The following is a 72,089-nucleotide window of genomic DNA, read 5'->3' as shown; positions in this document are numbered from 1 at the left end:
TTCCAGGAAGCACTGCCTATGAACTACCTTGTTTAATGTATAAGTAAATTCTTTTATATACTTCAAGATAAAAGGAATCCATAACACAGCTTCAGAATTAATGATGTCATGCCAGCTCCATCAGAGACTTTATGAGTCTTGGCTTCTTAGACTCTCGTAAAACAGGTAATTTATCAGTTGTGTTAAATGAGAGAAATCACCCTCCAGCTGAAGTCGGGAACATTATGTGCTTTGATTGCATTGGTAGGGGGAAGAGTACATTATTAAACGAAATGCCATAACTAGATCAGTGCTGTATTTTATTTTGGAGTGAAATACTGAAAAAGTGTTCTCTGATTATGATCTTTGAAATACTTAAGCATCGACTGACCTTTTTTGCATGTGTTGCGTTTTCATTTTTTAAACCAGCACCACACGCACAATTCCTAGGCATGCTGGCACTATACTTAAGTCTAACTTGTCATCAGCACCAATGGCTCTATGGCTTTTGGATTGGAGCTACCTTGCATTCATCCATTTTTAAGTGTGAACCAAGAAGGCTCATGTCCGAGGATGGCAAATTTTGGAAGTGTTAGTAAGATATGCTTGCTGTCCAAAGAACATTAAGATGTTTTAAAAACAAACACCGCTTTTCCACCCCATCCCCCAACAAAATCCAGCAAAATCCCAAGCAACCAAAAAACAGCCTGAGGAGTAAAGAACAGAAATGTCTTTATTTCTGGTTACAGGAATAGTAAGTTTAGAGGCAGGGAAGCAGACTTGCCCATGGTCCCTAGCAGAGCTAGGTATAGAACCCAGACCTCCTGCAAAACCATTTCTCCCTGCCTCTTGTACCAAGCAACTTGCTAATTTGAGAGTAATATTGTTCCAGTTCTCAGGCTATCTAGGCTGATGTAATACTTTGGCTGCAATCAGGTGGATCATAATAAATTTTCTGGAACCATTTCCAGTTCTCTGTTTCTTTTCTTATAAACAACTTTTTGCACTTGGCAAATTCAATTTGTCTCAGAATGCCAAAACTACAGAGAAGTTTTCTACTAATTTCTAAAAGTAAACCTTTTACTATTTTCTCTAAAAGCAGAAGAGATAAATTTAAGGGATCCTACTTAATTTATTGTTTTCAGTACTTCAGTAGTTTCTATTATTTCTATGAGATGTGGTGGCAAAGGAAGGGTGTGATTTTGTGGTGGCTTAAGCTGGACTAAATTGAGATTGCTGCAATCTCACCCATCCCCTTTTGCCCCCCAAACATGTTCCCACTGCCCCTTTTATGCCTGTACTTGCGTTTGTGTGTTTATGTGGTGCTTATGCTGGAGCAAGGAATTGATGTGACCAAAGCTAAGCCTGCTGAGAGAGAGGATAACAAAAAAAGAGCCATCCCTCTGTTTCCTTGAAGCATCTTATGACATGACTGCACAAATGCCAATTCTGTCAAAAGCAGAGTCCAGGAGCACAAAGCTTGGGGTCAAAGTAGAGAGAGGCAGGAGCACAGCTGCTCTGATATTGGAGGTAGTTCAGTGGAAGTTTAAAACAATGTGGGTGGTAAAGAGAGTACCAAGCCTTCAGCTCCTTTTTAATGCTCTAGGTCTCTTTGAGGTACTGCGTCTTATCTGTGTCAGTCTGCATGGAACAGGTAATGTGGAGACATATGGATGTTCAGTCTGGCCTGAAGGACGTTATAACGATGATCCTTCATCGGGTCAGCTCTTTAGGGAGGGCAAAAGGTGATTCAGTTTCCAGACAAAGATAACAGGTTAGGCAAGTGCCAGTCACCTGTGGGGTAGGTTGATTTGAGAGCTGTGATTTGAGTATCCCATGCTGTTTGCACTGCAGATCCTGAGCTAGCTGTGAGAAGAGCCGAGGGATTAAAAAGCTTGGTTTTACTGTCTTAAGTGTCCGAGCACCTCGTCTAAGACAGAACACAGAGGCTCATGTTACAAACACAAGAGGAGAAATTGCGCTTTTCTTTTTTTGACAATTTTGGACAAATGATAGGCAACTCTTTAGCATCTGGGAAATGAGAATAGTAAACGCTATGATAGCTGCAGGACTTTGATGTATTTCCTTCTCTTAAAAGCTGCAGCTTTTGCCCCACCTGTCAGTGACACAATGGATTTTTAAACACTATATAATATACCTCTAGCTGCTGCATATGGCCAAAACTGAGAGGTTTGGGCTTGACTCACACTGAGGTTTTCTCTGTGTGTACCTATTTTTTTTTTTTGCTGTCTTCTGTTTTTGGTAAAACTGCAGTTGCCAGATTTGATCCAAACATCTGCTTTTTGCTGCTGGCTTGGTGTAGTTTTATGCTCTCACAACATCCCCAGGTAATGAGAAAGCTTTTCTGTCTAGTCCTTGGCGAGATAAGTACTGTCTGTGACCTGCTGGTTTACTGGTAGAAATGGGATTATAGGGAGAAACTCAAAGAGGGAGTGGAAGAAATATCTCTCCTGTACTCTAGAGATAGTTTGGTGGATGCTGTAGTGTCATTCCTCAAGGTGAGATGAAGGAGATGGATTGCTTACACCTGAGACACCCAGCAAAATACAAATAGAGTAATAGTGCAGCTGGAGATAAGGATTCCTACTGGCTTTACACAGCACAGAGATTTCCACATTAGTTCCTGTCAGCATGGAGACCCCTTGACATTATTAGGTCAAAGAAAGGTGCTAATCCATCACAGAAAATGGCTCAGCGCTTGATTTATATTCATTTATCTTTGCTCTGCACAAATTCTTTGTTCCTTACCCTTCTTTGAATCAGGCCAAGCTAATATATTGGCATCTCAATCATCATTTGGCTCCTACTGAGATGAAGAAGCAGTGGTCAGGCCTGCAGGGCCGTAACAGTAAATCAGTGATTTATTAGTAAGAATAGGGCAGGAAGGTGAGGAGTATCTTGAAGAAAATAGGTTGTTAGGAGGCTGTAGCATTTTTCTGTTCGTGTTTGATTATTCTGCCCTCAAGAACTGTAAAACAGCAAAACCAAAACAAACTGAAGTATCTTCAGGTTTCAAAGCACGGTATTAAAAAATGGATTAATTTATCTTTGTATCTTACTGTAGCGATTTTGCAATTAGCCCGCGAAGGTACACGTGGAAACTGAGTGACTTTGCCCAGATAGCTACAGTCACTATTGGGTGCCATCGGTATTACGAAGAGGCATGTCCAGCTCTGCTGGATCACCCTTTGTTTATTGTGCCACTTTTCAGGGAACGAGGAGAGGTGAAGGGAGCCAAATTATATCGGGGGTTAAAGGATATAGAGCGTTGTAAGTTCCTCAAGACCCTGAACATTTTTAGGAAAAATAAAATAGTTTGAAGATAAGAAAGCAGAAGTGTCTCTTGCTTATTGGACTGTTTTCCAGCGCTCACCTGTTCTTTCACTAATTCCTTCATCAGAGAATGTTTGGGGGAGGGTTTCCTGTTCCTTTCCCAACATCCTTCTTCCATGTATCTATTTCCAGCCTCTCCGAGTCTCCTGGGTGCCCCTTTCCCTTCCCTGTTACTGCTGTGTTTCTTTTGGGAAAAAGATGGGTCTAAAGTAAAATTTCAACTCCAAATAAGTCTACGTTGTGGAGCACCTGGGTTTTGGAACAGTGATGTGTCCTATCTCCTATTCCAATCTTTAATCCTATCTGCATTTTGAAATTTCCTTTATGGAACTGCAGTGCAGTCTAGTTTTAGTCCTTACCAGCTTGTCCTTTTTTAACAGAACAGTCTCTCTTATTCAAACTGTTGCTTCAATAATTTGGTGAAAGGAACAGAGTGCCATTAGAGGAAAAAAATATTCTTAGATAGTTGAGCCTCCCCAAATCTGCATCTGCCATGGTTTGAGCTTTTGCTTTCCTCCGTGACAAATTTCAAAACCCTTCTAAGACATTTTTTCTTGGCAGTAGTCAAAGCTATTAATGTTACTAGGATATAGTGGTTGCATACAAACAGCTGGATCCAAAAAGTGATTACTTATGTGGTATGGGATTATTTATGTGGTATGGACCTTTGCTTTTCAAGTACTTCCATGCTGTGCATCTCTGCTATCCAGCAGTAGAGATGCTGCATGCTGCCATCGGAGAGAAAATTGCAATGTAGAGCAACGTATGGAACCAAAAAATAAAAAAATATGAATTTTATCTTACAGCCAAATGGCTACAGAGGTAATGCTATGATCATTTATTTTATGGAAAAAAAAAAAAAAAGTTTTTCCAGCTATGTTATTTTTTGTCAATGAAAGGATCTTCCTCTGAGAGCCAGTTTTCCATTATTTGCCTAAGAATTGTAGGAAGATTCCCTGTAATCTTAATCTTCACCACCAGTGTGTGAGGTGCTGCTGTTGGAGTATCTTCACATTTAGGACTAGGCTTGTTCATTGTTGGAAATGGGTGCTAACTGAAAAGGGGGAGAGGAATGCAAAACGATAATAGCTGCCTGCTTTTGTGTTTGCAGTCTGTTTGTGTCCTTCCTCAGGTCATCATCTTTAGTAAGTAGGTTGCTGTGGTCCTGCTGTTTGAATAGCTCCTGACTCTGACCGTGGGCAAGTTATTTTAGCACAATATGATCCAAGATTGCTTGAAAGATAATTGGCTTCCTGATTTTGAATGGTATTTAGAAGAATGGGCCACGCAGTCATGGATAAGCAGGTAGGCACTCCAGAGTTTGTTTTCTACATCTCAGGTCCCACAGAATGTACCAGCAATGATGGGAGTGAGCTGCTCTTCTGGCAAAAGTGCAAGAAATGCCACTTTACTTTGCAGTTAGCAGCAAGGGTTCCATAACATTTAAAGAAAATTACTTTGGTTCTCTCTCTGGTAGAAATGATGGGCACAAAATCAGGACATTATTTTTGCTTATTGTCTGTGAGAGCAACCACTTGATATTTCAAGTGCTGGCTGTGCTCTTGCCAAAGCTGTTCTGGCACATGTGTGCTCACTCTCTAAGCTATACAATATTATTTCTCCTGGGGATGCTGTCAGTGTCCCTGTGTTTGCACAGTATAGTAAAGCAACAAGAACCTGTCTTGGTCTAAATAAATACTTTCCTTTTTACTTTTGCCACAAGGCAATTTTTCCTGTTTTTTTCATGATCTCACCTGAAGGAGGTCATCTCTACAACTAATTATGTTCCAAGTGTCAAGAAAGTAATTGTGTGCTATGAAATGGTGTAGCTGGAAACTCAGATGCAAGAAAGATTTAAGAAGATAGCAGAGTGGCAAAATCAATTGGGTTGAATGGCTGAATCCGTTACAGATGTGGTGCACGGGTGTAATAAAGATATCAAAATGTTTTTTCCCTGTTTAAAACAAAACAAAACAAAAGACCCAACAATACCAAGAGTCTAATTTTCATAACATGTTAAAAAACTGAAACATGTGGTAGTGTTTCCAGATTCTTCAAAGAACTGTGCCCATCCAGTCTGAGCATTGTAAACATTGCTGCTTTTTATGCTTATACAAAAAAGATGCTGTTCTAGAATAAAAATATAGGCAACCTGTTTTTTCTTCCGAGTTATTTAGAGTTCTAAAACAATGCTGGGGATCCATTAATCTGAGAGGTTTCCTGACTAAGTATTTAGATCTTAATGTAAATGTCTATAAATAATATCGTGGCAACAGCATTCTTTCGAAAACAAAATTCAAAGAGGTACTGTTTGAAAAGTGAATACTTGCTTAGGGCAGTTATATTTAGGGCTCTAATGGAAGTGTACAAGTTATGCTTTTTATGCAAACTATAAATGGCTACAACCAAGAGACTTAGACTTTGAAATGCGTTTGGCATTTATGCAATGAGAGAGACAGGCCAGAGCCTTGTAGTGGAGCTGTTGGGGGTTTTTTTCTGCTAACTTTACAAATATTGCCAAATTCTTAGCCCTAAAGGATCCATTCAGCAATAGATATTGTATCTGCTCTTGTTTGTAGCTTGTGTTGCACCTTGAAAGCCTGAATCTTGGAAGGAATACAAGCATGATGATGGTGAGTAGATGATGGGAGGGATAAGAAAGAAGAATGCAGATGCAGAAGTGGAGAGTAAAATAGGAGCTGGAAGCCAGAGCAAGTGGCATACATCATGGAAGAAAGGCAAGCATGAATATAGATGGTATGACATGGTCCTTCAGTACCACACATGATGTGAGAAATAGGCTAAGATGTTGCAAAGATAGGGGCAAAATTCAGCAGTTGGTGAATAAGTGGAATTCCTCAACTCCACTTCTGAGCCTTTAAACAAATTGGTCATTGTTGAAAAGCTCTCCCAGATGCTTTGATGTGAGGAAACAGAAAGTTGCAAAATGTTATCATTGGTAAGAGAATGATTTGCTGTATTGTGGGGAAGAAAACTGCCAAATGCTTCCAAGTGTGTGTTTGAGGAAATAAAAATTACAAGAGGAGTAGCTTCTGTTCTGAGATAGAATTGTTGCTGGTCTTCAGCGTTATCAAAATACTCTTAGAGACTAAACTCGGTCATGTCAAACACAAACATTGTTAACTGTATGGTGGAGGTTTGTGTTTATACTTGTCCCAAAAACTTGCGCTCACTAAAGCTAATACTGGGCTTCAGGCAGTTTTGGAGTAAAAATGACAAAGCTTGTGATTCATGAACTACTCATGCGCGTAAATGCTGGTGTGAGCAATTTAGCTACGCTGACAACAATATTGGAAATTAAACTCTCTGCATCAAATCTACAACATAGTATCTTTCTTCTCCTGAACTACCCAGGATACACTCACCCAAAAATTTGTGTTGTCTGGCCAGTGATTCAAAACCAGAATGACTTAGATCTGAAGGCATGGTATGCATGTGATCACCCTAGCGAGACTCCAAACCTTGCCCTCTTGAGGTCAGACTTTATGGTCTCAGGACTGTGTTCTGTTTCACTTAGATAAAATTTCAATCTTATATTCAGTGACAGATGCATATTTCGCCCTGACAAATCAACACTGCGCTGCTGTGCAATCAGAGGGCCTGTGTTGCTGACAACTAATGGAGACAATCCTTGAGTTGTTTACAAAAGACCAGTGCTTTAGGAGCAGTAGTTTTGGTTACTGTTGAGTTCTGATTCCCTGATGACTTTTTTAAAATAAGCGTAGAATAAACAGCTCTTACAATGCTTTGATATTTTAAGTCATTAACTGATGTAATTGCAGTCTTGATGTTTATTATTAAATGACCACAATTTCTAAAATTTTATTTTAATGGCATGTTTACTACAGCCAGGGCAGCCTAACAAGGGTGGACTTAACAGGCCAAGGGCTCACCTGTAGAGAGAATTTGATGGGCAAGGTCATGTAGAGTAAGCTCTTTCAAAAGATTGCGCTGGAAAAGCTGAGAAGGGATTGCATGGGATTATTTTGGAGTATTGCTCTGGTCAGATTCTCCATGTAGATGTTCCCTAAGAAAAGGAACTGGGAGTGGCAGAGGATATAAATTTACTATCCTCTTTGTGTTTGGCAAGCATACAGATCATGGGATGTATAAATAGAAGAATTGAACGCAAGTAAAGAGAGGTCATTATGGCGTGTACAAAGAACTTAGTCAAACCACATCTGGAGAACTGGGCATGATTCAAAGACCATATTTCAGGAAGGACAGTGAACAATAAGGAATGGATTAGAAGAGGGTATTGTAGAGGGTATGAGGGCTCTAGCTGGTGCCTGCAGTTGCTGCAGTCCCATTGGTTACTCCTAATGAAGCTGTTTTTACTGTAAAAGCACCTATATTAGAGGCTTCTAAAGAATTCCAAGGGAATGGAGAAAGTGAGAGAAACCTCTTCTCCCTAAGCTTTCTAATCCCCGCAGTAATGCTACTAAAGGACTCCGTGTTGCCAGAGTTGCCATTGTTTATCTGTCGTATCTATTTCTCTTTTTTTAAAGAAGGTTTGTTTTTTACCTTTCATATAGTGTTTATTGTATATATATTTTTTTCTTCTTTATAATTTCTTATGGTATTTTTGCTGTTTGCCAGAATAACTGTCTCGGTACTGTATCCACATGAGAATCTCTATTATGCTTAAGTCCATTTTGCCTTTCTTAACCCTATCAGTTGGGTAAAGCCACTCTTCTTGTATTATAAGCTCCACTGAGGTGGAAATAATACATTGTCACAATATTGTGTCCTTTCATCTCAGAAGTAGCAGTGTCTCAGAGAGCTTTGGGATTATTGAAGGTAAAAAGGGCTATGTAAATGAAAGATGGACTGTTACTAAGGGACAAAAAATGTACTATTGGCACATACAGGAAATGGGGACACTGCTGAAATGTTGAGCAGCATGAAAGAGTAAGATGAAATGAGAGATGAAGCAGGAGTGCTGCTTCTGTCAAACTACTCTTAACAGGAATGAACCATTATCCCCATTTTCTACGTAAGTGAACTGGGACACTGAGACTGAATAAACTGGTCAGGGTTTACACAACCAGTTAATACTAAGTCTTCTGCTTGTTGGACCACAGTAATTTTTTGGCACAGGATTCTGGTTTTGTATTCCTTTCACAGGGTTCATAATCTATTTATACCATGCCTCATAAAACTTTCTCTCTGTTTTTTCATTGATATTTATAGCCCAACATGGGGTTTTCTCTTTAATGTGCCTTACTGGATCCTGCAAATAAGAGTCCTAGAAATGTAGGTGGTTTTATGTCTCAGCCTAACGTTACAGTCTAGTATGGGTCTTCACCTGTCCTCAGACCCTGCGTAGAAGATCTAACGCCTGGAAAACCAAATGTGCAAAAATTGTAATGGATCAGCCTAGTTTTAGGGATATACTTGTGGACATAGTAGCACACATGCTCCTTTTCAAAAGTAGCTGTAGTCATAGTACTAGGAAGCGTTTACAGTTTATATTTACAGATCATATTCTCAAAGGTTTTTTTATTATGACACATAAGATAGGTAGCATAGTTCTACAAACCTAGACTGAAGCCTCACAGTCATGTCATTTATTTCAAATCTCTGGATCTAGGGTGTGAGACCAATGGCTCCGTGCTGGCCAGCTTCATACAGGCAAAGTCTAATGGCACAGGGATTCTGAATTGGGAGATCTGGACTTTGCAAAGAGCTGGTTCCAATGCATGAGCTTGGTAGTTGCTTCTCCTCCTTTTTGTCTCTGTTTCTCCATCTAGGAAACGGAAATGAGGACAATCACCATCTCATAAAAACATTGATACCTTTTATCTTGCAAAGTATGCTGCTCCTGCTAAAGATAAAATTTGTTGTGTTTTTTGGCATCATTAAAATATAAGCCAAGGATATGTTCCCTTGAGGTTATGTTCAATTAAGCACTTGGGGCTAAGCCAGGTTAGTGGTTGTCCAGAAGGCCACAGGGGTATGGAAGTAGGATTAGTGACTCAGTACGTACTGACTTGGTGCTAAACCAAGGCCTTTCTCCTACATTTATAGTCATTTGCAATCCTGTATATCACAGCTGGATTCAAATATAATAGTTCTTATACACACTTTCTACCTTCTTCCTTCCAACTTCCAGCACAATTCCACCATTTTCACAGCAAAAGCGAGGCAAAGTATGTTGGAGCATTTCCAAGTGTGGGATGAAGACACCTAGGAGTAAGGCGGCATTTAAGCATTTGTAGTGACCGTCAGTAGGCTTTGCTCTTTCTGTGGCAGTGTGTACAGAAGGGCGGTGTTACAGCTCGCGTCGCATTGCAGAACCTGCGAGCTCTGCTGCTTTCACCTGCTTTTGGAACACGAGGTGCTGCAGTGACCTGCACCCCAGAAAAGGGGTAGTGGATTTTGAGAGTGCTTGAAAAGTCTGGTTTGTGGTATTCTGATACTTCAGTCAAGCAATGCCTATTGACATTGAGCTACATGAAGGATCAGACTGCGTACTTTAAGACCACCCATCTCTGATAACGTTCCTGAAGTCCAGGCAAACTGCATTTTGTAATGTGAGGGGGACATTGTCTCTACGAGTAGTTAGACCAAGACCAGGGAGCCCAGGTGAGGGCTTTGTGAATCGGACAGATCTGTCCGGAATTGTCCAATTAGGACAGCAGCTCTTTGATGGATGGATTCAGTTGAGCACTTGCAGAAGATTTAAAGATCATCTCTCTGCTTGAAGCTCCTCCCTCTTCTGCTTTTTCTCCTGTTTTCAATTACAGAATTACTGTTTAATGTGGATGCAGATACAAGCAACTGTGTTTGATTTTTCTTACTGCTGACAGAGACAAACTGAAAGAGATGCCTGCCTGCTTTATAGCAGAAGCCACATTATTTTCCTATATGTTAGCAATTATATGCATTGTTTCCTGATCACAAGTCTTTTCTCACAATCTATAGGATGACTGTGGTTGATTATAGAGCCTAATGTGTTTAGGTTTGAGTGAGTTATACTAGGAACACTTTGGTTGCCTGTGTGGGGTTTTTTTTTGGGGGTGGGGGGTAAGGAACGTTTGTTTATATTCTGGCAGAATGATCTTGCCTCATTTCATAAAATAAAGGAGTGTTGAGCTTTCCTGGCAGTGGTAGGTCAGCAAGAAAACAGAGCTCCAGGAATTGGCATTGATTCTAGGTGGTGGCTCTGTGTTCTGAATTGATTGGCAAGAGGGAACTGCATGGCATTGTGTTGCTTGGTAGAATGGGAAACAAAACCCAAGAAGAGCCTTGAATGCTCCTTGCAATGAAGAATTACAGGACTTTGTGCAAGGTGACAGCCATTCTGATGTCACGGCCAAATTCCAGTGTGGGAACTGCAATTGGATGAGGTGTTTTTACTAGGTCCATTGAAATCAGTGGGATTTGGCTGTTCACAGTGTAGTCAGGTCATCACCACCTGCCTTCAAAATGTTGGCCTTCCGAATCACAGCTCAGTTCACCGGGATCAGCCATCGTTCTCACCTCACAGAATATTTCTTAGGGAATTTATCACAAGCCAAACATTGCAAAAGTACGCTGATGCTGGAGACCAAGACCATTTTTTCTTACTTGGTTTCCTAGTACATTTTTGTAGCATATTCACAGCAGTTCTGATTTCATGTATGTGGCTTTCTGCAGTACTAGGGGCTTTTAGAAACAATTTCTAACATATAAAGATGATCCTGAATTTTCTGAGGGCTGTTGTTTCTGGTTGGTTTTGCCAAATAGATACTTGTTTCCTGTTGTTCTAATTTGTGTTACGGTAGTGATCAGTAACGATCACCACTGTTTTAGGTGCAATGCAAACACAATACAGGGAGAAACCTTGCCCAGAGAACCTGCTTTTATTCTGGCTAAAGGGAGAAATCAATACACATTGTATTGTCTCATAGACTTCAGTAGGTTTATTAAGGGGGGGGGGGGAGCATTTTTTCTGTGTCAGTAGTTCACATTGCATACCCCTGTCCTAATTATATTCCTGATTTTTTGCCTAACATGTCATGAATACAGCCAGTGCATTTCTGAAATAAGGGAGTTAGTACCCTGGGCAATTCGTGTGAGGAATCCAGGCAGCAGAATTCGAGTGCTTTCCAGACAAGTCTCCTTGGCCCTTTGCCACTTGTGAGTGGCCCCATCTTAACCTCCAGACATCATGTAAGTGTTTGAAAGTCATCAAGTGACTGATGAGTTAATCACTAGGAAGTTGTCTGCCAAGGTAAAGAATTTAGATTAAAGTAGAGAAAACACAGAGAAAATCATTACAGTGAGGGAAAATGATGGCTAGTCCTTTTTCGTGAATGTAACACGCAAACAGCATGAAGTATGAAGATAACATGGGTACTTCAAAAATTAGTTGAAATGGGGTTTTTAAACATTCAAATCTTAAATTCAGGTAAAAGCTTTTTTTTGTATCTCGATATCGAAAGAGCAGAACTTGATGCCAGCCTCTGAATTATTACGGGATGTTCAGAGATGGACCCAGGGCTCCTTACAGAAGTTGCCTTGCTTGAGGACTGGACCAATTGCCCATTTTGGGGAAAACACAGAGAGTTTTGCACAACCCTGCTCATGGGAACAATCACGTTATAGCCAAAGCTCTCAGCAGAACTGCTTGCACCTCTTAAAGCAGAAAGATGCCCAAGAGTGTGAACAGACTTTTCCCTGGACTTAGCTCAGACTGTGGAAACATTTTCAGTTGCTATTATAAAGCATCAAATGACAGACAACAATTTCAAAATCTTTAGGCAAGCAGAATAATTTGAGTTTAAGGAACTGCTTAACTGGAATTTCACCCAGTCGTGACTGCCTTTTAAGATTGTTGGCAGCAAGAGCCCATGAACAGGTTTCGTATATTAACTGAGGTAGAATAAATATGCCCTTATTTCCAGCTGCTATTTCAAAGGCTATGGAAATATCAGAAACAAATTGTTAGCCAGCCGTGCCTTAATCACAGTGCTACAAACGTGCTTTCTGTTGGGCTGCTACAGCGTGTTGCCTCATGCCATTCTAGAGAGGTGACTTCTTAGCTCCTTGTGTTCTTGAGGTTTGATCTAAGCCATGCTCAAATTAATAGGCTCTCACTAACTTCACCTGGGCTTGGATCCCATGCTTAAAATCTTGGTTAATTAAAAAAAAAATTGTGACTAGAATGCCAGGATATGTGTAGGAAACACAACGTAGCCCACATCAGAGAAAATATTGTAAGAACAGTGGTGTGCATGCCTGAATGGTTCGTTCCTGCACAGTAATTATGTGCTGTTTCACATTGTTGTTTTGTGGGGAAAACACATTCTTGAAAGTCAGGAAATAAATTGTCAGATTTAACGTGATTTCAAACAGAGAGTGTTTTGACATGAATTGATTTATTTCAATTACAGTTTTGCTTATTTAGCTAGCCATGATTAAAACCAGTGTTGCCACAAATATAAAAATACAGAAATGTGAATGCCAGATAGAAATAGAAATTGCCCCTACGGTTTATACTATTATAACACCTTTTGACTGCAAGTTTCTTGATTTGGGTGGGAGGAGAGCAGGTACTACCATTTGGGGTACAAGTAGTCATCACAACGCAGTTGTCTCTGTTATCAAACAATGTGTTTTTAATTGGTATTAAAAGATTAAGTCCTGTTCCTAATTATAATACCAGTGGGCAAAGCTTGACTGCAGATGTCCTCGTGCCTGAATTTCTGATCTGAAGAGCAAAGATGATGCTTTTCCAACTCCGCGTGATTACTGGAAACATATGGGAGAGGAAGTCCTGATGAATGTGTTGCAAAGACGTAGTAACTGTGGGGTACATTTCCACTTTGCTGCCCATGCAGTCACTGCCCTCTGCCTGTCTCAAAAGCAGCGTCGAGAGGTGCGTTTTCTCAGTCCCAGGCCTGCTCATACCTATCAAGACCTGCCAGCCCTTGTGAAATCTTATGTAATAAGGGTCTGATTCATACCCCATTGCCATCACGGAGGAAAATCCCCAGTGCCGTCACGGTGCTTTGGCACGTGGCCAGAGTCTCGGTAACTTCCTTATTTTCTCTCATACATAGGGGATATTCCTCAGCTGTACCAAGGCAGATAAAAACATAAATCTTGTCCACAACTATCTGGTTTGAGTAATTTTTCCAATAGTAAATAAATCATCCCTCTTTCCTCTTACACACAGCACCTGGCAAACTGTTAACTGAAAAACTGAAAAAATATCGTTTCGTTTGTGAGCCAACTTCAATCATTCTACAAATCTTTATTTTTAATTCCTTGTTAGAAAACAGAACCAACTGAAACTGGCTGGCAGGGGAAATGTGGCTTCCCCCCCCCCCACCCCCCGCCCCGCCTGGCTTAGTAATGTAACTGCCAGTTTTTGTTTTCGCCTCTGTAGAATTATATGCCTTCATTTGAAACTTTTGACAAATCAGTCTATTTTCATTCTCCCTCTGCCATAAATTCAATCCGTATGTCTTAAGACATCCTTTCATAGCTTTAACATTGAAAAGGAAGTGGCTTAGGCTCTGTATAGGAGGCTACAGTATATTTAAAGCAAGCTCTTCTAGTTTGCATGCATCACTTCTGCTAGCTCTTGAAGCCTCTACTTCCTAATTATTCAGGTTACCGAGGGCATTGGCAGAGTTTTCTCCATTAACTAACAGTGATGTACAGTGAAGAAGCACAACAGGATAAATCATTCCCTTATCCTCAAAATATCCAGGAAGTTTTTGATGCAGCCCTTGGCTTTACTACCAAGCAGGATGCAAAGAGGATGTGAAAAGGGTAGGAGAGATCAATTCAGCATAAAATTTCAAAAGAAAACATGAAGACAAAGAAACAAAGCTCTTGCACAATGCACTGCCGTTCATCTGGCAGCGTTTTGTTTGACAAGAATACACAGCACCTACGTGACAGGAGGTCGCTGTAATAGGAGTGAAGTATCTCTACATCTAAGACTGAGCTGAGGTCAGAAGGTGAGGGTGGGAAGGAAATGTGGGTCTAGGCTGAAATATATTGGTATGGCTGCACATGGATCAAAGTTGAAAAATCAAAAATACAAGATGCAGCAGGGTAAGAGCACAGGTAGTCATGGCTGTAAGTGTCCTCGCCTGAAATCATGGAAAACTTGGGCCGGGGTATGCCACTGGAATTGCGGGATAGATCTGTAATTGTAAATACAGTAGCAACAAGGGTACAGGAACACTGGCTGAGTGGACTGCAAAAGGGTTTTCAGAGCCCACCTGCAGTGTGGATGCAGTGTCATGCTGTGTTCATCAGATCCACCCTGGGCAGGTCCACTCTCCCACCCCAGCCTCAGTCACATATCCATGCTCCCCACCTCGCATCAGCTCTAGAGGTCATGTTCCCACCCGTCCCTCTGTGCCACACAGAGCAATCATGTGGTGGCAAAATTCAGCTGGCCAACTAGATGAAAAACTAATCAACTAATGGATTTCTAGGAGGAAAGCACAGGAAGCAATATTATTTTGCGGGAGATCTTTATGTTGCACTGACTTGCATTGTGGCTTCATATCTGCCATGCTCAACGAAAGATAATGGGTGAAAAGGATGACTTGGGGCAGTCATCCCCAATGGGGCAAAGGATGACTATCCCTTTTTGAGACCGCCTGCATCTTAACATGTAACAGTATGTCAAGTTTGTTTGTAGCATCTACAGTCTTCGGTACCATTCCCAGCCAATTCACCCAAATAGTTTCTAATTTGCCACCAATGCAAATGAGTTGGAGGGATATGCGCAGAGTGGGATGGGCTCCCAATAACAACTCCACAAAAGTGCTTGCAAATCCGTCATTCTGTTCAGTTACTGTGCATTAATACTCGTGTGCAAGAAGATAAAATGGAAGGAGTGTGTGTGTGGTGAACGCGTGTGTGCAGTGTAATTACCTTTCTAATCTCTTTCTCTCATAGAAGGGTCATTTATAGAGATGAAAACATAGTCAACCTCAAAATTTGTGGGCGTAATTTGGCATATCCAAAGGTTCACACATGTAGAAACCACAGTCTGCGCATTTGAAACTGCATGCAGGTTCAAAGAACTGGCATAGCCTATGGTTTTGTTTTCAGAGTTGCAAAGATTGCAGCTGCCATTTACCTTAGATGGACCTGAGGTTATCTTCCACACCTCTAAAACTGAGGCCCTTATATCTAGCAATCTGCATACAGCTGTTCAAAAGCAAGCTGTGTGTGCACAGCTGAGTTGTTGTATAAACAATAGTAGAGGCTTCACTAAAGCTTTTCATGTAGTTTTATCTTAGCTGCAATTTGTTTCTAGTTTTTAAAGGCTGTAGAAACATCCAGCTTTACTCCCTAGAGCCTAGTTCCACCGTTTCAGCCATTCCAAAGGTATTTACAGCACTGTTTTATTTTGTTTGAACTGTTCAAAAGATGTCAAGTCCCCCAAGAAAGGTGTAAACGTGTTCAAGTTCCCTATTGCTCCTATCGGTGGAGAGACTCACTCTTCCGCTCCTGTAATGTCACTTGTAACAGGACTGTTCTTTGCTGTTATCCCCAGGTGTGCTGTCTCTGCCTGCCTACTTTAGCCCATACAACGATGGCTCTGTGTGCAGCGATGGACGGGCTGATGCTTATGCCCAGCTGGAACTCCGAACTTTAGAGCAGTCTCTGTTGGCAACTTGCGTTGGAAGCATCTCTGAACTGAGTAAGTTTTGGATGTAATCAAACATGGGTTTCTTTCAGGGAAGCGGGAGAGCCTGTCCCTCCGCTATTGAGGTCAGTGGGAGCGTTGCTGTTGTTGACAGTGTGAGCAATATTTGGCTAACGTTGTGTAAGATCTAATTGTCTTGTGGTGCTGTTTATGAAAATCAGGTTGCTTCATTAGACTACTTTATATTTAATTCACCTTGGAGATGTATAAGATGTGGCTATTCTAGCCTTTTGGTAGTTAGTGGTGTTAGTGCCAACAGAAGATGGATGCTTTTGCCTAGATGCCTCTGGAGGCTTTCTTGTGCATTTGTGGAACACAGCAGTGAAACCTCCCTCAGACAGTGAAGAGAGTTTTCTTTGTTACTGTTTGTGCAGTGGAAATCTCAAGGGTGCAGGATATTCAAGGAAAAGCTTTTCAGTTACTTAAAAAACAAAAAATGGAGGGAAAAAAAATCTGAGAATACTTTGGTAACAAAAACTTTTTCAAAACCTTCTTTTTTAATGCTAACCAAATGAAATGTTCCATTCCTAGACTACTTACAGAGCCCCTTTAAAGTAAACAAAAATAATTTGCGTTTTCCCAGTCTACTTTTCCCTTGCAACATTTCTGCTGGCATCACTTTCTTAGTCTCCACCATCTGAATGCTAATGAATGTCAGGGCCAGCAAGGAATTTGTGGGCTTCACCATTTATTTTGCAACCTGCCTTAATTTGAGGTTTTCAAATTCCTTTAACACACCTCTATTTATCCTGGAACACAAGAGAACATTTGTAGCATGGGCCAAAGGTTGCATACAGCTTCCTCTCCCTCTTCCCCCGTCCCTGCTTTGGCCAACTTGGTCATTACATCTAGTGAATAGATCTCCTGATACAGTTGCCTACATTTTTTTTTTTTTTTTAAATGTTGCTGCACATTGCCAGAAAAGTAAAGAAAGTGAGTGTGCAAAGGAGAAGGAACGTTATTCTGAGCTGAAAATTTGAATTCCAGATGCATTTCTCCTATAACTGCACAGATTTCTGTGTTGGTACCAACACTAGAGGATTCATGATATTCTCGTAAAACGTTTAGATCCTGGAGAGTTCAGAGCTACTGAAGTGGAAAGGCAGGGATGTTAGAAGGTTTTTCCATTCTGAAGTGGGTCCTTAAACTGAAGGCAGTATGCAACAAATGAGTGGCACAGCTTTACATTGCAAACTGAGATTTTTAATACTCCATTGATCTGAACCACTAATAATGTTGTCATGTTGAGACATACAGTAGCTTTGTGGGGTTTTCTGCCTAACCTGTGTAACACTAGAACCCCATGGGTTCAGCTGGAGGTTGTCTGGCAGATTCAGTGTGTTGCTGTTAGATATAAATGAACAAATAATAACTTCCTATGGATTTCAGAGGGAGGTGTGACTAATTCAAATGTGGCACGGCTGAGTTCAGGGCGCTTTCTCAGGAACCAGCTTCACGATGGGGCAACTATTTCAGTTCCGTCCTTTCCCAGTATTGTAACTGTAGGACACAATAGAGTAACATTTCCTGTGAGAGTTTTAGGGGACTGTAAAACATAATACAACAGAGGATTCTCCCAAGTTAAAAATAGGTTCTAGCTATGTATAGTAATCTATAGTAATCATTCAGCTCTCTGGTGTGGTAGTCACACTACTCAAAGATGAAGTGTCTGCAGCCTTTATTGTAAAGCTCTTGAGAGTTGGTAATGCACCACAATGAAAGGAGAGTAAACAGGGTGTGCTTATTGCACAGGGACCAGCTTTATGTGACTGCATAGCTGCTGCCTTGGGGTCATTGTTCTGTGAACTTTTTAAAAATCTGCAGTCTTAAAATTCTTTCCGAGTAGAAACTGTGTATTATAGGTTGCCTTCTTCCAGGCCTCCTCAAGTCCACCAGTACTCTGACATAGAGGCAGGTTGGCTCAAGTTCAAAGACCAAGAGGAGTCCTGGATTGAGCTTCTTAACAGCTTGTGACACAACAGCACAGCTTGTGACAGTCAGAATGATAAAGATTGGCTTTTTAGTAAGAGAGTCATGTCTTGTAATTCTGGAGAAACTGCAGCTAGAGTGAGAACGAGAGAAGCAGACCCCTAAAAGAAGGGAGTTTTATCTATTTGTATAACACCACTAATTTGTCACAAGTGCCTGGGTAGGAGGATAGAACATCATAACCCAGTTGAAAGAAATGGGAACAAACTCATAACATAAAACGGTGATGCCAGCGATGAGAGTGTGCAGTATTTGTACTGGTGTTACTGGCTTTGCCTTGTGAAAGTTGTGCTCCCAAGTTGGGCAGTGGGCATTTTACAAAGATACCAGTTTTTGTAGACAGGATGGGAAAATCACTGTAAAGCTGTTGTTCTGAATGTATGGTGACTGAGAGAAGTTTCATTCTATATTTTCTAACTAAAACTTGTAATTTGAAAGAAAGTTAAATTTCCCATACAACAACCTGCAGAGTGGTAGCTTGAGGACAGCTTATGCCTTTGTGGAGGAAAAGAAATATGTGCACACAAAAGCCATTTATCTTTAAGATTTTGTTTAGTTCAGAAAGTGTACTTAAGAGGTCTGTGGATGAATGGTAAAGAGATGCTTTTGCATGCTTTCTGTTTGTGCAGGTGATTTGGTATCACGAGCAATGCACCACATGCAGTGCTTGAACACCATCCGCCCAGGAATGAGCCCTATTCGGCAAACCCGGCAGCAGCAACCCATCTCCTGGTCCCCTGATGCTCTCCACACCCTCTACTACTTCCTACGCTGTCCTCAAATGGAGTCCATGGAGAACCCCAACCTTGACCCTCCAAGAATGACCCTGAGCAATGAACGGTATGTAGGTCAGTCAATTGTTAGTAGTCAGGGAGTTAGGCTAAGAAGGTCTCCTTTTGTAGAGTAACTGTGTGTGCATGGGCAGCTCAGGCCGCTTTGTGGGATGCTACCTATCAGGCATCAGTTATTCCTGCAGTCAAGCCAGATTATGTTGTCAGCTGTGCCAAGTTTACAAAGCCTTGGAATTGCAACTGGAAAGTGAGCTGTTTTTTCATGCAATCTTTCCGAGCGAGGCACATACTGTATGCTGCCAACACGGCTTGTCTAGAGATGCTGCCAAAAGTACATGTGGTTGCCTAAAGCAGTAAAGACCTTACCAAAGAAAATGTTACCTTCTGAATAGCGCCAATTAACAATTGTCATCATTCTCAGGAAAAGCAATGTCGTTTGCTGTGAAGAGGTTTGAAGGAGTTTATGAACATCCTTCTTAAGAATTACTTCAGTTGATGCTGTGTGTCTGGTATAGAAAGAAATTTATATAGGAAGCCAATAGCTAAACAGAAAATGCAGTGGGTCTCCCTACCTTCTGCCAGCATCATAACTGACTCTGAAAGTAGGCCCATTATTAGAGCGGGTCAGAAATTTTCCAGCGGGATGTTTTTTCTGTTAGAAACCTCCCTGGTTTCCTTCCTGCCCGGCTCCTTGGCAGTCTGCCTGACAAGCTGGTGGCAGCGGAGGGCTGAGGAGCCCTCAGAGCCCTGGCCACAAGTTGAGTTCCTTGACAGGTCAGGCAGCTCTGGCACTCCTGCTCCTCAGCTCAAAGGCAGACTGATAGCTGGCTGCCTTGCAGTTGCATCCTGCAGGGAGACCCAGGCCTCTCTGGACTCGTTAGGTTTCCCCGGCTTGAAATGCATATCCAATTTTGTATTTGTTTCAGAAATCTTACCTAAATGGGAAATTCTGGTTTCTGATTAACTCTGTTCAGTATTTACACTGGCTTACTCTTTGGATTTATTTTAGCCTGCTGGACTTCAGGCTGATGGCTCTATCCTGGCCCTTTCCAAAAGCAGCCTGTTGTTGGGAAGTTTCATAGTGTAGTAAGATGTTGAGAGGCCACATTCAGAAAACAAAAAAGCAAGGTGCTTGTTGGACAGGTGAGCTTGGAAAGGAGAGCATGTATGCAGCTTTGAAAATAATGTGGTTTCTTCCCATCCTGGGCTTTACTGTAATGAGCCCCAGCTTCTAAAGTTGGTATGAAATCATGGTAACATACAAATAATTAATTCTTAAAATTAATTCTAAAAAAGCCTACAAAAGTTAGCCCTCCCTGTCGTCTTCTTACTCTCTTCTGCATGTGTGGGAATTATGGTGCTTTTTCCTCTGCTCCATGCTGGGTAACGGATTTTATTTTTTTTTATTGGGACACCTCCTGATTGCTCTCAGACTGCACTGTCTTCGGTCCATGCATTTCTGATGCTGCAAGTCAACCCTGTCTCATGCAGGCCTACGTTGGTCTGCACCAAGCCTGCCAGCTGATTTACGCAACCTTAAAGGCTTCTTGTAGCTGCATTCACCACCATTGGAGCTGTGGCTGGTGGCTTCATGGCCAGAGCTTGGCTAGTAAGGAGAGAGAAGACCTCTTGAGAATGAGAGTAGATTGAACTGCCTCCTTTAAAGGCTCTGAGTTTTCAGGCCAGGTTGCAGAAAAACATACTGGACAGAAGGCAGCCTCTATAATTTCAGTCTTGGTAAGTTACTTTAGGTTAAGGGAAACTTCAAATAAGGAGAAAAATATAAAGTTGTCACTCTTAAGCTGCCTGTTCTGCCATAGTATTTTGTGTGTGGCTGGTCTGTGTAGGTGCCTCCACTGATCACTTGTTTTCATTTTCTCTTGGTTGCTGACATCTTTCTGTACTTTATTGTAGTTTTTACTGGACTGACTTCTTTGAGGTCTTAGTCTGGCACAAGCTCAACTGTTTTACAAAGTAAAAAAGATTGTCTTTTGATTTGTCTGATCCTCCCCAAAAATCCTTTTAAAAAGAACAATCTGTGAGCAGAACTGTAGCATGGTGGAGAACTGATGTACACGTGTGCAGAACAAAGAGAAATTAAGTGAAGTTGAATGAAATAGGAAGAGGCATGGCTGCACAGCTCGGAGCCCATTGGTAGCTCTGTTTTTTGGGCTCTCTAATCTCAATCAAATGCTCTACCTAGTGCAAGATGATTTATTTTTCATTTAATGTTTGCACACTGTGCAAAAAATGAGCTTTCATGGAACCAGATTCTGTAAAGTTGTACCGCTGGTTCCTACAGTTGTACAGCTGAAGCTGCCAAACAGCTTGTATCAGACATATAGATGAAGTTTTCTATTTTGTGTTGAGTTCTTCTCAGTACTCTCACTATAATGATGTTACTGCAGCAACTTGTTTTGTACACTGAGGATAATAAATGAGTTAAATCAGGAGTGCGGTTGTCACTCCAATTGCTCCCAAACAATGCTCTTCACATGGTTCACTGGAGTTTTTTTGCAATGCAGGCTGCAACTTTATTCTATTTTAAAATCTGCACTAGATCCTATAACAGCTGGTGTAAGGGAAATTTCTGCCATTTTTTTTTTCTGACCAGTATTTAGCTGTAAAGGAAATTAAAGAGGATATATTAAATGAAGCAAAAACTGATGTTAGGGGGGAAAAAAAAACCCAGAACCTGAGGACTATAAGTTTAAACAATTGGCTTTGGAAGGTTTATGAAACCTGGAAGCAAAGTTAATACAGTCCGGTATACAAGAAATGAACATCCAACCCTACGTTTCATTTCTTCCAAGGTGTATTTGTATGTGTCTTACTGCATTGACGTCTGTGCACATTGTTTAGCGTAGCCAGTGGGATAGATATTGCTAGCAGTGCGTTATACAGGAGAGAGTTTACTCTTTCCTAGCTTAAGAGGAGAGATGATTGAGGCTCTATGTGAGATGTTGGACTCACGGCATAATAGATGAGGGCACTGATTCACCTAATGTGATTTGGCAAAGCTGTTGTGCAGCCCAGGTTTTTTTTTTTTTTTTATTCTTTCCTGTGCTGTGCTAAATCAGCTGCAAACTCTGCACTGCCCTTTTGTGTGTTTATGCTGTCTCTCTGGAATATACCTGTTATGTGCACTGCAATCCCAGTTTGTTTTCTAAAGAAAAAAAAAATCTCGGTCACAAACAAGGACAGTAACACTGACCTCTTCTGCATTTGCTTGTGCTTCAGTTTCTACGCTGCTGTATAAATCTATCGGTATTGAAGACCAATCTGAAATTTAGCAAAGAGAGGCTGTTAGAGCTGCAGACTTGGTAAAACCTGATCTTGGGAAGATCTGAGAGCCACGCTGATTCGGTAGAAGGAGCTGCAGTTGTTCAGTACATCTGGAGACCTGACAACCTTTTATCCGTCTTGCTTGGCGTTCTGTTGTCTGTGAGCTTTCTGTGTGTCACACTGATGCAAAGTGCTACGAAAATGATAACACTGTAGGGTCTGGAAGGTCTTCACTGTATTTCACTTCAATGTGAAGGCAAGTATAGCATTCAAGGTCTGAAGCCATGCCTGATGGAGGGTGTCATATGCCATAAAGGGCTTTAAAAAACCTAGCTAAGCTTCTGAACATATCCTGCAGCAAACTATACAAGGTATGAAAACATACACACTTGCACTTGTGCAAGGCGCCCCAATGAACAGAGCCAGTTTAAACTCACATATGCTATGTACCTTATCCATGCTAAACACCTTGGCAACTAAAGAACTGAGGTGGGTAAACTGTAGAGTCCTGCAGGAATAGGATGATGTAGTCATCTCTCTGGAGCTTGGCAGATAGAGGAGTTTTCTGGTTTGGCCTCCAGCATGTGAATGATTTGGGATACCAATAGATTGAGACTCTGGAAAGTTTGTGGATTGGTTATACCTGGTTCTGATACTTACTTCCAGGTAAAGGCATTGAAGCAGAAGGAGAGGAGGTAGAATTAGAGAGAAAGCACCCAGGTATCATGAGCAAAGCATTTTAAGCATTTCCACAAGGGATGCGGCTGCTTGCTGTATGACCAAGCCATGACCCACTTGGAACCCCAAAATGACCGTATTTGCTGCACGGGTAGTAGATCATCTGCTGTTTGATGTCAAATAGGCCACCTGAGAAAGTGTTTTGCAAATACAGAGTACCACTTGTGCAATATTTTGGCAAATGAATTGGACCCTGAGGTGAGAACAAGCTGCTTTACTCGGTAACGATACACCTAACTGCCTGAAGGCTGAGAGCTTGTCTTGTGTCATCAGAGAGCACATCTGTCTTTGTTGCTGCAAAAAAAGTGTCTCTGCTGGGCAGTAAGATTTTTAGAGTTTCTTAGAGGTTACAGTCTCTATTGTGTCAGAGGTCAGACAATGTGTTTTTGGACCATGAAGAGTGAGCAGATGCATGGCACTCCTCTCTCTGCTCTGGGTTTCTGCTCTGGGTTTTTTTCCCATTGCTTATGTCAGGCTGGCTGAGCTTGGGAGTGCTCTGCAGAGTGAGATCATGTCCCAGAGCAGCAGAGCATGTTTGCTGGGATTGTTTGGGATACTGTGACTTGAGAAGGGCCATCCAAAGGTAAACGAAGTTTCTTTCTCCCTTCTTCACTTTTTCCCCGAGTGGAATATAAAGTTTTTGTCTTATTTTTAATGGTGTGTCAAGGCAGGAATGCTCTCTCAGTGATACTTATCTTAGGGAGTATTTGTCTGCTCCCCATAGAGCACAAATTGAGGTCAGTATTATAGTGTGATTTTACAGCTGGGTGGACTAGTCTACCTTAGGTTAAATTGCCTTGACCAGGATAGTGGTCTAGCCTTAAAGCTAGGAGTAGACAGCATTGACTGCCCTCATCCAATCTCTCTTTGGTTATCTTGTGAGTACAGCATTTATTGTTAGGAAAGTTAGCATGATCTAATACCTAAGAACAGGCAAAATGTTGGATACTGCTTCCTTGTGTAGTTGATTACCTGTGTGTCCTTGGTAGGCTGAGCTTCCTCCTCTTCCAGCAACCCTATTGAAAAAAAAAACTATAGATTGTGTTTGCCTATTGTTGATCTTGTTGGTCTGTAGAACGTTCTAAAAGGAATTCTGGGCTTGTCCATCAGTGCCCATGGATCTGGCTATGTCAGACTTTTTTCAGCTATCCATGTTGCAGACATGCCAAGTTTTACACATTGTCTGAGTTTGGTGCATTGTTTTAAACTAAATGTTAACGAGTATAAAACAATTTACATCAGCAGAAACACACAGACTGTGCCCATCTGACTCTGTCGGTGAAAATCCAGTAAAATGCTAGTGAAATTCCAGAGCTGATGTAGGATTTGTCAGCTGCCAACAGTAAAATTTGGGGCTTGCCAGTTTGATGGAAACTCACAGCTCTTCAGCTGGAAAAGCTGTGGACACTGCAAGAAGCCAATTGCAATTGCGGGGGGGGGGCCACCTCATAAGAAAAGAGAATGCTTCATTCTGTTTTCCATGTGCAGGCATCTTGAAGGCTTGCCTCAGATTTGCTACTTCTCTAGAGGACTCTGGTTTATGATCCGATTGTAAACAAACCTGAGGTCACTCAGTTTTTCCCTTGTCACATGCCATCCTTCAGAAAGGCTGCTGCTCATTCTGCTTGCAGCTGGATGGCTGCTTTTATCTACAAGGTTCAAAAGGGACCTAAACTTTTTTCTGCTTCCAACAGGAGTCCTCCCATTACATCTGTTACCTCATGCGATCCAGGGCTTATGGATAAGCATGCAAACCATATTTTTTCAGTAGGGTCAAGCAGGACAAATGGACTAATTCCTACTCTCCAGTGCCACGTTAGCTGGGCAGCAGGAAGGAGCTGAGCTATCTACCTGGGTTTTCTGTCGGTGGAGTATTTCCAGCAATGCCTGCTCTGAAACATTATTTATTGGGAAAGGATGAAAAATATATCTGATGCTGCCAGAAGAAAAGATTGTAGCCCTTTCATGCTATTTTTGAGTGCTATTTGCTCAAGTACTATTTTCTTTCAATATCTGAGCTATTGATTTAAATTGTCATTAGCTAGAACACCTGATTTTTTTTTTTTTTTTTTTTGTGTGTGTGTGTGTCCTGTGACCTATAATCCAAATTTACCCTGGCTATCATGGAAACCAGAGATGGGTCTAAATGACTAGTTCCTGATACAGTGTCAAAATCCTGTCCAAGCATCCCTTGATTCAATGGTGATCAAGTTTGCATCTCAGCCTGTTATGCTCTTAGTTTCAAATACTCATGCTTAGACCAGACTAAGTGGAGCTGTGGCCTTTTGACCTTATTTTATCCTTCATGCTTTGCAAAATTCAGTCTGTACTCAGATACATCAGAGACATTCCATTGACTTCTACTGAGAGAAAAATAATGTCCAAGTAGTCTGTGCATCTGCTTTCCTACGGTGCTACTTTCATGAGCCTTCTGGCGTGGTTTCCCCATCAAGAGTCTTGCAGTGGTTGATGCAAACAGAGGGCCGCTGTGCTATGGCTATGTCTAAATCTCCAGTGACTATCTGATGAAGGTGGCCTCCTCATCACATTTTCTAAATCTCATGTTTTGAAAAAGCATTACTTTGATCTTTCTTAGTACTTTTATACTTGATGATCTCTAGGTGCATCATTAGAAATAATTAGAGCCTTCAGCTCTTTCCTGCACACTTCGCTGCTTTTTCCCCCGTGTTCAGAAAACACCTGGCACAACTAAATGTTCATTCTGAAATTGCTTCAGACAGGAGTGATTTGGTCACATAGATCAAACTTACACAACAATATCAATTCATATTAAAAAGAATACTAACATCTCAGTTATTAATGTGAATTGACTCCAGAAAGTCTTGCTCTGTGTTGCATGGGCAACACTGGCAGAAAAGGAAAGAAAACCAGGAATAACCTGCAGACCCTGCTTGTGAGACCTGTGTTTGCTTGAGCTGCATCCTCAACATCACTGAGAAGTATCACTGCGTTCAGAGCTGGTTAAGGCTTTTCAGGACAAATCTTTTCTCCAGATGGCTATTTCCAGACTCTCGCTGATCTGTCATGAAGCTTTTTTCCCCTCTACTCTTTTTAACTGCAAGTTTATGGAATTTTATTAAGTGCAATAGCTACATCATTGTCTGTCTTTTAGATTTATCTGTGGCCCACCCTTTCCTAATTCACATTTAATGTATTTATGTCTGAATTCTTTTATTTTACAGCCATACCCCATTGTTATCATGCTGCATCAGGAACAGAACTTGATATACTTAGTTCATTGAACTGTGTCTTTGAAAAGGTCTGCAATAAAATAGGTTCTGGGATCTCTTGCCTGAGAGATCTTTCTATTCTGTCTACAGCTGCTTCACCAGTCAAGAATACATATATAAGAACAGTCGAAAGTAGACCCTGATTCATTTGCCTTGAGAGAGAATAATGCTGTAACCATACATTGATGTTTAACAGTACTTAAATCCACTCAGAGTATTCCTGAAGTCAGTGGGGTGATTACAGAAAGATGTGTCAGTGGACATATTCCAGTCCCACCCCCATGCAATAGTCCCATTGAGTTTTATTTTTTTTCCCTGGAGCTATTTTGATATAAATATACCAATTAAATGTAGGGAACCAGAAGGAAGCCTTACATTGAACTGTGCCATTATGGCATTGCTTGCTCAGAGTGGACATAAAAGTGTGCCCCTCTTTGTTTTAAAGAAAAAAAAAAAGCTATTTGCTACTGATGAAGGATTAGTTTGTTAGATTTATTAGACGAATAAGAAGGCTATAAGCAGGTAGGATCAGCTTTCTTCACCAAGGAGAGAAGCTGTTACCATGTATTTTTGCCAATTTCAGACTTCAATCAGGTAATGTCAGACTTAATTGTGATTTTGAGATACTCATTCGAAAGAAAGATTGAGTGAATGGCCCTATTTCAGAGGCCAATAAACTACAATCAACATGGATCTATTGACTAAAATTAACTGTTCATTGGCAGTGCTGTTCCTGACCTTAAGCAGGATTATGTATTTGTTGAGCCCATACTAAATAGTTGCAATATACTGAATATCTTTCACAGTTTTGAGAATTGAAAACATATATCATTTAACAGGAGGAGTCAGTAGCTTTGCCACACTGGTGGTGAGCAACTTTCACCTTCCTGCTCTTTACGGTCACATCTCGGCACATACTACAGCAGTAACATCTAGCCAGAAAAAAGCCAGAAGCACTTAGAAACTACTGACTTTTTAACAGTCAGACCTTGTGCTAGTGGGACTCCTTCTAGATGTGTGCTCCTGGTATCCTAAATGAAAGACTGATGAGAGACCCAGGATGAAATATTTGGCATGATTGTTTATTACTCTGTGTCTGTGTGTCTGTGCATGCGCTGAGCACCATGGCATTAAGGATGTGAAGTGAATTAAAAACAAGTCACAATGAAGTCAATAGGTGAGAGACAGTAGTTACATTTGGGTTCCTGGCAATACTCCTGCCTCTGCCTGGCATCATTTACTGATGTATTTTTAAGTCTTGTAATTTTTTTTTAATTCTTCTTTTTTTTATAGTTCAAAGATTGCAAAATTGGAATGTGAGGGGTGACCTTGGCAGTAGTGAAGGGAATTGGCTGCAAACCCTGAGGATCGAATTCATCCAAGTGTAACTGCTGAAACTGGCAATGCAGTCTACTCTGAATTAGACTTTCTCCCCCTCCCCTGCTTTTATGTTGTTTGTATAAACAAATACTGCTCTGATTTTTTTAACTCTGTGTATCTCACACCTGGGACAGACTAGTCTTTGTCCCATATTACTGGCCTCAAGTAATTTGTAGTGTTACTGGAGTGTTTCCAAAGTAGCCTGTATCTTCTGATCTTTCTGTATTGGAGCAGGGGTGTGGTACAAACATAGATTATTTAAATTCTCTGCAAAATTGCAAGGAGGAGCATCTCACTGTATACGAAATTGAGCAGCACAGGGCAGACTTCACGGAGAGTAAAGAGACTGCCTTCCTGTGCCAGCCTTGGCGCACAAGGAAAGCATTACGGGTAAAAAAAAGCATACACAGTGGAACAAAATTTGATGCTAATGGCTGTATGTAAAGCCATGTGCCAAAAAGTCAGGCTCTTAGGCTGTCTTAAAACCTTGCTGCTGCTTATGCACTGGTTTCCATGGACAATAGTTAAGGATGGTCTGAGAAGTCTCAGATGGCACAGCTACAAGCATGCAGGGGGACGGGTCATCTCAAAGTTTACCCATTTCATGTAGACCCAGGCAACGTGCTCTAGCTGACCCTGGTTTTTGAACAAGGAGGGTTGGACTAAGCAATCTCCAGGGGTGCCTTCCAACCTCAGCTGTTCTGTGCTTCTGCGGTTCTAATTACAGTATTTGTCCCTTAAAGTTGTTTTACTTGTGTCAGGTTGGTAACTTCCCAATCATCGATAGGTCTCAGTACATTCGTTCCTAGAAGCTTTTCAGGCTTTTCAGGTGGAAAGCGGGCAGTAATTGATCCTTACCACCTACCTAGAGAAGTAATAAGGCATCTGACAGTCTTTGTCCTGTGAGTTACAAAACATTCATTTGAAAAACATTATTTTCTGCTTTCATAGGCATTTTACAGTAGACCTCAGTGCTTGGTGGAAATCCCCTGAAAGACTGGCTTTGACCTAAGCCATTTCTGGCGAATGTCCCCTATGTATAAAAATGTTTGAAAACTAGATAGATGATCTTTGGCTCTCTTGTTTAGCAATGAAGAGATGACAGCCATTGTGTGTGTGTGTGTGCGCTACCACCCTGCAATTTCATTAACTACAGCTACAGCAATTACTGTAAAGATGTCGGTGTTACGTTCTTGGCTTCTGCTGTTAAGTTTCCATCTGTTCAGATAAAAAAGAAGGTGCAAGAAAATGAGAGCCTGGCAACTTAGGTGCTTGGATTCTCAGGGCTGACACAAACAGAAATCTGGGTGCCTGTAGGCACCCTGTGTTGTGTATTGTTTATTGTTTGCAGTTTTGTGATGGGAAGACTAAGCAGTAAGCTAGCATCAAAAATGAAGGAAAAATAATCCAGGGGAACTTAAAACAAAACTGGTACAGCATGTGTTACTAAAAAGGCATTATAGAAACACAGAAATGTGTAAGACAAGGTCTCCTGGCTTCTTTTTCCACCTTTTGGACAGTGGCTGCCCATTGAAATAGTAGAGGACTGACTGAGAGTCAAAATTTCTCTCCTTGACGCTGGCTGGTTTGCCGTCATTTAATATCAGCCTGTCTCTATTTTCCTAGGCATAGTTTCTGAAAGACAGTATCGCGATACCAACGTAGTGCTCTTCTAACTAATGAAAGTAAAAAGCAGTAACTGTGTGGATGAAAGGGTCTGAGCATATTGCGAAGAACGATGATGGTAACAAGCCAACAAGTTTCTTCTTTTTCAGTAATTGCTGTTTCCAATTGAAGTTAATATTATTTCCTATTGGACTAAATTACAGGCCTTCACTTGCAGAACTTGCCTGTTTCCTGAGGAAAGAGTTAGCTGGTGCTTTAACAAAGGCCACACTAAAGAAAGACACAATTCTGAGCTTTTGCTGTGCAGCAGCCAGGGCTGGCAGGTTGTTGGGGTTTTTGCTGTTATTGTTCCTGACATCTTGGTAACAGAGAGCTAAGAGCTAAGCTCTTCTGAAGAGTAAATGTTTCTGGGTATAATTTATGATAATAGCAACAATCATTCTTTCTCTTTGACCTTGTGGAGATTAGAAACTAAGCTTTCCCTGGGGTAATCCTAGATTGGTATGTCTCTGCTTTGTTTCCTTTTTAAAGGAGATCCTGGCAGTTTGCACTTCCTTGTCATATAGCTACGAGCACACGTACTGCCATGACCTGATGGACACTTATGAAGCTAAACTGTACTGTTTTCATCTCATGTTTTTACAGTAAATGCTGAACTGACTGTTTTAAAAAGCATGTCTGCTCTGCAAGACAAATCCTATTCAAATGAGTTACATGTCTGAGCTGATTCAGCTCTGGTTCATGGATTCTTCTGGGGCTAAACAACCTTGTGTTGATAGAGTGCATGCTGGTCTAACGTGTTTGCTTGGAGAGGAAAGAGACTGAGCTGTGTTTTGCTCTTACTGCTTATCAGTGTAAATCTGGAGGGATGCTGCTGAAAGGGGTAGTTTCAGTCTCGAGTTGAACTACTGGGAGCTCCAGTTCCACTGAAGAGTTTGTACCTAAAGCTCTTTTTTCCATGGATTAGAAAGTGTATCATAATGGCTAGAGAATAGAGGGGGAGACAGAAGCTCTTAAGTTTTTATTCCTAGGCTTTCTGGAAAACTCTCTGCTACTATGAAGAATTCACTCTGCCATTCCTCACCTCTTTGGCTTCCTTTAGAAATGCAAAAGATCCTTCCAGAGAAACGTGGGGTCCTTCTGAGACCTTTAGAAGTGCTAGGATTTTTCAGTAGGAAAGGATGAGTTGTCCATGATGCAGTACTGGGAGAAGACAGTTAAGCTAGTTGAGAGGAATATAAGTACATCAGCATGAAATTGTAACAGGACTAACATAACCTGTTCAGAATGTATCTTACTGTAATTATACTGCTTCCAGCATCCAGACTGTGATTAAGAGTTACCTCTGTGCAGCACTGCCCTGTGCCAGGTAGTCAGTGCTCAGTTCCCTGTTGTGGCTGCCAAATTTTTCAGGAAGGATCTCTGAAGAGTTGATGCATTAGAACATCACAGAAACGTATGTTCCTTAAATGACTTTCCATCTAGGCATCCCATTCTTCCCTATACGAGAAGTTACAATAGTTTAATTAACTCACTTTGGAACCTCTTTTAGTCTGTTAAATTCTCTGTGTTAGGTGCTCAATATGCTTAAGGGTAAGTAGCCAAACTAACTTAATCTAACTGTACATGTAAGAAAGGGCATTCGCCCCAGGATAATGATAGTTTTGGCTACGTACAGCTTTATTCATGTAGTCAGGGCTCAGAGGTACCTGATGTGAAGAAAGGCAAATAAAAACTAGTTTATTTCTTAAATAATTTTGCTTCTTCAGTTTTCTTTGAGGTAAAAACTCTGGGAAGAAAGATACCAGTTTCCCATGTTTCATATACATTTTATTGATTACTCTTCCTTTGTGTTTGGAATGGAGAGTACTGGGTGTTGACAGAAAGGTTTATTCAAGCAACAGGTAGTGAAGTGTAGAGCAGATGAAGATTTTGAATGATAATATTTTTCTCAACAAGCTGAAGAAAACTAATTGTGCACATTGCACTTGGTGTTAGAAGTGATGCATGTTTAACTTTGTCATTTTTAACACAGCATTCATCGATGCTTCTGTGGTTTTAGATCTGCTTTCTGGCTGCAGAGTTCTAATGGAGCTGAAAAGAAAAAATATCCTTGTAATTTGATATTAGAAACAAAAATTATCATTTTGTCATACTAGTCATTAGCTGAGTGGGTAGCTGGAGCTTGAAATTCCTCCGTGTTCCTGTAGTAACCACAGTTCTGTGCTCTCTGCAATGGTCAAAATTAAGCAGGTCGAACCTGTTGTGAGAACAGGTTTTAGCTGCGTATAAAAAACCTCCATTCTCTTACCACCCCTTAGAATGTTTGTCTAATCTCTTCATATAAGACTGTTTAAGCGTGCCTTTTAGAGAGAGAGATGGGCTAAAAGATAACCTTGATATGGAGAGTTGTCTGACAGTTTGGTTTTTTAATCTACCTCTTGGCCTGTACTGCAGATGTCAATAAACAAACATTGCTAGTCTCTTATTCAGTCATTTGCAAACTCAGCATAAAATCTGCGACTCTGTAGTTCAGAGTACATGAGAGAGAAATCTTTGGTAGGATGGTAAGTTGCTTTGTAGGAAAGTATTGCCTATGGCACTGCGTGTGCTGCTGGTTTCTGATTTGTGCTAGTGGTCTCGGCAACTGTGTGCATGATTGGGTCAAGATTTGAAGGTCATCTCTTGTTTGCAAGATTGTCATTTGTGAAGATTCCCCTTATTTCAACAATTCCTCAAAACACATATATTTCTACACCAGAAGTTACCTGCTAGATTCTGCAATGCATGTGTGGATGACATTGTCCTTCTGAAGAAACTGGGAGAGCAGTTAAGTGAGTTAGCTTTATGAGCTGACAGTGTTTGAAAGACCTGAGACCAGACTTGCCAAAGTTCTTGATATTTTGTCAACTATGGCTATTGTCTGCAGCGCATCAATTCATTATAATAGGAACTCTACGACTCTGGCCTTAGATCTATTAGACCTTTTTCTAAGAGAAAGCAACACAGTTTTTATTTACACGTGTCCTGGCTGCATCTTTCTTGATTAGACCAAACTGTTATCTGCTGAAAAATCTCCTGCAGGTATATACTGAGGTATTGAAACATAATGTTTTTCTTTGAAATTCACTGAAAGTTCATACATTACAACAGTCAAAGCAAGAGACTCTTCAGCAGCAGTGCTGGCAGATCTAAGTAAACCGTGCTGAAAGAAGACTTAGTAGCTGGAATTTGTGGCATCTGCTGAGAAGCACTACAGCTCCAAATGCTGAAATTTAATGCATGCATACTTTAAATTTAGGATATTTGGAAATGGAAAGAATTTGAGCTTTACCAATGAAGTCCACCTATTAGAATCCCATAGTTAAGCAGTTATGTCTTTCATTTGTAGTGCTGCTTGGGTTCATTGATATCCATTGATATGACCATAAAAATCATGGTGATAGAAACATTAAAAAAGTTTGAAATTGGGACAGTTTACAATACTGAACACAAAATGGAAGAGTGAGAGGATTTCTAGCCTGGCATGGAAGGACTGACTTCATCACAACAGTGGTTTTCTTTAAACTTAGGACAATTCTGTTGCTTATATTTCTTATATCTATATGTTTACATGATGCTATTTATTTATCTCAGGCAGAATGCAAACGTATAAATCATTATGCTTTCCACTAAAAAACAGAAACACATTCATTCACCACTGGTACGAAACATCTTTGAATGAAACAGAACTCTGTCTTCATTTCTGCACAGCAACTCTTTTCAATATTTTAAGACAAGAACTGAGGAGCAAAACAGAAGGTCCGTGGTCCGTGAAGATACAGGTGAAATATGTTTATTGAGCAGCTTGCCATTAGGACAAAGTGATGTTCTCTTGCAAAATAATAATTTTTAAAATGCCACACTGGCATCTATTTAATCCAGCAGTGGTGTTACGCCTCCTTCTAATCTTTCATTAATGACAGATCTTGTGTGTCTTATCTGGCACTGACTTAGAGAGAAGACTACTGCCTATTCATTCACAAATGCTACATGCTGTGGGCTTGATTGCCTTTTATTCAAGAAAACAGATTCTTAAATTTTGGCTCTTTCGTAAGACCTTCTTTGATTGTAATACAGCAGCCTGCACCTGGATTGTATAATTCCACTATTGGGTGGAGTGGGTACCTGATTTTAGCGCACACGTACATTATTGTACCCAATAATCAGTTCTTTTCATCGGCATGTATTGGTGTGTTCCTCATGCCTTCATGCTAAATTACTTTCTGGAACTTCTCAGATTCCAGGAATGTGAAAAGCCAAAAGATTACTTAGGTTTTTATTAAGAAAACACAGATGTCAGCATCAGGTGAGATTGACGTTACAAGAAGGCCATGCTCACAGTAGCATGACATGGCACAGAGGTGTAACATCAGTCAAGCTATAGAAGTTTCATCAACATTTTCTTAGTCCTGAGAATGAAAGAACCGTCTTTTAACCTTGAAATGTCTAACCTCTAGATACCGTTATTTTGTGTTTGAAAATTGCTCTTTTGAAATATTAGTTAGGTTTTGGCTTGTGCTGTAAGGTAAATGGGAACCATTTCCCTAATTATTGTGAAAACGCTTTGCTTTGATGAGAATTGTCTTTGTTTAGCTGAACAAGCTTTTGCAGTTATCATTAATTAAACAGTTCTCAGTATTCCAGAACTGCACAAAAATATTTATCTTTCTGGATCTTTGTTCACACAGTTGTAACTCAGGAGCTTCAGGCAATTTTCATAAGCATGGCAATGCTCTGCCTTCAGGATTTTACAAGCGGGCCCTGAAAATTAGTTCTACGATTGGATCTGGCAGATTGGTTTTGGCTTGAGAATCAGCATATGTTTTTAACATATGTATGTTGGCAAATCAGATTGAAGTCATAACTAAGAGGCCTGTTATCTCAATCCTGCTAGTGCTTTTGGGAATTAAGTAGAATGGGCAAAAAAATGATGAAGGAGGAGTCTCAGCACTGGATAGTGAAGAACTGCACTGACCCCAGATAAATCTGCTTGAAGATAGCAGTGTGGTTTTTTAGTTTGCCAGCGTAGCTGCTGGAATGACCCGTAAGAGTTACCTCTTGTTTTTTCTGCCCATAGGATCAAGGCTAATCCAAGAACAGCAGACAACTCGTCTGGCGCTATGCCTGTGTTTATCTGTGCCTATCACATAGCATGCTGTTACAGGCTCATTTCTTTAATGCATGTAGGTTGTATTTGTGTCCTGCTCCAAAATGTACCAGAGTTTTCCTGTGCAGGAGGAATTGTTGCACATGACAAGGTTTCCTCAGTCAGTCTCCTTGGTCCTGGATACTGGGCCTCCACGTGTCAGACTCATTCAGGGGGGGAATCAGACATGCCAGCCATTTCTTATTTTCTGTTAGCCAATGATGCTAATTTTAAAAAAGTAGTAGTATTTAAAACAAGGACACAAAGGGACTTATTTAGATTTTTCCGTGTGAGTTGATTTTGAAGGACAGCTGAAAGTTTGAGGCAATGTGTGACCTGCCATGTAACTCAGCACCGGCCAATTTGGGCTTTTAGAAACTTAAATGGTAAGAGCAAAAATGACAAACAGCAATTTCTGAGGGGCACGCAGATGCAAAGCATCCTTTCTGTGGGCCGGGGCAGGTCTGAGGGGCAGCAGCGAGGTATATTCCCACCCCACCGGCCCAGCAGAGGCAAGCACTGCTGCCTCCAGAGCCACTGCTGTGAAAGCGCTGGGCCACGTTAGATCTTGTCCAGAAAGCGTTTTGTGCTTACAAAATGGAAGACTTGCAAACCAGGGTGATCACCTTTTTATAAGAGCTGGGAAAGGCTTAACAGATCTGATGTAAAATGGCCAGAGCCACTGTTCTGTGGTGGGAAGAGCTCGTGCCTCAGTGATGATGCAAGGATGCTCTCGGCCGGTCAGAGATGGGATTTGAGACCCAGGTCCTTCGGAGGAAATCCACAGAATTGACCTCTGCAAGTCTGGTGGTACAAGCTCACGTGCGTAGGTCACTGGCAAGTGCTGTTTTCTGTGTCTAACATGAGATTCGGCAAGTCAGTCCTCATAGTTGCACCTGATCTTCTTGCAAGTGATTTAAACATAATGGCTGTATATTAATTGAGGTCAAGGCTGCAGTTAGGTCCAGAGTCATGCAAGAATAGTTCATCTCCCGGACTGTTTGCAGTAGTTTTCAACTTACGGATAATCTTAGGATGTTGAGGATTTGGGAGGAGCAAGAGGAGCATGATCGGTAGTTTCCCTTCCTCCAGGTTTCTTCTGTTGAGTTGGCTGCTCGCAGTGCCTGTCAGGGATCAAACAGCTCTGTGTGCATTTGGGGAAGGCAGATAGAAGTCAGTCACATCCTTGACCACAAAGCTATGACCATATTGTTGTACTTAAAACTATTGTGTATATCTATCTGACTCTTATCATCAACTACTACACAATTCAAGTTGGTTTTAATTATTTTCTGTCTGCCTAGAAACCAAGAACCCCTTCTGCCACAGCATACAGATGTTACAAATATGTTTTTCTAATGAGACACATGGCACATTCCAGAGCAGCACAAGTACTTGTTTTCAGCCTGAAAATGGAATCTTTTCCCTGTTGTTAAAACAAAGTTTGTAAAATGTGATTATAATAAATAAGCTACAGACTTGAGGGTCTTTTTTAAGATTCATAGTGAGTTCCTAATGATTCCTTCATGTTTTTTTTAAGTGAGCTTGAATTTAGTTTTTCCTTTGGTTTGCAGTTAACATGGAGTAAAACCTGTCTGATGCTGCACCTTATTTCTAAGTGTGGTTTGCAGGCAAGGGCGGAAAAAGTGGTATTTCTGTCTGTGGTTACTAGGATTGCTAAGAAAGATCAGAGATGCCAGTTCTAGATTTAAACTATTCTTGTACCATTTTATAGTCTATAAGCAGAGGAAACTGAAGGCAGATTCAGTGCAGAAAAGATCCCAATAAATATAATATTATCCAGATGTTTTTCATTCCATTAGTGTCTGAAGGATAACTCGCTAAACTGTGGAAGTTAGTGTCATGGCATATCCAAGCCAAGACCTTAGTAACTTGATAATGATCCACTAAAATTTGAGAGCCTTTATCTTCTAAGATGTGAGCCAATCATTGTTTCAAGGGAGTTGAGAAGAAAACTTTCTCTTTGGGCCAGTTGACTGTGATTAAATTTCTTCTTCCTTTTCTGTGAAGATCTGGGACTGCTTCGAAAGACGTGGCATTTGTTGAGATGATCCTTGAATCAGATCCAGCATGGTAATTCCTATATTTTCTCTGTAAATGTGGGAGGTTTTTGCAAATTCAGTAAGATATTTTGAATCTGAAAGTCATGTCTCCTGACTTAAGCTGGTTGTATTTTGGAGTGAAGATTTTGTGTTTTTCTAAATCATAATTTCTGTTGTTATTTTATTCACATATAATTACACACTCAGAGAAATTTTTTTTCTCCAGCTTGAAAAGGAGGGTTAGTGTTTGAGAATCCAAACTGTAAATATGCCACTGTTTTCCACATCAACATGACATGGCTTAGGTTTTGGATACTCTGTCTTGCCTCAGAGTCTTTTCCCTTCTCCAATTAATGAGACTTCACTTTGTTTTCTTTTTGACTCTGTTGCCGTCCTTGGCGTTTTTCCATCTTGGTGTTAAGTTCAAACAACGCATCTTCTCCTAGCCGCGCTCCTACATGATTCGCCATTTGGTTGCAGGTTAGTCTTACTCCCACTGTTTTTCCCTTACGTAGCGCTGCTTATTGCATGTGGGTCTCCCAGCCTTGAAAAGCTATGAAAAAGCCTGCTTGGCTTACTCGGCGATCCGGCAATCGCTCCCAGTATCTCTGCCAGTCACATTACTCCCTTCTCTGTGTGCACCTGCACAATGTGACTTTTAAGATTATTCCTTTAAAAAAAAAAAAAAAAGGCAAGAGAGAACAGGTAAGACTAAGCTATAAGCTTTTATAGCTGTTCTTCACTGACTTGGTGTTACTGACTTTGAGGTAATTTTAGGGTAATATGGGACTGAACCATAGAGTTTGGTTCCAGCATTAAACATCAACTCACCACACTGAAAACCCTTCTTTTTTGTTCAGTCCTTTGCAAAAAACCACAACGATCTCTAAAGTTTTGGGATTCTTCTCTGCACGTAGCCTCTGTATAGTTTCAGTAAGTCAAATACGGGCAAATTATCATGGCTTACCCTACTCTGACCCTAAATATTCTGATAATTACACATGTTTTGCAATGCTAAAGTTTGCATGTGTTTTAAAATGTTAGCAGGGGCTTATAGAGCAGTTGTTACAGAGGAAGGGAGGAGAAAGCTTGTTCAGTCAAACCATTTAGAAGAATATGGGACAGACTGGATGGGAGACTGTCCATTGCGTGTGTGCTCGGGAGCAGCTCAGACTGCCAAGAGGGAGACAAATTTTGCTGTTCTCGTCTGCTTCCATTAGGACAGTGTTTTCTTTCCTGCTTTAGAAGGAGGAGATTCTTGTTTAGAAGAACAAGGCTTTTCTTTCTTGATGTTCCTGTCACTGTTGGCTCCCTCTTTGTTTTGCTGTAGCAAAGCAAGAGGCAATGAAAAATATCACAGGAGGAGAAGAGAGGTGGCTGCAGGGAAAATGTCTCCTCATCACCTTGCTCCTCCTTTCTTCAGCAGTTTTGTCACTGGACCTTCCTGAGGACCCAGGCACGAGAGAGGAATTTGATAGCATGGCTCTTTCTTCTAGGAAGACCTACTGTTTTCATCTGAGGTAGCAGCTGTTCCTCACCTCTGCAAGTCAAGCTCCAAGTGCATTGTCCTAGCATTCAATGCAGAGGAAGGTTGACATAATTTTCGAACTCCTGTGGAGGTCTTTCCTCTTTTGCATACAACCTCCTTCTGCTAAAAATGTCTTGGCCCCAGGGCTGTTAAAAATCCTCAAAGAGCCCTCTTTGGGGACTACTTTATTTTTGATGCATGAGTTAACACTGAAAGTCTGTGATCCCACAGCACATTCTCAAGGACTGCAGCACGTGATCGCCACATGCCGGTCATGTCCTAGACCATTCTAATCAAATGAGCGTAGTACATTTTTCAGGAAGAAGTTACAACCTGCTATCGATTCTCTGCCAAGTGCTGCTGCCATCATCCTTCTCCATTATGTCTAAATAAAACAACATGTTTTAGTTCAAATGAAGGGGGAAAAGCCCACAATAGAGTCCATCCTGTCTCAGAGCACATCTCACCCAGCTCCAACCTGATCCTCATGGGAACAGAGCAGCTGTCCAATTCTAAATGGAGAAAATTTCAAAGAACCTATGGATAAAACACTGACAGCACATGACCGTATCAGACGTTACTGCAATTCTTTACAAGCTGTATAGTAGATGCGTGGTGTCCATTTTAGTTTCCACTGCTGTGTACTTTCCCAGTTTACACGTGGCATCGCTCGAAGACAACTTCACGGCAATAAACTGAAGAAAGCCATGGTGGCATTCTTCATAGAAATCAGAGAGCATGTGTTCCTCGTGAACTACTGCTGCGAGTGACAGTTTCCCAGGGCTGGATCACTTCATGTGCAGAATTTAATGAGCTGCCAAATGCTTCTAAATGTCAGAAAGTCCAGAGGAAAATGCGCAGTACAGACCATGGCGCAGACAGAAATGCAGAGACAGAAATTAATTCTTTAGCTTGCAGCATCTCCCAGTTAATTTTCCATGAAAGTTTCTTCCCTTCCCCTCCTCCAGTGTTTTTCAGACTGTGAAATGATCAGTATTTCCCTAGAGGCAGATAGACACCCAGGTTAAGACCCATAGGGATGATAATTGCATTTATTTTCTAGAAAATGAATAATTGTATTTCTTTTCTTAGTGCAATGCAACTCAGTGTTGGCATTTCATTCCGCTGAACTGCGTATCTTCCTTTCCGCTCAGGTCATGCGATAATACTGCGTATCTGATACAGTGTCAGTGAGTGAAGTAACACAGAGCTGTTCCCGTGAGCATGCCACCGCGGACAGCATGAAAAAAGGAAATAGTTGGATAAAAGAAGAGGGGGCGGGGTGTTGGAGGGGGATAGAAGGCCCATCCTCAAGCGAGAAATTTTCAAGAGAAGTAAAGCTTTTACAGCAAAATAGAAATTGAAATCAGTGTAGTCACTCCTGATAGAATAATTTATCCAACTCGCACAGGAATGCGAGTGGTGGGGCTGGGACAAATTAGGATAGCGGTATGAGGGAAACTTCCTGACATTTCTTTTTGCAATCCAAAGTCTGCTCTCCTTCACGCACAGAGTAACTAGGCAGTCTGTTGAGCTGTGAGTTTTAAAGCCTTTGGAAAAATCTGTTGAGATTAAAAAAATAAACAAACAAACAAAAAATCTTTCTCCTTCCCATTCCTCCCAAACCAGGTTTTCCACAGTCAAGGTCTGCTTGTGCACGCAAGCCATTTATAACCCTGGCACATGTGAATTTTTTACAGAATGGAAATTTCTTGATGATACGTGTTATTTCTGGTGCAGACTCAATGGTATTTTCTGTTGGCCGACCACAGTCTCTTGCTGCCCAGTGCAGTGTGTAACAGTTACCAAGGTTTGGCTCGTTACCTGATACGATGATCAGGACTGTGCTGGATGGATGTGGTTCTCTGTCCAGCAGTGTTCCCATCACGAGAGTGTCAGGAAAACTGTGGTGTGGCCTAAATAGCTTATCTACCACAAAAGGTGGTAGACATAATCACTTTTAAGATGAGTTTTTGCATTGCTCCTGAGATGTTCATTGTTCAGTCAAACCATTTAGAAGAATATGGGACAGACTGGATGGGAGACTGTCCATTGCGTGTGTGCTCGGGAGCAGCTCAGACTGCCAAGAGGGAGACAAATTTTGCTGTTCTCGTCTGCTTCAATTAGGACAGTGTTTTCTTTCCTGCTTCTAACTCTGAGTAGTTAATTCTGGTGTTTTTAGCCTACCTAGCCTACCTCTCTGTCCTCACCACGTTTCGGGAGCTTTGAATCCTATACTAGAGGCTCTGCTGAGTAATTAGAAAGTCTAGGTAATTCATTTAGGCTCTTCCCTTAAGTGCCTGAATTTAAAAGGTGTAAAAGCCTCTGTTGTAGGCCAGATGAGGGTTGAAGTTCTCTGGAACATTCTGCTGAAAGGCAGCTCCCAGAGCCTGTTGTGGATTGCTGCTCTTTCCTTAGGGAATTCAGTCAACTCTGAATGGTCTGTGCTGGAGTGATTCATCCCGTGTGTCTGGGACAAGTTAGAAAGCCTAAACGGGTTGGGGGATTTGAGCTGGACTTTAAGAAAGTCTTTCATGATGAGCTATGGAGTATTTCGAAGTGATGAATGTAGCAGGCCTAATATCTTGATTGTTTGACATAGAAGTAAACTGATAAAAGCAATAAGTAGATGTCCTGTTAAAAACACCCTTGCATTGGCAATGCAGGATTGATCAGATGCTTAAGAGGACCTCTGATTTTGTAGATGCTGCTTCGCTACTCAGAAGAAGAGAAGGAGCGGAGGGAAAAATGGTGCACTTGTTGGTAAAGAGATAATGGCAGTGTTTCAGAGTGCAGCTTGCAACTGGCAAAATGGAACAGATGGCACATATTTTACAGGGTGGAGTTATTCCACCCTGAAGGATGTTCGAAGTCATACAAAGGGAGTTCTGCTTGCAAATCCCGTTATTGGTAAATGGTTTCAAATGGGATTGGTGCTGCTTGCTCTTACTGTGCTCACATATGTGCGCACGCGTGTACATGCACAGCTTTGAAAATGCCTTTCATGGGTTCAGCTGCTTTCATTAATGACAAAATCATTTTATATTTTCTGGTATGTATCTTTTTTTCGCTGAACTTTGTAAAATAATTGGTACTTTCTCCCCTCAGTTATTTTCTTTTGAATGCTTAAATGAAAAAGGCTTTTTTCCCAGCATTAATAAATTTGTTACTGGAAATGGGAAAGGTGTTTTCAATTACACTTCTGAGTGTAATTGGCACTTCTGAGCCTTCCACCAGGGTGGCAGGTATCCCTGGGGAAAAATCAAGCAAATAATACATCAGTCTGAGAGGATGGATGGATGAGATTATGTTGTGTATGAGAGTATTATGGTACCCATATATTATTGTGTACCCATATATTATTGTGTAATACCAGTACTGTGTTCATTCTTACAGCAGGAGTAAAGGGGAACTCTTCATAAGCTAGTCCTAAATGGCTATTGTTGCTATTGTTATTACCTTATTTGTATTACTTTATTGCCTTGCAACCCTTCATATCAAGTAAACCTCACTGTGTTGGATGCTGTACAATTAAGAACAGATGGATTGCTCTTCCACAAATTGCTTACAATTTAAGTAACGTACATTTATCCTTGCACAGAGATGTCTCCATATTAGTTGTTATCTTTTTGATTCTACTCATTCCTCCTTAGCAAAGCAGTTCACATTAAAACATAGCTGTATCAGTCTGCTGCGGTTTAGAGGGTCAGTTGTGTAAAAATGGAGGCTTGAGCTCTGCGTATAAGAATGTAGGATGTGAAAAGCCATCAGAGAGTGATAATGTAATATAAAGATCAGTGGAGGTAGTACTGAATTACCCTGGTTTAACCGAAGTTTCAAATAATCAAGAATATTTTCAGTGTTACCGAGTGAGCGGTGGAGCAGCCTGTACATATGGATTATTTAGAACAATTGACACAATTACTACACACGCACCCCTGAGATGAGAGCCCTTCTGACCCAAAACAAAGCATTGGCCACTTGAGCTAGGGGGGCCTGACCTACAGTTAGTGGTAGTAGAAGCAGGTCCCTTATATTCAGTCTGGCCCTATTTCCCACAGGGTAAAATGTATTGCATGAAACCAGCATGTCCCGGCGTGACCCCATTTTGGGTAAGAAGCAGTTCAGATAACCAAGGCTGAGCAGTTCCAGCTCCTTCCACCTGCTGTGACCTGCCAGTCTTGCTGAGCACAGGGACAGGGTTTGCCTCTGCAGGTGGGTTTTATCTGTGCCAGCCTCCCACAAGCATGCTCGGGAAGTGACAACGTGTGCTTTTGCATCACAGGCCAATGTTGACTGTGATGGATTTTTTTCCATGTTTGCACAGACCCTTCATGCTCCTGCCGCCGCTGATGGAGTGGATGAGAGTGGCCATCACCTACGCTGAGCACCGGCGCAGTTTAACTGTGGACAGTGACGATATCAGGCAGACAGCCAGACTGCTCTTACCTGGACTGGACTGCGAGCCTCGGCAGCTAAAGTATGTGGACTAAGCCTTATAAGCAACTAAAGTAATTGTAACTTCTTACGATATTCTTCTTGCTATAGTTCATGGGAGCCAGATCTCAAGAACTATACAGGCAATACATGTTTAACCTTTTAGTATTCCAAGAGGTAAAGAAACTTTGGCTGCACACTGCAGCTGGGGTAGAAAGATATTTGTCTTGCCGAAGTTATGTAGGAAGAATGAGACAGAGAAGGGTTGAAATACAAGTATTTGGGTTTTTTTTTATGCTTTGGCCTTAATTACAGGATTATTCTTTGCTTTTTGAGATACCTTGGTGAAAAGTATCGGTACCTTTTAAAATTTTCCCCTTACATAGATATTGAACAGGGATTTATAATTAACTTGGTTCATTAGCACATCATAGATATTTTATTCAGCATTTGTAGTCCTTTAAGTTGCTGTCATTATTTTGGTTTTGATACCAGGGTTACATCTTGAACTTTAGTATAAGGTAGTTTCCTGTTTCTTAAGTGAATTTCGTCCCCCATATACCTTTGGGTTAAATGAGTGGGTGGGATACATTAATAATACTTTTATCATGCTCTTAAGTGATGAAATGATAACCTGTAAAGAAAAATATGCCATTACTCTTAGAATTATTTTTCATGAACAACATAAGCAACAGGAGGCTTTTAATCAGGAGTTCTGGATCTGTTTTTGTTGCTTTTTATCTTTTCCTTCTGGCAGCCAAAAAGGCTCTTGCTTTTTGCTACATCTCTGTCTCCCCCTTTGTGAATTGAAGGGTAGTACTTATTACCCACAAAACCTAATGCAAAGCTAAATTGGCTGGTGAGTACAGTGGTGCAATTAGATAACTGAGTGTTTCTTCGGCTGCAGCTGACTCCTAGTCTTACTCTGAGCTCTCGGTTCCTGCCTTTCTCCTGAGACGTGGTACCTGACCGACTGAGAGTGCTGCCAATCTTTTTAAAAGTGAAGTTAAACAGGTGACCCTCAGCAGTTATTTAAACTCCTTGGCTTCAGACTGGAAGGGAGCAGCTGAACTTGGACTTCACGTCCACGAAGCAGGAGTTGTACACTTAGTCCTGGAATGCTTTTCTTCTCCCTTTTCTCTGCCAGCGTACGTGTGCTCTGTGTCAATTAAAGCACACACCACTCTGGCTTAACGTGTGGATGGTAGGTGCTAGTGTAGGCAACTTAATATGAGCTAAATTGATTTTACATATGTGCCTAATGCTTGCCAAAACCTTTGAAACTCTTTGATGAAGAGTACTGCAGAAGACTAAACTATAATCACAAGGACTTCCAGTCAGTTTCATGGTTTTTCTTTTAGTCTCTCCTTCAGAAAGAACTTTGGATTTCAAAACGGAATCCAAACCTTCCATTTCAAAGGCACCCCACTCTCTCTCTGCACTGGTTTTTTTTGTGCACATTAACATACAAAACAAAGGTAGTCCCTTCTTTATAGATCAAATACCTTAAAAAGCAAACAAAAAAGAGGGCAGGGATTTGAATGTTTGTTTTTGCTGCTGATGTGAACTAAAAAAAAAGACTTGGAGACAGCCTTTGTGAAAACGAGGTTCATCTCAGTAACTTCAAACTGAAGCCATAACGATACAGCTATGAAATGAAGGTCTCGATAGAAACCTCAGAGGTCCAAAACAATGCAAGCAATAGATAAAAGTGAGAAGCAGGTAGAAAGGGCCTCAGCCACACTATGGGGGATATTCAGGCATAAGATAATTCAGTTGCTGTGGTGTTAAGGGTTAGCAGTACAGGCCCGGGGAAGGAATAATGTTCGCAGTTTCTATCCAGTTTGTTGTTGTTACAGAAGGAATGGCAATTCTGTAAGAAAACTAAGATCCTTTCACACCTTTTACGTCACCAAACTGTTCCTCCACAGGGATGTGTGCAGTGTGCATTCCCTGCAGGTGAAACAACCTCTGCTTTCAAGTAACACGCATCATCTTTGTAGTAGAGGACAAAAATCAAAGTTAATCTTGAGCAGGTCCTTGTTCTGAACGGTCTTGCCCGAGTTTTATTTTCAGAGGTCTAAGGATGTTCTGTGATGTGTGGTATGAGAGAAAGGGCATTGTATTTTTGCTGCATGAAAGTTTTAAACTAACAGGAAAAAAAACATTATGAGAGCGCAGTGCCTTGTTTCCAGTGCCCATTACACAGTCCTTTAAAGCAGTCATTTGTATCCAGCCGTTACAGCACATTCTGGAGAGAAGGAAATCTTGGAACTGAAGCCAAATTTATCTCTGGCTTGCTGGTTGACTATAGGCAAATTGCAACTCGCTTTTCCTCATGGTGTGCAGGCTAAAAGTCATATAATGATAGTTCCTTGCAGTGGTGATGCATCAGGTAGGGTATGATGAAATCCCTGAAAGGGAAGTTGTGCAGAAGAACAAAGTATAATTAGTATAACCTGAAATTCAGACCTCTAATATCTATTCTTTGACAGAGACTGCTTGCGCAGTATAGTCTTCCACAACAACTGTTTGTGCCTTCTAAATACGATGCTCTCAGTTCATGTTTGCCAGACAACTTTTAAACATCTTCAGTACTCACCTGCTACTGGTTAGATGGTAATATAGGTGGGGAAATGCTAGTTTGCAGAGAACTGTGTTCCTTTTCCACCTACTTAAATAAAAATGTTGGGATTTTAATATTAAGTTATTATCACACATTGCTTTTCATTATTATTATTTTTTCCTCACTGCGGGACAAATTTAAATCCCTCACTACCAGTAGTTATAGTAGTAGTCACTGCTTATGAAACCCAAAGAGCACACCAGGCTCCTGCTCCTTCTTCAACCTATCCCTTCCCAAACCAGGACCTCAGCCCTATCCGTTTCCCGGCTCTCTGGGCTCTTTCTCCCTGATGTCTCTTGGTCCACCTTCAGTTCTTCAGTTTCTCCCCTGGGCACACATGGGAGCTGCTCTCTGGGCAATTGCAGGAGCACAGGCTTTACCCGAGGAAGTGTGCAAGAGTTTGTCTCTCTTCTCCACAGGATAACAACTCACACATGGAAAACCTGCTGTGGTTACAGCTGCTGCACAGCAGTTGTGCGTATGTGAGCTCTGCCCCCCGGCTCTTGTAGGATGCTCCAACTTTTATCACACTCTAAAAGAAAAAGCTACTTTGCATCTATCATAGAAGAGCATCCTGTCAAGCTGCCGCTACAGAACAGCAAGTATACAGTAACTTTTGCATGGGCTGAGCCTGCAGGTCCCCCAGGAGTAAAGCTCACAAATTACAACTTCAAATCCTTGTGCCTGAACTGGTCTCCTGGCAGCTCAGCACCAAGAACTACGGTCCACCTTTTTACTAGGTCTTTCTGCCAGCTCTGTGCATCTGTTTTGTTTTGCTGTTCATTCTGCAGGGCTCATCAGTGAATTGTTCTCCACCACCCTTGCTCCAACAGTGCCTGTAGATAGCACTGAGTGGAATCATGCCTGTTAGCAAAACAGAATCATAGGATCATTTAGGTTGGGTAAGACATTTAAGATCATCAAGTTCAACCGTTAAATAGAAACAAATAGAAACGATGTGCAAAGACAGGTACCTTCAAAAACTTTTATTTTCTGAGGTTCACTGGATTTTAAGTGATGTCATTTTATGTCACTTTTTTTACATAGGATTTTTCTTCTTCTCCTTTTTCTTCTTCTTATTATATAAAGTCATTGTATCATAATCCACATAATATTGTAGCATCATGATACTGTACCAATTACCTTAGTAGAACAAGATTATTAATTGACTAGCCTAGCTCTAGGATTTATATAAGCTTAGCATTTTGCCTTAGTGTCCTCTTGTGCTCTGTACTGTATGTGTCCTAACCTAGTATCTGGGTACTTCAGAGAGTTTGTCTTCTGATACATAGTTGTGCTCAGCTACCTTGGAGACACATTTTATTTGCAGATATCTTTCCAAGGAGCTAGTGACTCCAAGACTGTCACTTGGCTTCCCTGCTGACTGTTCCCCAGATTGTACCCTGATGTAGTTCCTTTCTGAAAGCAGCTGAGATGCTGGTTTCCCCTGTACGATGTGACCGGTCACCAGGCTGTGGAGGGTTCTTTGTTAACTCAGCATATTGTTCATAGCATCTGCTCACCATTTGTCATCCACCATCAATGCAAGTTCGGAAGCATTAGAAAATGACCAGCTGAATTAAAACGTGAATAAGATTTGTTTTGAATCTACTACGTGAAGTGATGAGTGTTTTACTTATCTGGCAGGCTGTACAAAGTTTCCAGAAGAGGTTAGACTTGTTGAAAGAATCTCATTTTTCAAAGGAACTTGGCAGGCTGATATCTCACTTACTGAGAGTTTGCACAAGAGCCTGTGTTGAATACCAGACAACTAGTAGAAAAGGCATTCGCCCTGAAATAACATCAAAGGGCTGACCATGTCGGTGCCCAGCTGAGATGGGAAACACCTCTGCTTTGGCAGTGTTTCTTCAGTGAAGGAGATACACTACCAGGTTTGGAATTCAGAAGTATCTGAGCAGATAACCAGAGGATTTACAGTAAACCCTGGGCTCCTTCCAAATGACATAAAGGTCCTTTGATAGTCATCTAAAGGATAAGGATTTAATAGAGCCTCATAGAAATGTTAACACACTTCCTTTTATTGAGGTGTTGGAAAAGAGTTGAGAATGTTCCACTACCTAAATTTGATTTTGATTTTTTTTTTCTTTTTTTTTTTTTTTAATTTTAATTTTTTTCCCTCAGAATAGAATAATTATCTTCTTTCAGAAATGCCTTTTATTTCAAAATAATAGCTAGTCTGGTAGACAGACAGCATAATTGTTTCATTCTAGAACTACACTGGTATTTTATTATATGCACTTACTCTCCACCTCTTTCTCCGCCTTGCAATATGTTTTTATAGATGTTTGATGGACTACCCTTTAACAAGCAGGAAAATACAAATATGATATACAAAATACATCAAGCTAATTATGTAAAGCAACTGGGTTTTGGTGGGTTTTTTTGTGAGAAGCAGAACGAAAGAAACCTTTGTAGGTTTGCAGCCTGTGACTCTGGCCCCAGCACAATAACCTCGCTGTTGCAGTAACCCTGGTTGCTCAGTGCCCGTTACGGTACGGGCATATTCCGGCATCCCCTTTCTGTTTTGCCGGACAAGATGTAGAAGAAGTGGTGCCTGGCCCAGAGCTACCCTTGTAGTGAGGGGCTGGGTGGAAAACACCACTCTTGGCAAGGAATAAGGACCTCTTCCTGCCTTTCCCTCAGAGGAGGGGACGGATGAGGTTTCTCTACTTGGACACCATTTTAAACTTTTTTCCCAATGTTTACGTGAAATTACTGTATTTCTCTAAAAACTAAAACTTCTATCTCCAGTATGAGTGAAGCTAGCCAGATTTTTCAGAAATTATTACACAGTGGGGAAGCTCTAAGATAGGTAAAACCATGGAAATTCGTAAGCCTGATTTCTGTAGGAGATGGGGACAAAAAAAAAAAAAAAAAAGAAAAAGAATGCAGAAACTATTTTGTCTTTCACAGACCTGAATGCTGCTTTAGTTCATTCCGGAGACTGGATGCTAAGGCTGCTACTGAAAAATTCCAGCAGGATCTGGGTTTCCGAATGCTAAACTGTGGAAGGACAGATCTGATCAACCAAGCAATCGATGCACTGGGACCTGACGGGGTTAACACCATGGATGATCAGGTATGCCATATAACCACACACACACACAAATTCTTTGCATGAACAAATTGCGTGTTCCTTTCCATGTAGCAAATCATCAGTACACGAGGTCGTAAGTGTTAGTTGCCTCTCCAAAGCTTTTCTAATTCTAGCTTGTATTTTAGTCTGAAAATGTATCCCTTAAAAAACAAAAAAATAACTCTGCAAAAGCCAGCCAAAGCCTAGAGTGAATTGTTTCTTTATCAGCTGGAATGTAGGTCTGTTCCGTGGATGGCCTGTCTAAGGCACTGATGGGGGACAGGTTAATACGCTAGCTGCGAATGGCAAGTGTGATGTTGCCTTAATGCTAAGACAATGTCAAAACAAAGTGGTGTTTGCCGGTGACACTCTATCTGGTTCAACAACCCAAATGCAGTCTGGGTCAGTGATGAGTGACCAAAAGGTGTTACTGTCTGATGGCTTTCAGGCGCGAAGAGAGTTACATGTTCTCAGCACGGTCTGACGTATAAGAAGCAGCACCGAGAACCCCAGTGGCATTGATATCAGTCAGTATTAGCGTTGTTGTAAGTCCATCATGCTGATGTGTCTATTTTTTTCATTTTTACCTATTCCCTGCTCTGCTACATGGAACCATAGGGGGTTGGTAGTCTGGGGAGTCTTCAGTTGCTTCTGCTTATGCTGTCAGTCCCATCAAGAGAGCAGTCTGTTCTCCAGGGCATCATTCAATGCATTGAATTAGCTTTTAATTAAAAAAAAAAAACCAAAACAAAACCACCAACAAAAACCCTACGTCCTCCTACAACTAAACACTCATTATAGCTGTCACAGCAATGAGAATGAGCTGTCATGTTTCAGAAACAATAGGATATTTATCAGTAGGAAGGAATTACATTTCAGTAGAGAGGTTTTCTCAGACAGAATTTTACTGCAGTAGCATTTTGGACCAAATTCTGAAACATTTTCCATGGTACATTCCACCATCCTGCAATTTTAAAGGAAGTGTGAATGTATACACACATACAAGCAGAAACTAATGCTGCACAAGCTTCTATCTAGGTATGTATTTGCCTTATTTACAATCGAGGAGCTTTCTGGTCACAGAGGTAGTGTATCACATCATAGGTCCCGTTGATATTGACTTTATTAAAGTGACAAAGGTGGCAGATTTATATTACAAAGGTCTGCCACTTGCTGTATCTATTTTTTTCATAAGTTTTTGCAGTTCTTTTTTATGTAGCCCTGAGGCCTTTTTCTCTCTCAAATACAGATTATTTTGCATTGTGAACCTTACTATCCTAACACCAAAGACACTCTTGCCGTCACGTCTCACTACGGGATGTTTTTTACCTCTCTTCAGCCAGCCAGCAAACTGGGAGCTGTTTGGCTTTTTTATGCATAAAGACCCTGCGCTCTGTAAGCAACTCATTGGAAAGTTTGAGGAGTTTCTACTGTCACTTATTTATGGTCTCACTGTCATCCTGTTGATGTCATCCTCAAGCCAGTCCTACCATGAACAGGGGGATTGTAGCATGCTGGCAGCTCTGTCGTCTTTGCAGAATGCTGCTCCCATGTCTCAAAGCAGTGTTTCGGCACTGACCAAGGAGAGCGAGACAGGTTCCCTCTGGAGGCTTTGTTGCTCTGAGATTCTCCACTGAAGTGACTCTGGAGCAACTCATCTCTGCAGCTAAGCAAATGTCCTCCATTGCACTACCAATCCCAGATAGAGTTAAATCCAAACTAGCAGTGACTCTGCCATAGCTGGAATACGGAAGCAAATCAGAACTTTGCAGCCAGCTTGTTTTGCCCTTCCTGTGATGGAATAAGCCAAAGCCAGTAATACCCAAACCTGGGCAAACTGACTTAGGCAGGGCACCAGAAAGCAGGCCTCCATGTCCTGTCGTAGGGTAGAACATTGAACACTGGCACCTGGTGAGCTCAGTCCATATACCTGGATTTCTGTTGGTCTTGATGAGTCTTTGTAACACACTGCACAGTAGGCAGGCACCTCTGAGGCATCGCAAATGGGTGTGACCATCTCTCACCTGACAAGTACAGCAAAAGTTTTGTTGCAAATCCTACAACAGACAGAACTGTTGGATTAATTTAACATACAGGCTTTAGATCCAGGTTCAGATTTTGACCACTCCTAGAATGTGTGAGTATGTCCAATGCTGAGGTGTGTGTTCAGAACCAGTTCTACATGTACGTGTGTGGAGATGTTTTCAGAGAGAAGGAGAAAATTCAGAACATATCTTCAGAAACTTGAGTCTGGAGCAGGACACTCTATTCACTTCTAGTGGGGACCAAGCAGCACTCATTTCACAGGATTTGGGGTGTTTAGGAAAACAATCTCTTCTTCCCTTTGCATGCTGAGGAACAAGCAGGGAATGCAAAACTGATACTAAAAATAAAAATTAAAAAAAAAGAAAAAGAAAAAATGAAAGGTAAGGTAAATCTATACAAACCTGGTAGACATGCAACCCTGACTGTGGCAGTAAATATGTGCTTGTGCCTGCAGACCCAAGTACTGAATTCTCAGTTAAGCTTACTTGTCTATAATGAGTGGATCCTCCCAAGCCCCCCAAAAGCCAAACCCTCCTCCTGAAACATCTTTGCAAATGTAACTGCCTCAAATGCTGGAAGATTGGAATTGTGGCTGTTTTGAAAAGACACATTTGCAGATACAAGATCAGAACTCCTCTGTGTGAGATGTAATCTGTTTTACGATACTCGTCCGTCTCTAAAGATGAAGCTGTGTTACGACACAATGAGCAGCAGAGGTGCTGCCTGTGAAAAATTCAAACACAATAATTAAGGAGGGGGGGGGAAAGCCGTAGGACCTGAGCAGAAGTGGATTTTACTAGGCCATGTCCTTTCTGTCCTTGGCTACTTCTGGAATGAACTCCGTAAGTAAGGCTCATTTCTCTCATAATTCAGCTCTGAGCCGTCATGGTTTACTGGTTAAGTAGAGAGAGTGGGAAAGATTTATGGAATTGAAATGCTGAAATGTTGTGGCAAATAGGATTTTAGCAGTGGGGATAAGTTGCCAAATAATTAATCTTGTGTATTTTTGTGCTGTTTTCTGTTTTCGGTTCATCTGGCTACAAATGATCCAAGAAATGGTATTTCTTTTTTGGCATCCTTGAGAAAGCTCAAGAATTGTGGACAATACACGGCTGGGATTTTCAGTCATCCCTTTTGTATTCTTTCAGCCTTGTCCCTTGATGTTTTGTCCTCATCATTTTCCAGTACTAGTACATTGTGCCCACTCAGCATAAAAAACAAAATGTTTTGAACATACGTGCATGCTGTCCCTACACATGTGCACACACATGTGTACACACACCCTCTTACGTACGTTAAGATTCAAACTCACCATGTCCGTGACAGTTTCACTGTTGACAGGTATAGAAAAATAACTTTTTTTTTTTCCTTCTTCCTGAAGGGTATGACCCCACTAATGTACGCCTGTGCTGCTGGAGATGAAGCCATGGTCCAAATGCTTATAGATGCTGGAGCAAATTTAGATATACCAGTGAGTAATGGAGGACCTTCACCTCATAATTATTCATCTGTAAATTAACAGGAGCAGTTATGAAATCTTTCCTAGCAACTGAAGGATTCATTTCTGGAAGCCTTGGAGCAAAGCACTTCTTTTAGAAAGCATTGCTTCAGGGATTTGGGAGGGGGACAAAAACCTTCAAAACATCTTGGAGCAGCACTCTAAGCGGCTCCGATTGGCCTTGGCAAGTCTAATAGGCTTGGTGGGGATACAGGCACCTCCCTCCTGAAAGAGCTGCCATCAGGAGAAACCAGTAAGCCCATTAAAAAGGCCCAGGGGACTGGGGCAGAGTGAGTAGTGCTGGTAGTGTTCTCTAAATGCCATTAAGTTACGAATAAAAAGCCAGTTATGTACAAGTCTGAAGGTTATGGCAGACAGATACTGGAATGGTTAATAACTACCTGGTTTCTTTCTCCCAGGTTCCCAGTACCTCTCCACGCTACCCTTCAGTCCATCCCGACAGCCGGCACTGGACTGCCCTTACCTTTGCTGTGTTACATGGGCACATCTCTGTTGTTCAGGTAAGCGGAGGAAATCCCCCGGCTGGGAATCTTTACGGGAGACACAGAGGGACTAAAGTCAGGCTTCCTGAGCACGGGCCCATCACAGGCTCCATGTGCAGTTTTGTGGAAGCCTTCTAAAAAAACAGTGAAAAATTGCATGTTTTGAAAATGAGGAGAATGCAACCAATGCTTTTCTGGGGGAACTGTGGATTGATTTGACATAATTCCTATCAAGGCCTTGGTAACAAAACACGGTATGTTTCCTTATTTTTCTTTGGTTTCAGTATTGGTCCAAGGCTTACCACTTCCAGAACAATGCTGCACAATCATTTCTTTGGTCTTAGATAAACTAGTGCTTCATGTGGAGTGGGTACAGGTAGACTGGTTGATCAGGATGCTTTCTGACATTGGATGTTAATTAGTTTATGCATTTACATGTGCAAAAATTAAGTGTACGCTGATTTCTGCTCTAATGGCAGCAAAGCATCTGTAACTTTATAATCCTTGAGAATTGTGTGAACAAGACTTAAGCCGTTGTGGGAGCTGAGCCTTTCACATCCTCCTTGCTCCCTTTTCTGGGGAATTAATGCAAAGGACAGCAGAACAGGGTGGAGTCCTGCTGGAAACCCCACCTAAACTTCAAGAGGAATTCAAAACCGATCACAGCAGATATTAAATTTCAGCAATTGACTTTACCTTCTGCTCAAAGGGGAAAAAAAAATTATGTAAGCAAATGGAGGCTGCACACACTCATTTTTTGTTTGTGTACACTTATAAATAATTACAAAGATTAGATTCCACCTGGCATTGCCAGGGCAGCCTTTGGTATTACAAAGGTTGGACAGCCTTAATTTACACGTGAGATAACAGCGTGATTCTCCCAGGAGATGTAGCCAAGTGTATCAAAGCTCCTGTTGGACTGTATTACCCACAATGTTTGTTCCTTTTATTTTGGTTAAAATTTCTAAAGATTACATAAATTTTTTTTCATTTGACAACTATTATTAAAAGGGTAGATGTCAGCTTTTGCTGAAAGCGGTATATAAAATCACCTTTCCAGTTAAGGTCTACCATGTGATACTTGCATGGAATAGCTGGCATCTCAAGAGAGAAACAAACCAGCAGTCATGCTCTGCAAAAGGTTTTATAGTAAAAATGTGAATGTATATGCTGTTGTGCCAAGGTCACCACTACTTGGGGATGGCCAAAACTCTTACAACTGTGACAATGTTGTACGATACAGCCAACTGGACTCCTACATGCAGTGGAAGAACCTCTGCTGCTGCAGCAGGCATGTGCTGTGATGCACACACAGGCAGGGCTCATCCTCCCTGCCATGGGAGAGGGGCAGCATCCATCGGTCTGCAGCTGCGGGCGGTGCTCTGGGTGCCCTGACGGTGCCTGCCAGCCCTACCTGGCTGTAAAAGGTCCCCATCATCTTGTCACCTTCTCCCCTTCGTCTGGGAGGGGGGCAATTTCACGGGCGAGCAGCTCGGTGCATTCAGTGAAGGCAGGTTCTGTACGTGGCAAATCACTGCAGCTGCCAGGGCCCCCTTACGCAGGCTCACGGGGCCTGAGAGACCAAGAGGTATGTCTGGCCTCCAGGGCTAATTCCCTGAAGGAACCCCATTTCCTGAGCACAGCGTGAAACTAAATAAGATGGACTTCCTGCGCTGAAGAGAAGCTCTGATTGCAATGCTCCTTGGGGTTGGGAAATTAGCAATTGCAAAACCATGTTCATTAAAGGAGATTAAAAAAAAATCTCACAAACCAAGTAGGTGATGTTCTCCAAGCTGCCAGCTGAGCACCTTTCCAGCATAAACTCACTACTGAAAGCACGGTATAGCAAAAGAAAATCAGAAAACTCTAAATTGACATTCATGTGGAGACTTTAGCCCTAGGCTGAGTGAGGAAACGCAAGAGAAATTTGCCTTGTAATAGATATTTTGCTTTAGCCTTTGAGATGGTCCCTTTGTGTGCATGCACTCTTCACTGTGAATCTGCTGGTTTTCCTTTCTAACACACAGCCGCTTCTGCTCTGTCTTTCTGAATTGCTCTTTTCTCATCTCCTTGTCTCTTGCAGCTGCTCTTGGATGCTGGTGCCCATGTTGAGGGCTCTGCTGTTAACAGTGGAGAAGACAACTACGCTGAGACTCCTCTTCAGCTGGCTTCAGCAGCAGGTAAGCTCTGTGCAGCCTCAGCATGCTCTGTCTCTTGCTACCCCAGAATAACCACAACCAGTTCACATGTGGGTCCGGTGTCCGTTAGAGGTGCTAGGAGTCGCTTGGCACTGCATTCTAAGGTACTGTGGGTACAGTAAAGGTATCAAATAGGTAGCACGGTGAGATGGATACTAAAAAGTCAGCATTTTTTTCATTTCTAAAACCCCATCTGGGTTGGTAGTGACTAACAGTCGTCGTCATGTGGCCAGAGCTTGATGGGCACTAAATGAGCGTCTGCTTTTGTAACTAGTACTGCCACTTGCCTTCTGCCAGCGGCCTCCATAGTAAAGCTGACTGAAAAAACTCCTTTGCACAGGGTGCTGTCAAGAAACATAAACCAGCTACTGTCTAGTCTAGGCATGTCATGGATTTAAATAACTTCCAGATGTAAAAATTAACAAGTTTAAATTCAGCCTGGGGAAAAATAACTGCTATATAAATAAATTTGTTTTATTAATTTATTAAATACATGTAAAATTCTGCATTTCTTCTACCTGTCATGAGAAGAGTTTAGCATTCTGTGAACAAGTCTGTACTAGCCTAAAAATACCTCTGTTTTCAACACTTTTCACCTCACACTGTTTTTACTTCCCCCCGCCCCCCCCATTTCTGCTTCATTTTTGTGCATTTATGAAGATGAGTCTCTGGCTTGCTCTGCTCCAAGCTTTATTGAAGGGATAAAAAAAACGGCCTCCTCCCCTCACAATGACAGGTACTCATTGTGTGGGGTCTCTTGCCCCCACTCAGTACTACATGCAATGAAAACAGTGGAATGGAGGCCTGGCTGAACATGGACTGCAGCAATACGCTTGTCTAGTTAAGCTGGTTGCATACATCTCTGCTGGTGTGTATTGAAAGCACCAGACCAGTTTAATTGTCTTTTCATTCTACCTTTACCTAGTTGTGCGTTATTTAAGTGCTTTCTTGTTCATTTTCTCTCTCCGAGATGTTTCAAAGACTAATGCATGCTTGCAGGATGCTCTGAAAGCCTTAGTGGGTAGCATAAAAGTTGCTGGTCCAGTGTCTGTTACCAGTCCCATGTTACATGCTTTCAAAGGGGTCATAGACATGGAATCATGGCTATGTTTCTGTCAATTTTTCCCTAGGGAACTATGAGTTGGTCAGCTTGTTGCTAAGTAGGGGTGCTGATCCGCTCCTGAGTATGCTGGAAGTCAACGGTATGTCTTCATCGCTTCATGAAGATATGAATTGCTTCAGTCATTCAGCTGCACATGGGCACAGGTAAAGCTCCGTTCATGTTCAGAACAGGGCTTTTTTGCCTAAGGCTATCACTGTAGGTATTCCTTTGTGACTTCATATTACATGTCTTATACCCAAATCCCTGGCTCTGAAGTTCAGAAGATAGTGTTAAGACTCTCCTGATAGCAAAAAAAGTTTTTTAGTGCCGTGCAGTTTCTCAGTCTGTTCTGATTCGGGTGGAGGTAGTGCCTTTCGAGCGGTTTGGGGAACTGAAAGATTCTTTAAACTGGTAGTCGCTCTCTTTTACATCCCTTCGAGAAAAAAATATGCAAGACTTTCATTATTCAGCAACTATAACTTTGATAAAAGAAAGGCACAAAATGCAACAGAAGGACTTTTGTTTGCTCTTTGCTTAATTCTCTCACTTGCTGGTCTAACTCTGCAGCATTAAGAGCTGGTTCTAGGCCATACATGAGCAGGCTTACGTTCAACCTATGGGTAGGTTATGAGACAGAATCTAATCATGTTAAGGTGGCAAAAACAATCTGCAGCAGAATTTGGTTGACTGCATCTCTGGTTTTTGAGTAGTCAACAAAGAGATCAGTCATTAAAACACTGAAAAGCTAGACTGGGCTTTCCAACCCTGTTTTCAGGGTAGTTTTTTAGAAGTAAGATATTACTTACAAACTCCTCCAGAAAGCCTTCTGTTCCCAGAAGAACCGTTCGTGTAACAAGCCAATTAAAACAGCCCTAAAACCGCCCATGTAGATGGGCTGGGAGATACCCACAGGGTCGTACAGCTGGCCCTTCTAGTAGCACGTCAAATAGTAGCTACCTTGCTTGAACGGTGCTTTACAGTGGTGCCAGAACGGCACCTCCAGGTACATCGCACATCTGGGTACACCATGGAAAATATCCCAAGCTCAAATGAGGCCCAACTCTGCAAAGCTGGAACAGCCTAATGCAGTAATTTACAGTCTAAAACTACACAGACACTGCTCTGTTCCCAATTCTGTTCCCCTCCCACAATCTTCTTCTACACCTAACTGTGCAGACTGTGAAATTCAAGGCTTATTCTCCCATCGGATAGGGCACAGGGTGATCCTAAAGCACTAAATTAACATTTTTTTAGTCCTGCTGAGTAGTGTGGGTGCAAAGAGAGCACCAGCTAGTGGCAACTGAGGGTCACAGCTGACTACTGGGGTGGGCTTGCTGGGAGGGGAATGTCTGTTGCAGATGGCTCCAGCTGGCTGTAGGGACACCAGTGATGCAAGCTTTCTAAACTGGCTGGATGCAAACAAGAAAGCCTCTTTCTTGCAACTGCTGTGTCAAATTCCAAACCAAAAAAATTCTCCCTGGATTTAGTGATGCAGAACTGTCATTTTTTATGGTTTCTATTTACCGATACAGGAAGAGCCTCTGACTAAAACAATGCTAACCATGCTTGAAGCTGGTCATTTGGGAACAACAAGGGTTCTAACAGATACTCTCTGGTAAAGCTTACTTCAGAGCTTAAGATATTACCACACTCAGGGCTGGCAGAAGGAAGTGTGCTTCTATGCCAAAGTACAGACTGCAGTAAGAAAGTTTGCCCTAACACTCTGAAATATGCCCTGGTACCACTAAAGCACAGGAGGATATCCCATTCTTTGGCCCTTGCTCCCAGGGCATGAATTTCTAGCACGTGGGATAGGGAAGGCTGAGTATTTTAAATGCTGCTCCATCTCTGCCAGCTGTCTATCTTTTGGAAGGAAATTACTATTTACAAAGCCAGACCTCTAAACCCAAATCACCACAGGCCTCTCTGAATTGTTGACATTTCATTTATTAATAAGTGATATCTCTTCTTCCTCCTCAGGAACGTTTTGCGCAAGCTCCTGACCCAGCCCCAGCAACTGAAGGGAGATGTCCTCTCACTGGAGGAGATTTTAGCTGAGGGAGTGGAGAGCGACACCTCCAGCCAGGGCAGCTCCAGCGAGGGGCAAGTCAGGCTTTGTAAAACAAGAATGAAGGCTCTGCAGGAGGCTATGTATTACAGTGCTGAGCACGGCTATGTAGACATCACCATGGAGCTCAGGGCACTCGGTAAGGTGTTTTCTTTATTATTTTAAGCCTTGTTCATGTTTAAGGCATGAAAAGCTTTTTCCACTGCCCCTTTCACTTGGAGAAGGATCTGTAACCCCAACTGCAAAGCTAGCCTGAGCTTATGGAAATTAGCTGTGTAATTTAATAAACAGCAGTGTTTAAGACTCCTCACAAATTCTTTCAAACTCCCAGCAATCTAGAAAGTCCCTCACTTTTGGCTGGATCCTCTGTTCCCAGGTATCAAAAGCAAGAGGCCTGTCTTTTCCTCAGATACTCTGACACCTAAAATTCAGTGTTTAAAGAGGCTGGTCTCAAAAACAAAGATAACATCAGAGATTAAATGGTTTAAGGTGATGAAAGAACAGATTTGATCTAAAGGTAGGAAAGAGAAGCTTTGAAGCTTGTGTGTCTAGATTGTTAGAGGTAACCAGGAGAAAAGACCTCACACCACGGTTGCATAGGGTTATGTATTCTTACAAGTTCGGTTCAAATTTATTTTGTAGTTCTGACTCGTCATGAAGCCAAATACACGGCAGGGAGGCTCTGGTCCTTAACAGTCAGCAGAAAGTTCCAACGTATGGTCCCGGTCCCAATCCTTTGCTGTTGTAGAGAAGTCACTTAATCTGTCACTGACCCAGTTCAGTCATCTTTAATATCAAGACAAAAATGTATCTGCTGTTAGGATGTATGTAAAGATCTACTTCCATGCCACTAAGTGTTAGTAATAGCAGGAGAACTATCTACTCACAGGTACTTGAGGAAATCATCATCTTTCACTGTCCTTTTTGCTGTGGCTACAGGAGTCCCATGGAAGCTCCACGTGTGGATCGAGTCACTACGGACAACCTTCTACCAGTCTCGTTACTCAGTCGTACAGACCCTCTTACGGGAATTTGTCACCATTAAGGAAGAGGACTATAATGAAGAACTGGTTAATGAAGGGTTGCAGCTCATGTTTGATATCCTCAAAACCAGCAAAGTAATTATTAGTTCTGTAACAACATCAAAATCAAGTGTTTGTTTTTTGCCATTGTAGAAGGTAGTGTACAACAAGAAGAAATGAATGCCTGTGCAAAGCCCCTAAGGAGTTATGGTATGAAAACGGCCCTGATGGCTTTTATCTAAATTCACAAACAACCCACAAAAGCAGTCCTCACAGTAAAGACACCACTTTCAACAGAAGTGAAAGCCATTCTGTTAACGTCCCGTTCAGCAAGTGGCTTTTGGAACCATGTGAATGTAAGAGGAAGAGTTACCAGTACGGTACTGGGCAATCCAGGTTCTCTCACTAGTAGCTTTTAGGAGTTTTCCGAACAATGCTTTTGTTCGGCAACATTTTCCTGCGACCTTTTTCTTTTATTTAAAGGCTGCCTTTGACTGTTCTTTCCTTGCTTTTCAAGGCATGTCTAGAACAGATTTGATCCATGGTACATACTTTCCCATTTTGCAGAGAAGTTCACCCAGTTTCCTACCATGTTCTCTTCCAAGAGGCTGCTGCCAGCCTTCTGCCTGTAGAAGGGCTACATTTGACATGCACAGACAGGGAAAGCCGAGTGCATACAGCTCTTGACACCTCCATAATTGGTCACTACAACATACATTGTAACTGTCCTTTTAATTAAAAGCAAGATATCTAAGCAGCTAACTAAAAACAGTTGCAAACGAGGACCCAGGACTTGATACCTGACAATGAACTGATCGCATTAATCAAGTCTTGCCGAGAGCATTCTGTCAGAGCATACTTGTTCAGACCACACGCTTGTCCCTCCGTTTGGAGGTTATTTTTGTAGGGTGCAGTTGCTCTAAGCCTCAAGTGAACTGTTACACAGCATGTTTGAAACCTGCTCAGTACAAGGTGCCGACTGATGATACCTGTTCCGTCCTCCTTACAGAATGATTCTATCAATCAGCAGCTTGCATCCATCTTCACCCACTGCTACGGCAGCAGTCCAATACCCAGCATTCCTGAAATCCGAAAGACACTGCCAGCTCGGCTAGGTAAGATGCTCACCTAAACGCTGAAGTTCTTGTGATTTTTTTTTTTTGTTAAAGCATCCACAGTTTCAAAAAAGCATTCATCCTCTCCATCTTTTTTTTTTCCTTACCCTAACAGATCCTCACTTTCTAAACAATAAAGAAATGTCTGATGTAACTTTCTTAGTAGAAGGAAAGCTGTTTTACGCACACAAGGTCCTGCTGGTTACTGCGTCTAACAGGTGAGTCGCTTTCCACAGCTAAGTGTTAAAGGAAGGTTTGGCCTTTAGTCCCTCACTGGCGTGACCAACTCTCATTCACTCACAGCAGTAAGGCAGCTGCTAAGAATACGACTACAGACCATAATTCAGGCCTGCAGGACCCAAGCCACATCATCTTTGCTACTGTTAAGAATAGTAGGAGAGGAAAGAGTTTTTCTAGCCACTTCTAGTATGTGTTAGAGATTCCCAGAGCTCTGCTGACTAACTAACCAGTAGCTATCCCTACAAACACTGGCAGTAGTTGGAGCGTGCGTATCGAGCCATTCACCGCCTTCCCGTTCTGCCTCACAGAGTTCACTAGCTAGAGCTACCCTTGCTCCAGCTTTCCTGGAAATCTCACCCCTGACCTGGTACACTTGCAGTTTGCAATTAATATGGGGTGGGATTAGATCACACCAAAGCAATTTACAGGTTAAGTTGTCCCTGAAGTTCTAAACTAATTGTCATTAAATGGAAAGAAATGTTTCAATTTTCAACTTGCAAACAAGGACAAGGAAGGGTCTTTATTTTCCCCTTGTCTAAGCTGTTTGTATGTGGAGCACTAATACAGAAATCTATTAAACCATTCTCAGGTTTAAGACATTAATGACCAATAAAACAGAACACGACAGCCATGGCAGCAAGACTGTTGAAATCAGCGATATGAAATACAGTATTTTCAAGGTATGTAAACTTGCTCTACCTTTCTTTTACTCTTTTCCCCTTCTGACTGACTTGGAAGCTAAGAGGGCCAAGGCTTAATATCACAGGTAATTTACAATTTGACACGCCTGTATTTCAGGAGTATGCCGATCTTTATCAAAACCTTTCAGCTAGGACCAACCTTAAAACAGAAACCTCCAGCCCATAATCTTATTTTCTTACTAGGCAGCTGACTCATCCATAAAGCAGGAGAAACTAGTTTTCTACTGAAAGTGGTTTTGTACTTTTAAGACACCATTTTCATGCTGTGCTAAGCAAAAAGTAAACTTATTTACTGCACGTAGACTGACAGGCTTTGTATTAATTCAGGTGGGATGATCAGAAATCAGTGGTGTCCCTTTCAAGAAAGGCTCAAAATTGAGAATTGCATTTTGCTGTCATGACATTTCCATATTTAATGGACCTAAGGAGAGAAAGTAGGTTACTTAACAGACACCCAAGGTAAAAAAACCAAGTCAGTGAAATGTGACAGTTGAGTTATTCCAGCCTTCCAGCTCTGCTTTTCAAGTTTGGAAGAAAGGTGTACAGAACAGGTTGTGTAACGGTTTCACTACAGGGTTGAGGCTTTTCCTTTCTTTATAAGCAAACAAAACAGTAAAGCTGTCAGTCAGCAGTACTGCCATCGTGCGCAGAGGGAATGAGGGTGACCATAAGAACATCTTTGTTCTACTTGAAAGGGGCTATACGGGTTTTGTGTGGGCTAGATGACACCCAAATATTGCAGCTCAAGCCATGACAGAAAAAAGAAAATGTAATTGAGTATATTGAAACAAGCCTCTTTATCTTTAGAAACCTTTTGATGTAGAAATGTTAAACTTTTGCTTCACTGGGGAGAGGAACAAATCAAAAAGAGTGAAAGCAGAGAAATACTTCATGGAATTAAACAAGCTGATGGTAAATAAAATCAAATGAGTTAAGGAGATGATGCCATTCTACAGTAATCTCATAGTTACAGTGCGTAGAGAATGCTGAGCCACCAGCGGTCTATGTTCTGCTCACAGCTCTGCTGGAAAGCAGCTTTGCTCCCCTGTAATACTGTTATACAAATAAGACTATCTTCAAAGTAGAAGCTTAGTTTTGTTACCACTACTGTTAGAAATGGGAAGCACCGCATGCACTCCCCCCACCTGCTTATACGGCACCCAGGACACTGGAATGACTTCTCTTTCCAACCCCAAATCTAGTCGTTCCCTAGATAAGACTGTACTGGTTTAACTGGGGGTATGCACGTGTAGATCAAAGAGCAGAAGCTGCCTCTTGCTCTCCCTGCAAACAATTAGGCCTTTTCCTCTGGCCCTGATGGGGGGGCTGGAAGCTGATTAGAAGCACAGCAGGGGAAGCAAGTGGCTGGGAGGTCCCCGAGTCACACATGCTCATGGCGTGGCAGTTTCAGCGCTCCGGCTAGCTGGCAGCTCTGCATGTGACCAGCCTGCAAGGCTTTCCAAAGCCGGATCCGAGGAACCGTTTTACAAGGACATTCACGTCGCTCAGAGACACACTGTCACCCTCGGCCTAAAATCCTCAGCGGGGCCCTTTTCAGAGCCCGAGGAAGAAAAGAGTATTAGAAAGCAGCAGATTGCAACACTAGAAAGAATCCAGCAGTGGAGGCGAGAGCCAGCATCCCAGGCGATTCCCGTCTGCTCAGGAAGGGGAGCTCAGCTATTCACAGCCTCTTGTGACTTCAGTGATAACAGCTTCATGCCTGGCCTTCTTCCCATTGCAGATGCTGATGCAGTATTTATACTATGGAGGAACAGAATCTATGGAAATTCCCACCACTGATATCTTAGAGGTGAGTGTGTTCTTCTAAGTCTTGCCAAGTGCACTGGGGCACAAACAGAGCTTGAAAGGCAAAATCCAGGAGTTAACAGCAAGCTTCCAATCCAGGAGTGTACTTAACACTTCAAAATGAGCTTAAAGTTTCAAACTAAAGTTTTCAAAGACTAAGAGCACTCCCCTGTTACAAATAGGCCCTTCTACAATAATGCTGCTCAATCACAAGTAGTCTGGTGAAATTAAAATTTGCAGCTAAAGCCTACACACAGCCTTTCCCCCCTCCCTTTTTTTTTTGTGGAGAGGGGGCTTTGAGCAGTCTAGAGCTCTTACGTCATGGTGACAGAAGGTAGCGTAAATGCACTTCCTGCGGGAGGAGCAAGCCTTTGCTAAGAGCGGAAAGCTGTCTGCCGCTTTAGCTAGGCATTTCTGCTCTTTCATGAGGACTCTGCCATTAAAACAAGGAGTCAGAGATTGTTCAGAGAGGAAATCATCAGCTCTGCCCGTGTCCCTTCCCTAAAAGCCTTTCAAGGCTCATGATCTCAAATAGCTTCTCTCTTGTTCCGATAGCTGTTGTCAGCTGCCAGCCTGTTTCAACTGGATGGCCTCCAGAGACACTGTGAAATCCTCTGTGCCCAGACGATCAGCATGGAGAACTCTGTTAACATCTACAAATATGCAAAGGTATATGCCAAACTGCCTTATTCAAGAGCCACAGTGAAACAGCATGCATTCTTTCCGCAGTCTCGTTTTGGTAACTAAATACAATGGGCACAGAGCGGGCACCTGCTATGCTGGTAACTCTACCCTAACCGCAGCCGCAAGTGAGATGTGTTCATGTTCCAGTCTGTAAAGTCCTGCACAGCCCCAGTGTGTTTCCTTGTCTAAAGCAATCATGTCAGAAATGGACGCAAGATCCGTACAGAGCAGGGGAGAGGTGTCTTAGCAGGCTGATGCAGCAATGTCATCCAGCAAAGCCCAAGAGATTCAAATCCTCAGAGCAGCAGGGGCAATTGATCATAGCACAGCAACTAAGAAGTAAACCCTTTCCTAGCGCTCTTACTGCTGAAATACACTCTTTACAGCTCCAGAACTAGCATATACTCTGTTGTGTGACATAGATATTCACCTCTAGAGCAAATGAGCCATGTTATCAGTTAAATCATGGAGAAACACCTTGCCATTCCCAGAAGGTTGCAGGGTCAGACCCCTTAAAGACAAAGCAGAAAGACTACACAAAGGGCTGGTAATGATGTGCATGCTTACGTTGTGTGTAGCATCGCACTGATCCTTTTCGATTCCTGACTCTCACACTGGGACCTTTTTTTCCATGGAACTTGGGCAGGTTTCTTTCAGGACCTAAAATTTAACAGTATTGCAGTGGTAGAGGGGGCAGGGAACATGCTGGCCTTTAGTTAACTTTTCCTTAAATTACTATTTGCACAAAGTTCCCAGAAACAGAGTATGTGTGTGCACAGTGCTTCTTAATACTGAACTTGAGTTTCATTATTCTCCTATTATTAAGCTTCCCCCGCTGGTTCTGAAGCAAAGGAAAACAGATCGCAGCCAGAAATCCATGTAACGTGTTTTAGAAGTGCAACATCCCTGTTTTCCTATAGTCAGCTCCTTTTTCGAGGAGTTAGGCTCACATCCTGTGAATGATACTCTTATTGCCACGAGCTGTGCATGCCATCTGGCAGCGCAGCATTTTATGTTGCAGCACACAAACTCCCCGCCTGCACAGCTAACCAGGTATCCTGGCCACTTCATCAGCCAGCTGCTCTGCTGCTTTAAGAGGGAGAGACTGGAGCACAGGCCAGTGGCCCTGCCCACAGCAGGCCAGCAGGGAAGGAATTAAAAAAGCTTGAATGAGCTCCCTGCTCACACCTGTGCCTGCAAAAAGCACCAAAAGAAATTATCAGCCATCACAGGTCCTACCTTCAGTGCTTTTTCCCCGTTATTACCATCCTCCTTTTTCTGGCTTAGAAAGCATTGAAGGGAGAAGTGGCTCAGGCATGCCCTTTAGGTCTGTAACACACAGAAAAGGCTAATTTATCTTCCTCTCTCCTGCAGATTCACAACGCACCTGAACTAGCCTCTTTTTGTGAGGGCTTCTTCCTCAAACACATGAGCTCCCTTCTAGAGCAGGACTCATTCAAACAGCTGATCTACAGCAGGAACAGCAAAGTGCAAGGCCTGGACCCTCTGCGGGACTTGCAGACAGCCCTGGCCGGCCGCCTGCACTCCGTGTACGTCACCTCCAGGGTGTGAGGCAGGAAGAAGGCAGCGGCAGGAGCGCTGGTTCAAACTGTATGGGGATGCACCATCAGGCAAAGCTGCGGCTTTGCTGTTTGCCTTCTGGATCTTGCTGAAAGTCCCCTACAACAGCTACCCCCTTAGGCAAGGGTGCTGTGCCCCGTCCCACTGACGGAAGGGGAGCTGGCTTCTCTGTGCTACTACTGTCACAGCGCAAACAAGAACTGAGGATGCACGCGAAGAACCTGAACCAATGAGAAGATCAACGCTGCCATTTAAACAAGCACAATGCAGGGCTGTAGAGAAGTGAGGCGACTTACCTAGACCCAACACCTAATATGTAGTCTCAAGTGTCTGTCTACGTGCCATAATGGCCGCCTAGTTCATAGGCATAGGTGTTTTACTTGGAAACAGGCTGCATAGAAGTTTTCTAATCCTATGGACCACTGCCCATTCGACGAGTCATCTGTCTGAACGCAAAGGCTGGTGTACACAAGCTACAGTAATAAACGCCAGTGTCTATACACGTCAAGAGACTCTGACATAAATTTTCCCCCAAACTGTTTGCACCTTGAGAGAGATGTATTTTGTAGATGTTCAAGGCTGAGTAGAAACTAATACTAACTCTGAAATTACTCACTCTTTAAACCTAATATGAACCACCAAGCTGGGGCAGGGAGGGGATAATTGGGGGGTTTTGTATTTTTTTTTTAATACGGTTTCACTGTGCTAGTTGTTAATCTGGATCCATTTTAAAAGAGAAAAAAAAAGACTGTCTACCCTTTTGCTATAAAGGTTTGATAGTCCCAGTCACTTTCACCTTAAAAACCTGTTTCTGAACATTATCTGAGAGACCTGACATCATAAAAGATGCTTTCTAAAAGACTCGGGTATAGTAGGAGCTAGCACGCTGCTGAAAAACTGTCCAATAGCATAAATAGCAATAAAAGTCTCCCTAAGGCCCTGAGGAACATACAGCTTGACAGTTTGTTCTCGCTCTGGAGCTAGCTGGGATTAGAAGCTCTGACCTCTAGTCTCTGCTTCCACAGACCTCATCTGTGGAGTGATGTCATTGCCACAGCTACACTACCTCAGGGGACACTGGGCGCAGTGCACCCCTGGCTGGTTCCTAGAGGTGCGCAGGGGCATGACATTGAGGCAACAGCTGTCGAAAAAGATGCCTCAACTCGAATGCCCAAGATTCACATTTTTTCCCTGTGTTTGAAGCAGATGTTTGCGGTCCAAAAGGACTCATTCTAGGCCACCTTCTAGCAGACTGAGGAGAACTAAACAAGTTTTGTGTCTGAAGCAGTGTTTTTGTGTGCGTTTTTCTTATTTTAAATAATCTCAACCATAGGAAGGCAGTTAGTTGTGTAAAAACATGGACCTTGCTCTTACCAATAGCTTTAAGGAAAGACCTTCAGATATTCCCACTGATCTTTGTTAGCACCCACCAAACGCATTTGCTAGGACACTTTCACACCTTGTAGGTGGGTGAAGGAGAAGCAGCAGCCAAGTTTTCAGTGAAGGACTACTGCTTCTCAGAAATTCAACAAATACTGTAACTAAACACACTGGAAGAAGGAGGCTCAGCTGGGCCCAAGCTCCAAAGCACGACACAGGCATAGTTTAGATAAATGAAGGGAAGGAAAACAAACTCCAGCATCTCCCAACAAATCCATCAAAATCTTTACATCAGAGGCAAAGTGCACGCAAGGATAAGAATGATTATAGTTTAGGCTCAGTAAGCTGACAGACAAGTTGGTCAGGGCACGCTCCTATTTGTGCTTTAGATGCACATCCACTTTTGAAGATCACCAGCTTCAGTAAGCCTATTTATTATCAGAAAGCCATAAAGGTGCTTCAGAATTATCACTGGTCTGCCTGAAAAATACCACAAAAGGCTTTATCTTGGAAAGTATTTTCAAGTAGCTGCTCCAGCTATCTGTACAAATATGTAGGCCCTCTTTTGTTGCTGTAATATTACAATGCTTTGTTAATTGTACATTAATGTTGTCATTTATGTAAATGTACCAGGATTTTATTAACAACATAATTTTAAAATACACAGCTGCTGTCATTTATTCTGCTCTTCTAACACCACATTTAAAGACACTTCTGTGGAAAAAGCAGCTGCAGTTTTAGCAGCTTAGATTTGTTTTGGTATATATACCTAGTACTGCGCTTTAAAACAAGGGATCGAAGGCATTCATTTCCCCTTCCTAAGCTCAAACATTTTTTGAAGTAATAAGTTTAACTTGCATTTTCCCTAGCTGATGTAAGTTTACCTGCCTTCCACTGAAAAGCAGCAGACATTAGCGTCTAAGAAAAATCCTAACTCTAAGATTCTACCCTAGAGCAGAAGAGACAGTCAGGGTTAAAGCAACTCTTAACCTGGAGGTATTTGAGCAGCCCTCAGAAGTTAAGTTACACATCCAATTCACTCCCTCCCAAATGCTAACAAAGAAAATGTGAAAAAGCAGGTAACACTCCCTTTCCGAGCCTCCTCGGAACCCCAGAGGCTTAAAAAGGCTCTGGCTGGTGCTTTGCTGCGGCAGTAGTGGGAAGTGCAAAGAGCATTTAAGAACACTCTCGACAGCCAAAGTCAGGCATGCAACGGTATAGGAAGCAAGGGCATTTAGTTACCTACAAGACAAGAACTATACAGGTTTAAGAGCAAGAATCTGACCCAAAACTATCTTCCCCCACCCCATAAATCTTGCAGACCCCTACCATGTTTGGGGCTAATGGCTGAGCTGTAATTCCGAAATTGGTGCTACCTCTACAGGACTCAAATACTTCCACAGGACGCTAAGCAGATTTCAGGGGAAACCACTAACACAGCCAGATCCTGCGCGTGGCTGCCGAGAACCTCTTCCTAATGCTTTCTTTTGCCGAATTTCCCACCGCACAAAGGGAACCGTGCAGCGTGCCTCTCTGGCGGAGCAAGACTTGAAATGCAGTTCTGTATAAGTTAGCACCACAAGCTTTTCTTAGTGTTCGATTGACACCAGCTGAGCGAAGTCTGCTGGGGATGATGCATGAGGGCTGCCTTCTCTTGCCTCATGCTGTTACACCAGCACGCTTGGAAACCCACCAGTACAAACACCGACTTGTTCTCAAGTATCATGGACTACAAACAGCCTAGGATTCCCTTTGGAGCACTTTCACTCTAAAAAGTAGATTAAATAGAAATTTCTTACAAAACTAGCTGCATACCACCTCTATTTTATATAGCACTGCCCTTGGGAGGCCCCGAAAGTAACGCAGCCGAGTTTGCCCAGCTTTGGGGAAGTACGAAACTTTGCTGGCCATAATTACATCATTTCAGGGAGCAGAGGAAATAAATAGAGCTCACACATCTGCCTGAACATGCTCAATGACTTAAAATAAAACCTTTTTGCTTTGTAGTAAGCCTTTGCACAGCAGGCAAGCGCCAGCTAATGTAGCACCGCTACTAACTGGCCCTTTGCCCTCACCAAATGCTGCCCCAGCAGCCAGACATCGCTTCCTGCACCTGCCGTAACGGAGACGGCCAAGGAGACGCAAGAGGGAAAAAGAGGAGAGCGGCGACTCCCTTGAGGAACAGGGGCAGCAAGCTGCTGTCGCGTCGCCGCCTGCGGCGGGGAAGAGGGCTCAAGAGCTAGGTTTTGCCTCCCCAAGGGGAGGTTTTGAGTATAAGGGATCCATTAAGTCCACAGCAAAGAAAACTGAATATTGCACTCACCACTATTTACCCAAGCAAAACAGGGGCAGAAAAAAAGGTTTCTGTGAGTCAGATGATGACAAAATCCCAGCACAGCAGGGAAAAAGGCCTTGCTAGCAGCACCACAGACTGGCCCAGGCCCAGAGCTGGAGTTATTTCAGTGCTGTCCATTTTCCTACTGTTAGTAACTAGAAAACAAGCGGGCCAGTTCACACCTGCTCAGCTCAAGTACCACCTTCACACACCGGGCAGCCAGAGCTCCTTGCTTCACACATGCGTTCACCGGACGGGCAGCTCACTAATGCGAGAACAGGACTTCACCCAGTGCTCCTGTCTCCGTGTTTAGCTCGGACAGCAGAAGGCTACCTGTGTCCCTCACCCCACCCTCCACCTCCACGTGCCTGCTAACAGAAAGCAGTGGTTACAAAACTCACACCACGAGGTACATGTAGTTTTGGGCCCTTACCAAGAGACGGGCTCGTGATTCAGAGACTACACAGGGAAGGAGCAGTGACATAGTCAAACAAAAATCCAGCTGTGGAAGCAAAAAAATCCCAAGGCAGTATCACAATGGCCAAATGGAAAAGACACACTTCCTCCTACCCCTTCTACGCCTTGCCCTTATCCAGTACACCAACCTCTGCTTTCCAGACAGCTCACTTTACCCTCACACAGCTGTGGGAGGCAAGACCCCTCCTGAAAGTACAGCCAGCTCACAGCAGCAGGGAAGATCCTCAGCTTCACTGGTTTTACTTCCTCTCAGATACCTCGCAGGGGTCAGCTCACTCCAGCTGTCAAAATAGCTCACGGGTCTCCAAGCAAGCGGGATGATTCCACTGACAACTAGGTCACATCTACCCACCACCTGCAGAGAGCTGCTCAGCTATACGTGGCTTTCCCATTTCCCTCCAATTAGGCACAGTGCTCCATCACTGCAGGCAAACAAGCTCGCTTGGACACCGGAGAGAAGGAAAGATGAACCTGCAGCAACGTGACAGATCAGCGATCCAGGGAGCACTACAAGAGGCCATAAACTGATCTCATAGGTTTAAAACAGGGCCAAAGACACTGATGTAGGGTGTTAGTGGGTTGTGCAAAGACCTGTTCCCTGACCAGGGAAGGAGGAGGCACGGACAGCTGAGCTGGCTTGGCTTTCAGTTAAATGCACACGCTGCAATTAGCGGTACATCAGGCTCCATCGAGCACTCGCAGCCCCATCTGCAGGGGATCCGGGTACAGAAGGACCAAGAACCTGCTCTAGTCAGAGGGAAACTTGGTCCCAAACCCAGCCAAACCAACCCAACCCTAAAATCTAAAGATATAGTACTCGCTCTCATCTCAGCTCCTATGTCGCGTGGCATTTTTAGTGTGCTTTTGGTGACAGAAAGACGTGTGTTCTTGCTTTGTTGTTGGATTGCATTCAACTAGCCCTTACTCTAGCTGGAATTTTAACCCGGCTTGACTGATGGAAAGCACAGACAGAGGAAAATGTGGTTTGACTAGACTTGTTAAAAAAATGAAAATAAAAATCCACATCTCCCACTTATTTTAGCATCTGAGGGCTTTTTTCCACTTTGCTGTTCAAAGAGCAATAGACAGGCAGAGGAATCCAAGAAGCTGCCAGGAATCATAAAATGTACATGGAAAACCTGGAAAAGAATGGATCAACACACATTTTCTGTAGAAATAGCAAAATTCTCCTTAAATACAACCCCCATTGAGAAATGGAAGGGGCACACACGCACCTCAAATCCTCCAAGTCTTTTACAGCAACTACAGTACACCCAATTCACATACAACAGAGCAAGAATTACTACAGCCTATAGAAAGCAGCAGAGGCAGCTCTAGAAAGATGTCAGCTAAATAGTAAAATCCTAGTTTGCTTGAAGAATCCAGTTTAATTTTGCCTACTATCTTCCACCTTGATTTACACACAATTTACAAGAAGTCTTGGCTGGACTTTAGATATTTTCACAGATCAGCTCCTACCTAGCCTTGTCATCCAACGTACTTGCCCCAAGACAGTGCCAGCGAGTCAGGCGTCACAGTTTTTGTGACTGCTGCCTACTAGCGTGAGACCGTATTTCCTGACACAACCAGAAACCTCAGGCTGACTTAAGCCTTACACAGTAACAGCTTCATCACAGCCACGTGTAGATGGGTGTCCCCTGGGCTGTGCAGGTCACAGCTTTTGCACAGTCCCAGCAGAAGCAGAGGACAGTCAAATTCATCCATGGTTTCATAGCTATTTAGCATGGCCTTATAAATAAACAGAAACTTTGACATATTTTTCATATAAATATGGACTCTTTGAACTTCCTGGCCATCTGACCCTCAGCTTAGCCATTACAAAAACAACAAAAAGCAATTTCCGAGCCCTAACAGCACACGGGTGTTGTGTAATAAAACTTCTCTTGAACCTTAGTTTTGAACCTATTAGTAGAACTCGAGTTTAACAGCCCTCCCGAGACATGCATTGCAATTTGCACCACTTCTATATTTTAAGGAAGTTCAATCAGCATTTTCTTAGCATGAGAAGTAATGTGCAATAAAAAACCAAAGGCTTCTGTCACCTATTAGACAGTAAGACCCAGAGCAAGTAAAGCACTACCACCTGGGTGAACAAATCCAGAAATCTGCATAGGTTAGAGAATCTGAAATAATAACTGCTGCTTTCTTAGTGCACAGTTTCAACAGGCTTTAAGAGGACTCTAAAAAATGTTTTAAGCTTTGACTTGCAGCCTGTTAAACCACAGGTGAACCTTGCCAAGCAGAGCATACAAAGCGGGCAAGATAATGATATGTCAGTAACCGTTTGATACCAGTTCCTTACTGGACCACCACTTCAAGCACATCTTTGTCATCCCTTCCTCAAATGGCTGAAGGATGCAAGCGGCTCGCAACAATCCACAAAAAACGCTTTTACTACAATAACCATCCCTCAGACAAATGTGACCAGCTCGACAGATTTCTGCACTGAGCTAAAAAAGACATTGTAAAACCACAGTCCTACAGGTATCCGTGGGAAATGTGGTTTTGATGCTGCAGAGCCCCTGGGCCAGAGAACAGCCGCCCAGCCACGCTACTCCCTTTTGTTGGAGCTGACCTCCTGCCAGCCGTCCCCCGACAGGGCTCCAGCCCCAGCTACAGCTCCTCCTGCCCCAGCCACCGCTCATCCTGCCCCAGCCACAACTCCTCCTGCCCCAGCCACAGCTCCTCCTGCCCCAGCCACAGCTCCTCCTGCCCCAGCCACAGCTCCTCCTGCCCCAGCCACAGCTCCTCCTGCCCCAGCCACAGCTCCTCCTGCCCCAGCCACAGCTCCTCCTGCCCCAGCCACAGCTCCTCCTGCCCCAGCCACAGCTCCTCCTGCCCCAGCCACAGCTCCTCCTGCCCCAGCCACAGCTCCTCCTGCCCCAGCCACAGCTCCTCCTGCCCCAGCCACAGCTCCTCCTGCCCCAGCCACAGCTCCTCCTGCCCCAGCCTGCTCTAACAGCCCCTGCACTACAACGTGGTTCTTTGTCTCTCAGGGCCAAGTCAGGCACAGACAGCATCCAGACAGCAGCAAGTCCAGCACACGCCATCCCCCAAAGCCAGTGGTTGTAGATTTTCACCCCTCTCCCAGCAAGGCTGCCACTTACCCTATTTTTAACAATAACAGCAAAACCAGAAAGAATTCACACTCACCTTTCCTTCTGAGGATTTGTCAGGCAGTTGTGAAGAGCCTCAAACGTCTTGCCTTCCACATCTGCTCCTTTCACAACTTCTTTAGAGCTGGTCCAGGGCAGGGAAGCAGCCACCACCTCATCCCTGCAGGCTGCCA

General features: G+C 42.4%; 1 protein-coding gene across 1 annotated transcript; it reads left to right on the top strand.

The window, feature by feature from the left end:
• Window positions 1-15,871: 15,871 nt before the first annotated feature.
• Window positions 15,872-64,578, top strand: ABTB2 (ankyrin repeat and BTB (POZ) domain containing 2; the record flags this gene model as incomplete). Its single annotated transcript, XM_010296831.1, has 16 exons — window positions 15,872-16,018; window positions 18,643-18,853; window positions 42,191-42,343; window positions 47,861-48,026; window positions 51,451-51,540; window positions 51,987-52,088; window positions 54,154-54,250; window positions 55,399-55,534; window positions 57,351-57,577; window positions 58,378-58,556; window positions 59,470-59,575; window positions 59,691-59,793; window positions 60,405-60,495; window positions 62,258-62,326; window positions 62,878-62,991; window positions 64,381-64,578. Coding segments are annotated over 16 exons (2,189 nt in total), but the record flags the coding sequence as incomplete, so codon positions are not given.
• Between the last annotated feature and the right edge of the window lie 7,511 nt (window positions 64,579-72,089).

This window comes from Phaethon lepturus, unplaced genomic scaffold, assembly GCF_000687285.1.
Source record: "Phaethon lepturus isolate BGI_N335 unplaced genomic scaffold, ASM68728v1 scaffold20821, whole genome shotgun sequence".
Lineage (NCBI taxonomy): Eukaryota > Metazoa > Chordata > Aves > Phaethontiformes > Phaethontidae > Phaethon > Phaethon lepturus.
This window is presented reverse-complemented; position numbering and strand designations above follow the sequence as displayed.